The 72,089-nt window shown below is 41.3% G+C and overlaps 1 protein-coding gene across 1 annotated transcript; it reads right to left on the reverse strand.

Annotated features, from left to right (window-relative positions):
- Positions 1–23,886: 23,886 nt before the first annotated feature.
- Positions 23,887–53,303, reverse strand: INO80C (INO80 complex subunit C). Its single transcript, XM_042808854.1, has 5 exons — positions 53,122–53,303; positions 33,439–33,549; positions 30,587–30,698; positions 28,831–28,898; positions 23,887–24,396 (listed from the first exon to the last, which is right to left on the reverse strand). Exons 1-5 carry the CDS (start codon positions 53,254–53,256, stop codon positions 24,265–24,267), a joined length of 558 nt encoding a protein of 185 aa, XP_042664788.1. The 5' UTR covers positions 53,257–53,303; the 3' UTR covers positions 23,887–24,264.
- Between the last annotated feature and the right edge of the window lie 18,786 nt (positions 53,304–72,089).

A 72,089-nucleotide genomic window follows, 5' to 3' on the forward strand; every position in this document is an offset into this window, starting at 1 on the left:
TAGTTTTCCTATCCAATATACACTGGATATTAGGAACAGTTATTTCTCAGAAAGAATGGTAATGCGTTGGAACACACAGTCAGGGAGGTGGTGGAGTCACCATGCCTGGAAGTGTTGAATAACCGTGTGGATGTGGCACTGAGGGACATGGTTAGTGGGCATGGGGGGGATGGTTTGGTAATTGGACTAGGTGATCCTCGTGGTCTTTTCCAATCTTAAAATATATATATGCATATAAAAAACATATAATACATATATGTTATATATATATAATACATATAACAACATATAATAGCCTTGCCATCTGAAATAGAGCATTGGCTTTACATCCTGTATTGACTTTCTGTTGCAAGCCCCATGTTTGCTTGCTCAAGAGTTTTTTGTCAGCAATGATCCTGTCTCCTCAGCTCCTCAGGGCTGACCACCTGTTTTCTTTGGTGGATGGCTCTTCTATGGCATTGCTTTTTAGACTTCTTGCGTTGCAGAGTAGGAACCTGTGTCATGAAAGCTGAGGCAGATCCCTGACAAAGTAATGTTGGCTATGAGACTTGTCTGTAGCTGTGTAAGATTTGGAAGAGAAACTCTGTTTTCATTAACTCAGTGGTAAAACTGCTGCCAGCTTACAGTCTTCCTGTGGTACAGATCCCTGTGAGACTTTCCCTGGGGGAAGGCCTTACTTCATCTCCTTATGGATGGCAGCTGTTGTCCTTGAGGCAAGCAGAATATTCCCTCTGATTTTATATCATGTACATATTCTGCCCAATTTCTCTTCCCTACTGCACACTCTCCTGCCCACACAGCCCTATTCCCAAAGCATGTCCTGCCGAGCACCAGTGCAACTGAGCCTCTTCATCTGCCTGTTTTTTTCCTCAGAGGTAAAACCCCTGCTTCTGCTTCTCTCTGAGATGGAAATACCTGAGCGTTTTCTGTAAGCTGTGCTCACAAAATAAGAAGGCACATGTAATCTTTATGTTCTCAGCCTTGATTCTTTCACAGTGTGCTGTTTTGTGCCATTGTCTGTATCTCTGCAGGGAGTGCAGTGTTGTATCTGCACTTGCTTTGCAAAGATACCAATGACTGTGGGAGCAGAACAAACCATGTCTTCCCTTGGGATGGAACACCATTTTGTTCTGAGGGGCAAGTATAGCAGATGAACTAGGTATGCATTTGCCTTCTTGGGCACGCTTTTCATTTCTACCTTCCTGTTTTGATACAGAAGGAAAGGTAGGAGTCACTGATACCAATTGGTTGTTGTCAATAGAACAAATATTTTCTGTTTTGAGGTTTCATAAAAGAAGAAATGGGAATCACATTCACATCCTCCAGCTCACATCTCAGTCTCTTGAGAAGCTGTGGCTTTCTTCCAGGTGATGGTCAAATTTAACATTAACAATAGTGATTTCTTATTCGATAACTTACAAGGCGAGTGATTCAGCATAATGAAAAGGGCTTGGGGCTTATTGGGATTCTTGTTTCATTGTCTTTGCTGGGTTATAAAGCAGTTGGGCAAACACTGTTTCATGGTTCTGATTCTATATTAGATTCTATGGTTCTGTATTTCACAGCTATGATAAAAGCAGATACAGCAGTGATGGGACCTGTATGAGTACCTAGATAGATGATAAAATTATTGCTTCAGAGTCCTCTTGGGTGTGCTTTGTGAGAGAAGGCACTTAATCTGAAGAATAAAGGATTGTTAACTTTTACTATATAGCATATGCAATACTGGAGTTTATTAGCCTATTGTTCAATGCAGTAACTGATGTGCTGTTGAAGTATTTTTTTTAAATCCACGAGATGAATAAAGTTCCCAAACTTCCTACCTCAGTTATCTTATTTGCAGTGTATGAATATCGGTGATACCAAGTGAAAGTGCACTAAATTAGACACCAGTATCCAAATGCAACACACAGGTGGAACATCATTCACATCTGCACTTGAAAAACATTTGTGTTTTGTTGTTGGTGGTGGTTTTTCCCCATAACAATAGAAACTAGATTTCTAGTTTAGGTACAGTGATGCAGCTGCATCTTTGCACACTGCTTGCAACGCTGTGCAATTGCTGCCGTGGAGATCTGTAGCAAATGGTTAATAAACTGCTGTTGAGCTGATGTCCAGAGTTGTCACCAAGAAAAGACACTGCATGAAGGACTACTACAAGCCCTTGCTGTGTTCCCCCAGGCTCTGGGGCAGGCTGTGTATTGCCAGGTGTGGTCACAGCTGTGGAGAGCAGTGCAAAGAGCAAGCAGGAAGAGAGGAAATGAAAGCAGAGAAGGTGCTGCCACTACGGCCATGCAGCAGGGTAGTCTCATGGAGCACTGCTTTCATTACTAGTTACAGTTAGTGGTAATTAGTGGAAACCATTACCAAGATTTCCTTTTCTCTTTTTTTTTTTTTTTTTTGTCATCCAATAGGTTTTGTACTTTTGTAGTTATGTTCGGCTTCTTCTTAAGCTGAGCATGAAATGACAGGTGTAGCCCATAGGTGCTTTCAGCACTCTGACGGGGAGAGTGCCCTTCTTTACCTTTCCATGGTTTGAGGGGAAAGCAGTCATCCTTTATACAATACCTGCCTCAGTGGCCGCTTCTAAAGACTTCCTTGCTTGATGTCTGAATCTAGTTTTAAAAAGTGTTGACGTGAGAGCTTTTTCTGCATAAAAGCTGCTTATCCCTCCATTGCAGGAGCTTCAAACCATTTGCTGACAGCATCCAGACAGCTCCAGCTGAAATAGCTGGAGATGGTTATAGCTTCTCCTGGCTAGTGGGGGAGTAAAATCCCACTGTGATGAAGCTGGTTACATTGAATTCCCTTTTTGCAGTTGATCTCTATACATCTTTAGTCACAGTCGCCTCTTACCACGTTTCTCCCGCTTTGCAGTAAACATCCATTGCCAACGTGCAGAACCATCTGCAGGAGCTGTCTGTCCCTCTGTGCTCTCTTGATGTTGCCAACAGGCAGTCGGTGCTCTACAGCAGTGCTTACATGGGGCTGGTGGTTGTCGCCAGTGCTTCATGCAAGTCTGCAAAGCTGACGTGGCTACTTTCCCTGTTTCAGTGCCTGACAGAAATCTTTCCCTGTTCCATGACTCCAGAGTACTGGAAGGGTGCAGTGCAATTATATTTTGTTCAGGCAACACGTGACAAGGAGTGAGATGCATTTTAATGATTTTCACCTGGGTTTGTGCAGCTCAGAGAGGCGGTGTATCAATTTTCCTGTTCATTTTTCCATCTTGGAATGAATGAATGTTTACTGCCCAGCAGCTGTAGGCTCATAACCTCAGGGTTGCAGGTATTTGTCTTTTCTCTCTCTCGCAGGTATTCTCTTCTCTTTCTCCTGAAGGTATTTGGCTCTTCTCTCAGTTTTATCTTATCTTATGCATACCTAAATGATCTACCTTTACGTGGGATTCAGAGGCATGAAGTTAAGATGTGTTGGCACCACCTCCCCCATTTGTTGTGATCTGAAAGGAGAAAGCCACTAATGGATGACAGCCCTTGTGACTGCAAGGGGAAATTAAATACCTTTGGGAATATGAACCCTGGTGAATAACAGTGTCCATGTAAATGCTCTGGTAAATGCAGAACCAGGCTCTGTGGCATCTCTGCTTATTAATGCCCAACTTCTGCTGAAATAATCAGAGACTACCAAGATCAGAGGAGCTTTTGGAGATAGCTTTTGGATACAAAGTTCCACATGCTGGAAAATAATAGGGCTTAAAGTGATATAACAAGACTTCAAGTGTCTGCTGTTCGTAAATTTGTCATCGTTCTCTGTCTTCCCATCTCTTGTAGTGGCTCAACCCCATGTGCACAAACAGGCAGTGGCTATTGAACAAGCACTGCAGATTCGTGGCAAGCTTTTTAACAAAGCCACATCTTAATACTGTACATCTAAGGAAATGGAAACTCCTTTCTCGTAACTGGGTCACTCTCCAAATATTGTCCGTACAGGTCCATGTTTCAGGAACTCCCAGGGCTCTTTTCATTACCCCTTGCCTAGATGGGCAGCATCACAAAATTTATGGTGTTAGCCCAGGTGTTAGCCCATACAACAACTATACTTTCAGGCTGTCAAGCTCCACCAGCCTTGCTGTGTCTATTTCTTTAAAGCCAGAGGAAATGAGCACCTGCAGCCTCTCAGGGCACCTTTATAAGGGCCCTGTGGGTGGGGAGTTGTTTTCTTCTTACTCACTTGTTTACTCACACACTTCTTTCTCTCCCAGTCCTTCTCTGTGTAGAAGTGTGCTGGGAGATCTTTGGAAGCCCTTTAGCCCTGTTAAAAGGTAAAGATGGAAGTTCCAAATCTTGCCATGATTTGATTTATCTTCCTCCACCCTACACACACTGTGGTGTCATTGGTGTGAAAGTGGGACCATGAGGAAGGGCTCTTTCCTTTTCTCTCTTTCTTGCTGGCAGCCCTGTGTGCAGGCAATATTGTGTGCAGCTGTGCCAATGCTGCCACAGGGGAAATATCTGTGCTCGCAGAAGATGGTGCAGTAGTGGTTTTCCCTGCCAAGTCCCAGAGCTTGCCAGTCATTGTTGGAAGCTAGGTCTTGATTTGCTTTTTCCCTCTTTCTGCCAACTCAACATACTGGTATACTTTGTGATATTTTGGTAGTTCACAAACATTATGTGCATGTTGTGAGAAACATCCTACAGTGAAATGATACAGATGATTGCGTAATGTGTCTTCATTTATAGCACCTTTTAAATATTTGCTTGTTTTTAAGAACAGCAGAAAAGGAGGATAGAAGAGGAAGAAGTATAAACTAAGAAGTAACAGCAGCAGCTCTTCAAGTTGGTGGCTGTTAGAGCAGAAGACGCAAAGGTAGGAAAATGTCTTTGTGTTTATGAATTGTTCATTCACTCAGACTGGCTGTAGAATTGCTGTTGGCTGAGGTTGTGCTACTGTCCAAATACTGTCATGTATCCCCTTCCATATGTCCTTGGGAATGATGGTCAACAGAAAGCTCTGGATCACAGAGATGAGAGTTACAGGAAGGCAGAATTCAGAAGAGTTGTCCTTCACATGGCTTGGCTCCAAGCAATTCAGGGAGGTTGTACAAAGTGCCACTGCTTCCTTGAGACCAGCACACTTTCACCACCACCTCACATACAAATATATGAAAGAGAGTGAACCCTGAGTTTCTGTGCTGAAACAGCTACCTGCTTAGTGCTTGAAACTGTGGTTTCATTTCCATCGTGTTTTATGGCAGTATCGTAACCTTTAACAGTCCATGAATCGAAGTTGTCAGCTTTTCCACTTTTGTCATGAGCCTTGTGATTCTTGCTGTGTGTTTTAGCTTCTTGTGGTTAGCTGAAGCTTACTTGCAAATTTTTCCAGTTTAGAAATGGCCATCGTTTCCTTTTTAACAACAGAGGAATACATGTCAAGGCAGGCAGCCTTGCCATGCAGCTCCTCACTTGTACAAACCAACAGTAGCGTTGGTAACTGTGATTGCTGGCTCTCTGTGTTTTGAAGTGGGCTGCAGTGAGACTCTCTGCTTAATGTCTCTTTCCTGGTGGCTCTGGGGAGGTGGGGGATTGAGAGGACAGAGATGTAAAGTGGCGTAGAAAGGACAAAAACAAAACCAAGTGAACTCAAACAACCAAACAGAACCCACAACCTTTTCTCTAGCTGTTTGAATAAAAAGCCTTATACACTTATGTGGGAATGTTCCTATTATTGTTATTATTTCAGCTTTTAGCTGACCATGGGAATATTTTCAAGGAAACCAATACTCTGGGAAGCCTTTTGTTTTCCAGAAAGGCTGTTACTGAAAAGCAATTAACATAAAAACATTAAAATTGACCAACTTTATGGACAGAAGAATGGAGGAAGGAATGTGGGTGTGTGTGTGAAGTGAGAATATGGTAGGCCAGGGTAATGTGAGAGGCAGAAAGGAGATGTGATGAGGGCTTGTGTCAGCGTGCAGATGGGTGCAGAGAGATTGCAGAGAATGGCTGGGGCAGGGAGTGGATCTGTTCAGGGGGTATAGGAGCAGGGAGGATGGCTGGGGCCTACTCTGACCTGTAGGAGAGAGACCTGAGGAGAACAGTGGGGAAGTAAGGAGTCCCACTAGTGGAGGGTGGAGATACCCAAGCATCTCTGTTCTTCAGGTCAGGTATGAGTTTTGTTTTGTATATTTGGCCAATTCTGAATTCCTGTTGCCATCAGCTGTGGAAGCATGCAGCTTTTACTGTGGTTTTAAGATCAAGCTTGTGTTCTGTCATCTCCTGAGTCATCTTGCTTCTCACCACAAGTGCTGGGTGAAGGCACTGGCAGGTGTGGTATTGGTGCTTTCATGTTACAAAAGACATGACACAATGTTTTCTCCATCATTTCTTCAGTGGGTTTTGTACCAGCTTATTTCAGCCTCAATTGAGGATTCACAGGTGCGGAACATCTCTTTAGCTCTTCAACCTTTCTATAGTTCTTTCCTCCTGCAATTTTATTTATTACCCTGTTCATGTCCACACAAATCACTTATGGCCAATCAAGAATGTGGAATAGAGCTCAGATGCACTCAGGGAAGGTCTGGGTGTCTTAGGAGGGAGCCAGAGGTATATTGCAGGCAGGAGACCTGAAAAGAAGAAACAGTAAATCCTGTGCTGTGACACCAGCCTTCCTGCAGGAGAGATGAAATCAAGTTATTGGGGAGGAAGGGATGTAGAATTTGGTCAGAAAAATCACCAACCAGCCAGAATTTGAGTTCAGCATTGCTCAGTGCATCTACATCCCAGAAACATGTTTGAAATAGAAATACACAAAGACGGTTCAATAGAAGTGAAATGGGAAATCTTCTTTCAAGCTTGGTCCAAGAAGGTCTTTCACTCCTTTAAAAAAAAAAAAAAGGCCAGATAAATGGGGAAAGAAACATTACATGAAAAGACAAAAGAAGTGGGAGTAAGAGGACAAGTAGATTTGGAACTGGTTGAAAATGAACAAAAACTCAAGAGCACCGCATAACAGGTTGACAGGGACTGTTCACTTTTCCTGTGCCAGCTCTCCTACTCCTGCTGCAGAGGGAGACTTTCCAGATTTTCAGACTAATGTTTGCGTTGGAGCTCTTCTGCAAGCCTTCCCATCTATTCAAAGTGCAGCCTATGCTTCAATGGATCCATGGTACCCTGTACCATGGGGTGCCCCCAGTTTTATCCTTCCGTCTTGTTTCAAGATCAAATTTTGATTGAAACAAGATGTGGCAGACAGGATGAGTTTCTATGAATAGGTTATAAAATATCATCTTAACAGGAATGCATATGACCCAGTTCAAGTACCGATATGAAGAATAAGTGTTAAACACATTCCCTCATTAGATACAGTGATGTCTCCATGTAACTTGTTTTATTCTTTGGCTGATATTTATTTTGGCATACTTCAGCAAATCAAAACATATTTTCTGTTTTGGTGCCAAGTAAACGTATTTTACTGATAGTTTCTGCTGATGCTACACTCTGAATTATCACTGAATTTGTTGCACATGTAATATACAATCATAGAATTGCTCAGGTTGGAAAAGACCTTAAAGATCATCAAGTCCAACTGCAACCTAACCATACTACCCTAACCCTCCACTAAATCATGTCCCTGAGCACCTTATATATGGAATTTTTCTATTTGATTTTTTTTTTTAACAATTTTTAAAAACTGTTTCATTTATATCATCTATTGCCTGGTATGCAGAGTAGTGTTTGCTTGTTTAACTGAATGCTCATTTGAAATGTCATTTTTCAAGATAGAGTATTTCATGGTGATATATGATTTATCTGAGAAACCGTGTTGACTATTGTAGAGGTTGTGATAGGGGATTTGAGAGCCATCTAGGATGTTCAGCTTCTGCTTACATTTGTGTAACATAGTATTTAAGCTGTCTCAGCCTCCCCAGATTACCTGTATCAGTACCAGAGGAGTCAGTATCCAGTTTTTGTTACTCAGTCTCTTTTATACATACACAATGCTCTCAAACGGCTGGTTACGTAAGTATAGGTTTGGCGAGGCTCTAATTTTCATTACTTGACCCTCAGCACTTCTTATTTCCTCATGGTTTGTTATTGTTTGGTTTTTTTATGGCCATGCTTTCTTAGAGGTTGTGTGTATCATTCTTACTGATCTGCAGCAGCATACATATTTTCAGAAAGTGTAAATACACTTTCACGATTGAAAATCTAAAATTAGTGTTGGCTGAGAGAGACCAATATACATTTTCTAAGCATGCTCATGTGAGTTTAAATAAGTGAAATGTAGACTTTTAAACCTTATCCAAATTCCATGAACTTGACACATTCTTGCCATAGAAAGTAAGCAGTCAGAGCCAACTATCATTGAAAGACCAGCAGCAACAGTACTGCATTTCTATATTATGTTAGAATAAACTACTCCTTATCAACAAGGTCAAGTGCAAGGTTCTGCACCTGGGTTGGGGCAATCCCAAGCACAGATACAGGTTGGGTGGAGAATGGCTGGAGAGCAGTCCCGAGAAAGATTTGGGGGTGTCTGTTGATGGAGAAACTCAGCATGAGCTGGCAATGTGTGCTTGCAGCCCAGAAGGCCAACTGTATCCTTGGATGCATCTAGAGAAGTATGACCTTCAGATTGAGGATTCTGCCCCTCTACTGTGCTCTTGTGAGACCCCACCTGGAGTACTGTGTCCAGTTCTTGAGCCCCCAACACAAGAAGGACATGGAGTGGGTCCAGAGGAGGGCCACAGAGATGGTCAAAGAATTGGAGCACCTCTTGTTTGAGGACAGGTTGAGAGAGTTGGAGCTCTTCAGCCTGCAGAAGGGAAGGCTCCAGGAGGACCTCATAGTGGCCTTACACTATTTGAAGGGGGACTGCGGGAAAACTGGAGAGGGGCTATTCATAAGGGCATTTAGTGACAGGACAAAGGGAAGTGGCTTTAAACTGGAAGAGGATGGATTTAGACTAAATATAAGGAAAAAATTATTTATTGTCAGGGTAGTGAGACACTGGAACAGGTTGCCCAGGGAGACTGTGGATGCCCCCTCCCTGGAAGCATTCAAGGCCAGGCTGAATGGGGCTTTGAGCAACCTGGTCTGGAGGGAGATGTCCCTGCCTATAGAAGGGGGGCTGGAACTGGATGATCTTAAAGGTCCTTTCCAACTCAAACCATTCCATGGTTCTTATCTGTTTTGTGAAGTTACTGAGATATTTACAGTGTACTGCAGTGCTATGTTTATGTCCAGGCTACAGAACTTCTCAAATATTTTGGAACCTGTATTGTATCTGTATGAAAGCTAAAGTATTTGTTACGTCAAGACTAAGAAACAATACATTCACCACTTATAAATGCAGAAAGCAGACCTTAACTTGAAAAGTTTATTGGTGGACTTGGACATAACCTAATGGAAGCTGAGTTAAAATATCCTCCACTGACTCTAGCATGACAAGTCGCAGAGCTTGGATTATCAAATAAAATACAGAGGTGTCTCAAACCAGAGATAAAAGAGTTTTGCAAAGGTTTTTTGGGATGGTCACATCTGGCAATGTTGACACTTCTTTGTGTGTGACTACTTACTGTGGTGTTGCTATTGCAGTTATCCCTGCTAATCACATGTGTGCATCTTAAAATGCTTTTTAAAACATGTCAGCCTTAGTATTAGGTTATAGGAAAACAAGGTAAGTGGTTGTGGTTCTGAAGATGCAAAGGAGCAATCCTTTGGCCAAAGCACACATTGCTTTCTTCTCATCATGGTTCTTCCCAATGACTGTGTGGGTGACAAAGGTGGACTGTTAGCTCAGTGAGGTGTGACATTGCAGGAGCCAAGGAGACCCACAGCCTTCAGGACAGTCCTGTACCCTCTGCACACCTGGGGTGCTCCGTTCAGCTGGCTGCAGCATGATGTAAAGCAGAGATGGCCTATTCATAAAACTAGTAAATATGTGAAATAATGATATATGCCATACAAAAGTAAGCATCTCTGGGAACCTTCAAGTTGGCATGTAGATTTGAAAGCAGTAAATTAAGCCAGAGACCAGTCAACACCTTCTGCAATAAAAACTCAAAGCATGTGTGTACAAGGCAAGACTCTGTAGATGTGCTGAGTGAAGCACCATTTAGACAGGTTTATCTGCAAGTGGAGAAAGAAAATGGTGTATTAAAGGCCAAAATGCACGTGTACAGCCTTATATAAAGTACTTTCTTTTGCAAGAGTTTGATAGCTGAATTTTCTAGATTTGTTTACCTCATCATATCCATTTTCAATGCCTTTTTGACATCTTTTTCCAGATAGTCTTGGCCTTTGTAGGAATCTGGTTAGGGAATAGAAACCATTATTTAATATTATTGGGCAACCAATTACAAAGAGCATTTGAATCCTGAAGAAAAAATACTTTGAGGTGTTGGTATAGTGTTCAGAAACCCATAGGCAAAAATTGTTTTTATTGCACTTCTTCACTGCATGGTTAAAGAAAAGCCTGTAACAAACGTCCCCACTTGTGGTCAGGAGAAGCATGAAGTACAATAAATTAGTTTTACCAAATGCTTCAGTTACTGTAGCTGGCAGTAAGCTTGTTTAAACTCCAGAATAGAGTTGTGAATAAAATCTTTAGCAGAGATTCAAAGCAGTTGTGCAATACTGGGCTTTTAATTCCTCATGCTGTGGTCTTGCTGACAATCACAGACTTGCTATGCCTACCAAGAATTGTACTCTATTGAGGCAGCAGAAAATTTCAGCAGTTCCTAAATGCATAAGCCAGAATAGCTGAGCTATTTGGAATGAGAGCACCATGACACAACTGCAGTTCCAGCAGGGTTTGGCTCGCAGATCGTGTGGGAAGCATTTCCCCTGCCTGACCAGTGATGAAAAGGAAAGAGGGGCTGAGGGTGGCAGGAGTTACAAGTCCTGACTCACTGCTCATGGTGGCCAAAGGAGTCCTCAAGTCCATAGATAGCAGCAGCAAGAGGGAATAGCTGCTGAAGCAGAGTTGTGTGAGCTTGCCTTCCTCTTTCTCATTAAGAAGAGTTGTACTTTTCTTCTGAGATGCACCTTCTCATGCAGCATTCACTGTCATCATCTTGAGAATCTCCATCTGTGTCCTAACCAAATGGCCCTCTCATGGTGCAGTCTGTTAGGAGCAGCTTCAACACGCTGGTCAAGGCAGCCTGTGGGTTGTTAGGCCTGGTGGAGATAGTCTTCCATCTGATTTTGTTTCAAGTTAAATCATCAATTGCAGTGAAACACGTGCAGACCCGCAGGAAAACGAAGGAGATTCTGATGTCAAGAGTTTGAATCTTTGTTTTTCCTTGTAACTTATACAAATTCATTTGATACGCTGACATTTTCTCCCAGAGGAGCAAAGTACCATAAGGCAAAAGATGGCAGTGAACACATTAAAAAGATGGGGGTAAGAAACAAAAACAGACAGACAAACAAACAAACAAAAAACCCAAACCAAACAGCTGAAGAGTTTAAAATCAAAACTGTATGAACCCCGAGGTGACTGTTGTTTCAGTAAGTTAATCTTTTGGCTTTGGAGGCAGTTTGCATGGCAGAGGAGAGCACCCTCCTGCAGTGGGGTCAGCTGGCTGTGGGACCTTGGCTGAGAGCGTGGAGGAAATAGTGTGTCAGCCACCACATGCCTTCCCAGTTGGGGTCATAATTTTCCCCGAGTGTGCTGCAGAAGTGAGATCTCACCTCTTCCTGTTGTCAGAGCCTGTGCTGGTTTATCAAGAAAATCCAGTGAGCTGCACAGGTACGTAGGCCATGAACTCAAATAAGCTTATTCCCGAGTTGCATGAGGGAGCTGCAGTTCTCACCTGCTGCTTGGTGCCCGGGGCCACCGCTGGGGAGGATGGGAGGACTGCTGGCAGCGGGCCCAACACTGTGCCAAATGGATAGAGCCACCTGTGTCCGTGTCACCGTGCCCGTGTCCAAGCCAAACAGCCACTTCCTGGAGTCCCCGCTTACACAGGAATGTCACTATGCGTCATTGCTTGGAGTGGAAATGGGATAATGGTGCCGAGAGAGAGCGTAGGCCGCGGCCAGCCCAGCTGTAGGCATTTCTGCTGTGAACTCATGACAGCGCACGGCTCTTTCCTGCAGTTGACAGCAGGAGGGAAGAGTGAACCTTTCCCAGGAAATCAGCCTGTCTGAGCCAAGCACTGCGTGTCCTGGGAAGCCTGGACAGACGCATTGCACTGCTGGTGTGGCCCCAGAGCTCCCCAGCTGCACAATTCAGAAAGTTTTCTTAGCTTTCCCCCTGCCGTCAAACAACTCCTGATTTCCCAAACTTCTCATTCCTTTCCCAAGCACCAGCCAAAATTTGCTCCGCTGAAGCTTGGCCACTAAGAAAATAGAGATGAAGATACGATAGTCAATATAAAATGGCCAATTTTTACAGAAGTGTGCTGCAGATTGGGCAGCGGTCGTATTTGTTCCTCCTTTTACATTTCTCCCTTTGGCTGCACATGCATTTCCTGTGTTGTGCAGTTCACATTCCTGCAGTTTTGGGCAGCCTAAATCACTCCGCACGGGGCTGAGGCTGCACTCAGTGGTGAGGATGCTCTCCTGGCTTCTGCCTAACCCAGCATGTAGGTAGGGAGAAGTAATGGTGAGGCTCATTGGAGAAGCTGATGAGTCTTTTCATTGAAGATCACCTCTGCTGCAAGTGTTAATGAGCTATGCTGGCTCTGGGGGGAGGGAAAAGATTTTGAGATTGTTCTGCTGTCGCCCTGTTCACTTGCGTGTATGAATGGAGATGCCTCTGCCTTCCCTCTTTTTCTAAACCTCAGTAACTGGCTGATTTCTTTTTTAACTTGAGTGTTCAGAAAAACATTGTTAAACTGTGATGTCTCCAGAGGTTTGTGGTAAGAAAACAATGTTAATTTGCCCAGTCTAGAAGCAGAAAGTTTAAAAAAATAAAATACACTGTGTTCTTTGTTCTAAATACCTGGAATTGAGGGCCCTTGTTGGAAACAAGTGCCATAAATGGCTTTAATGGTTTTTATTTCCCCTCTTATTTATGGAGTAGTGCAGGATTGCTGCCATAGCACTCAACATTTCATTGCAGAGCACAGTTACCTATTTTCATTTTTTAATGAGCAGTGGCTCTAATTACTGTTGATATCTCGTTGGGTGTGCACCCATGCTTTATTGCATTTTTCAAAGGTTGTTGTGTCATATCAGCTTCTAGAAAAGCTTGAGATAGCTGCCCGTGTTATGGAAAAATAATGCTTGATTAACTGAGGATGTGAGAAGCCAAAGAAAACACTAGAAATGCGTAAGGCAGTTAAGGTGGTGCAGATCAGTACATACAAAGGGGTGTGTAAATCTGAAACATTTGACATGATTCATTTTTTTATCAGGAAGAAAGTCATTGTTACTGCATTCCTACTTGGAGATCCTTGCTAATGGAGGTGGTTACTTCAATGTCTCACTGAACAAAAAAATCTCAGTGTTGTGAAGATTGAGGTCTGCCTTTGCCTCTTTACAGACTTGGAAATATGGAAGTAACAGCAATGAAAAAGTAGAACTTTTAAAAAGTGTATCCAGCTGATACATCCACATGGCCAGGGGGTGCTTGAGGCTGTTGGGTATGGCATCCTAAGTTTCCTCCTCCTGGGTTTGTTCTCAATAACTGCTCAATGGTTCAGTGCTGCTTGTACTGCAGTGGTTACTGTTGGGCCGATGTGAGCAGCTGCCGTAGGTGCATTGTGAAGAAGCAGGTGGAAAGCTGTAGTTATTTAAATTAACTATTGAGGTGCATCTAGTAACACGGTTATGCAGAAAGCATGAATTATCATGTTCTTACCCTGTCATTTGAAGACAAATGTCTAGCAGCACAAACCCTATCATTACGAGTAATGTACAAGAGAAATATTTCTTTACAACAATCTTAAGACTTTTAGACTTGTGAGGAGGTGGGTCCAACTTGTGGTTAAGTCCTGCAGACGATAGTCTTGCTGATCTCAGGATTTTCCAAAGATTAAAAAGCAGATGTTTGGATTTCTCAAAACCCCTTGAAACTTCAAAAACACCAGACCTATTTCCCTCTTCCCCAGATACCGGAGATGGTCATAAACCATTTTAGCATCTTGGCAAGATTTCCTTTAATAGACAATCTATTGAATAGCTCCTAGAGGCTCATCAGCAACTTTATATTTTAGCAAATGAAATCAAAGTTTATCCCTTAGCTTTTGCTTAACTGCCATAAACTACTTATAATGCTCATCCCCTTGTGTATGCACATGCAATCCTTTTTCCTCTTGTGCTATTTTTATAACAGACAGTATATGTGTGTGGGGGGATGTCTTGTATGGATATATATCTATAAAGTCTGAGCCAAGAGGAAGGAAAGGATGTCCAAGTACTTGTCCTCTATGTAGTCCTCTATGTTGTCTCATCTAAATGAGAATTTGTGTAATCCAAATTATATGCAAGCCACTTAATAGATGGACAGAGAAAAGACCATGGTACTCATGAACATTAAGCTCCTGACAAAATGTTTGCAATGCACATGTTTACATTAAGGGTTTGTACATAGAGTTACAGTGCAGGGTAAACATCCCTATCTTGACAAGCTGGATGAAAGAAGGGGTAGTAGGAACAGAGGAAGTGCCAGAATGCTGGACAGAGTGAAATCTGGAACTTTTGCCTGTGTGTGTATGTGTCGTTTCCTCATTTGCTTAAGCTCTTTGAAGGTTTTCAGGTGGTGACTGCGTTGCCTTTGATAGCCATATGGTTTGAGAAACAAAGTATACTTGCTGATGGAAAACACTTTATATGTTAGCCAAGCTATTTCTCATTTTCTGGTGAACTCATTGCCTTTTAGGCTTTGCTTCAGTGGTCCTTTTGACAGAGGGATTGTTGTAGGGATGCTTCTGGTTTGGCCTGCCCTGGGGTTTCAATTACCATTTGAAGGCTGTTTTCTTGGTAATGTATGCCCTCAGCTTTCCCACTGTGGTTTCAGTTTTTCCTTCTCGCTTGGAATTTTCTTCTTGCTTGAAATCCCTTTGGATTTTAATTCTTGTAGTGCTTCTTCTCTGTTTTCAGTAAGTACTTTCTGTAGATCTCCAAGTGAAAGCTTCTTTTGAATAACTTGATGTTGATTTATTTTTCATTTTTAAGCTAGCTACCACAGGGCTGTGATGGTCTGAGGTTTTAGTTGTTGTTCACTGGTAGTTTTTTTTTTTTTTTTTTTTTTTTTGTGTGTGTTTGAGTGGGAGGCCCAGGGAATTACATCCCCTTCCAGGGAAGGTGGTATTACTGGTTATGCCAAGTCTTACCACTAAGAGATTATCTTTTAGTGGCTGGTATTCTTGGTTAAACTTCTGTGTGTTACTTAAGACAAAAATCAAGCTGCTTGTTCTGTATCACCCCCAAAATGAGCTGTTATTTCAAATATTCACTTTTAGGGGGCTAGGATACAACACCTGTTATTCTTATGCATCCTACAGTGCCAGCTTCACCCTACACAGGACAACCCTGCAGTTCTCTCCTTCCCCAAAACCTTGCCACCCACTGCCGTTACAGGGTGCAAAGGAGGAATTTATGAGTACTTATACTGGATTTGGAGGTGGTTTTTTTGGGTGTTTTTTTTTTTTTTTTTTTTTTTGAGAAATGCTTAGAAATGTATGGCATAGGACAGGATTTTTAGTCTAGTCCAATTATAGAATCATCATAGTATCACAGAGCTGCCACACACTAGATCAGAGTATCCAGGATAATATCCAGTGTGGTCCTGAACTCCTCCAGGGATGGAGCATCTACAACATCTGCCAGTGCCTCACCACCTTCTGAGTAAAAAATTTCTTCCTAATATCTAGCGTGAATTTCCCTTCTTTGAGTTTAGAGCCATTCCCCCTTGTCTGTCACTATCAGGCCTTGTTAAAAAGCTGTCTTCCACCTGCTTGTAAGGTCTCTTCAAGTACTGGAAGGCTGCAGTGAGGTGTCCCTGATGCCTTCTCATGGCTGAACAAGCCCAACTCCCTCAATCATTCTCTGTAGGAGAGGTGTTCCAGCCCTCTGATAATCTTCACGGCCCTCTTCTGGACACTTTCCAACAGCTCCATGTCTTTCTTGTGCTGGGAGTCCCACACTTGACACAAAATTCCACATGACACCTCATGAGAGTGGAGTAGAGGCCCTTTCCCTGCCGGCCACCCCTGTTTTGATACAGCCCAGGATACTGTTGTCCTGCTGCAGAACTGCTCTCAGTGAGTTCTTCCTCAAGTCTATACTTGTATCTGGAATTGCCTCCACCCAAGTGCAGTGCCTTGCTCTTGGCCTTGTTAAACCTCTTTAGATTTTCATGCACCTACTTTTTGAGCATGTCCAGGTCTCTGTATAGTGTCCCTCCCTTTTATTGTGTCAACTGCACCACCCAGCTTGGTGTCATCAGCTAACTTGTTGAGGGTACACTCAATCCCAGCGTATATGTGATTGATAAAGACATTGAAAAGCACTGGTTCAGAAACAGATGCCTGGGGAACATCATTCCTGATCAGCCTCCACATGGCATAAAGCCAGTGACAAGAACATTCAGGCTACAAACATCCAGTATAATAGTCCACCTTCAAATACATATCTCTCCAATTGTAGTGCAGGACCATGTCAAAGACCTTGCATAAGTCCAGGTAGAAGACATCATTTGCACTTCCTTTGTCCACAGATGCCATCACTCCATCATAGAAATCCACCAGATTGGTCAGGCACGTTCTTTTTTGCTCATCCCTTCTGCCCAATATATCTAAAGGATCCCTTCTTGTTCTTCACATCCCTTGCCAAGTTCAATTCCATCTACGCCTTGGCTTTCTTACCTCCATTCCTGTCTCCTCAAATGTATTGGCTTGAGTTCGTGATGTAAATTTGGAAAAGCAGGAAGTAGAGTGTATTGTTAAATAGATCTTGGAGATAGATTAATGGCCTGATGGCAGAAAGGATCTAGCATAAGGATCAGGGCCCTGTCTGTCCTTGATTTGTTCTTTTCCCCTCCTCTGCTACTCATGCTTTCATCCCTTCTGATCCAGTACCTGGAGCAATACTGGGAACCTTTCACTGACAAGAAGCATGTGCTGCTCGAGTTGGCCAGGGCGTTGAGTCAAAATCCACCAAATTGGTAAAGCGTGTTCCTAAGGCTTCAAGGAGAAGCAGCTCCCCAAAAGGGATGCGGGCTGAACTTACTCAGTTGTGCCCGAACCTGCAGTGCTCTGTAGCCTCACACGAGTGATGGATGAATCCTGGATGATTGCCCTGCCTTTGAGACATGCCAGCCTTGACAGAGCCAAGCAGCTCAGTGTCAATCTCTTGCCCACAGACTCTTCTCCAGCAGCAGATGCAGCACTTACGTGTATTTGCACTGTTGTTCCAGATCATTCAGCAAAAAGGCAATTGTGGGTTATTGCCTTCATTTGCAATACGGTCAGGACAGGGATGCTGCTGCAGTTTCTGCTCTCCTTACCCAATAGCCTAGAGAGGAGGATGCTTCCCCCAACTCTTTGATATGGGCTTAGTCTCTTCTGCCTAACAGATTAAAGGACCTTTCCATTCTCTGGTGAGCATCCAAATCACCAGAATAGTGTGCAGTCCCCACTTGTTCTGTTGTCATAATTCATAGAAGGGTTAGGGAATTGGGAAACTGCTAAGGTGCAGTGAACAAAGTGTGCACGTTAAGAGTGAAAGAGCAGGGTTCCATTGCTTTTTCCAGAAATCATCCTTGTGGCTTTTTTTTTTTTTTTTTTTCTAGAAGCTATAAACAGTCCTTGTGAAGGTCACTGCCCCAGAGCAGTCTGCATGTCCCACTGGCATTGTGTCCAGGAAATATACAGGGAAGATAGCTTTTGCATTCTCTGTCCCAGTATGGTACTTCAGAAGGACACATCAAGGCCTGTGGAGAATTTGGCTTCCAATTCATCCTAAGATAAATTAGAAGAATGTGGAGACAGCTGCTGAAATAAACTGTTTGCAGATGAGATTTCCCTGAAACAGGCAGGGGTTTGACATGCCATTTCCCAAGGGTTATGAAAGCACAGGGCCAAACCAGCATAATTCCATGGAATATTTCCTGTGTCATTGGAAGGGTAGCAATAACTAACTCTCAATTTACAAAGCTCATGGGAAGGGGAGGAAATTGCTCGTATTTGTTTCTTAGCACTGGTGTTTTGCACAGCCTGGTACAAGAAACGGAGGATAACAAATATCTGGCTGCTTGTGCTTTGCCATTGGCTTCAGTAACGAAAGGCTGTTTGAGAGGAGAACGAGGCTCATGCCTATAAGCTGCTCTCTGCTTCATTTGTACACGAGAATGATGGCAGCCATTGGCTCTACATCTGTGTCTGACATACCTTCCAGAAGGGAGCAGTGTGAAGTAGTGAGTTATGATCTACTTACGTTCTCTGTTCCAAATATGAAGCCACCCTAACGTCCTATTTGTGCTTCACAGAATTAAGAATCACCCACAGAGTATTTTATAAATTTACTTTATAGTATGTTATAAAGTTTATATATTTTATAATTTTTTCTCTTTGGCATAGCCTTATATTGACAAGGCAGTTTGTTCTGCAATCCCAATGCATATCCATTTACCCTATTCTAAGTCCAGCACTTGGTGAAAGTCCTGACATTTCCTTTTTATTACTGATAGTATCAGACCCCACACTGCCTCTGTTGTCACCCTGGAAAGAAGTGCTGCTCAGAGATGCTCCTAGAGGCTGCCAGCTTTTTTTTTTTCAGTTGGGAGCATTTTTGTCCAAAGCCGGAAGGCAGACTCCCATTCACGAGTCTGCCTGCTTATATTCAGCCCCACTGGGTTAGGAAAAGGCTCTTCACTGGAGGGTGGTTAGACACTGGAACAGGCTCCTCAAAGCATCAAGGCAGTGGTCACAGCACTGAGCTGCCGGAGTTTGAGAAACATCTGGACAATGCTCTCAAATGTAGGGTTTGTTTGTTTGATTTTGGGTGGTCCTATGTGGAGCCAGGAGTTGGACTTGATCCTTGTGGGCCTCTTTCAACTTGGGGTATTCTGTGTTCTTTGTTGGCTTAGCCACCTGGTGAGGGATGGAGCTGTAGTCACAGAGCAGGGGAAGTGCATGCTGTACAGTTTCTTGACACTCTGTAAGCAGCAGTGGCCTAAAGGCATCGCTCTATTAACCACTCTAATTGTTTGAGCGGGTTTCAGAGCAGAGACAAACTCTTCTGTGTGGATGGGGTCCCTCCTTCCCTCTCTTTTGTGAACATGCAGGGACTACCAGCACCCAGCTTCCAAGAGGATTTGGTCAACAGAGCAGCATGTTAACAGATCCTTAATTCTGTCCCCTCTGTCCTCTCAGTGCACATAGTGAGCTGAAACACAGTATGCAGGTGATGTGTGCGTGTGATGACCTCTATGTCCTGGGAGAAGTGAATCAAGAGTGTAGGAAAACTGCTGTCCTTTAGAACATGGATGTGACCACAGCCTGAATTCAGACATTCCCTGTTACTCATTGCTCCCATTAAAAGGTAGGAAGCAGTCTTGAGGAATTCCAAATTTTTACATTGAGAACTTTCTGGTGTGTGATCTACGTTGAAACATTAAGTTCGTACATTTAGGGTACTTCTCTGTTTGATGCAAACTCTGCTTTGGAGCCAAGGCTTAGAGAGAAAAGAGATACTGTTTGCATGTGCAACACGTGGTGTAAACAATTTCTTCACTTGAGATAAGAGTAAATTTGCATGTGAGATTTGGGATGCTGGAGAAGACTTTGGATAGCCCATGAACTAGTGCAGCTGGCTGCAGCGCTGTGCTGGATATACTGCAGCCAAGTGACAGGCACAGCGCTCACAAGCAGCTGGCAGGAGATAATGCCCAGAGAATGTGTTTGCAAACAGTAAACACGCTGAGTGCCCGAACCGACTTATTATCTAGTCTGCTGCCACTTCAGGTTTTATATACCAATTATTGATTTTAGGTTACAGTGTCAGAGAAAATGCTGTTCTGTTTTTAACATGTGTGACCTCAGAGGTCTTAAACAGCATACAGCTATACAAGCCATACTTAGCAGTAGTTTAAACAGTTAGTTATTATTATTATTATTAGATTTCCCAAGAGATTATTGCTATTGCTGTCTGTAGGCTGTGATTTACAATAGGGTAATCAACTGAAAAGACTGCATTCAGTACGGCTTCTCAGACAGTAGAAAACCGAGCCAAGCAACACTTACAGATATCAAATGGACTTCAGTGATTTACTGCATGATGTATTACTCTGTTGAAGCCCACCCACCCAGCAGAGAAAAAGTGGTTTGTAATTGCGACACACACACTAAAATGAGGGAAGTAATGGATTTCTTCAAATTCTAGTAATAGCTGTATCACCATCCTGGGGCGACTGAACTGTTTAGAAGTAATGCAGAATACTGCTTGACTGTTCTTGGTTAACAGAGCACAAAGTCAGTTGTCAGTTGTTTTTATTTTTCCTGGAACCTAACATCGTCTGTAAGGCTTCTTCCCCGAAGTGTTTCAGAATGAAAAAGCTATGTGCTATTTTGTCTGGGTACATAAACCACGTACAGTAGAGGCAATTTTAAGTTTTCTAGAAATAAATTACTGTTGGATTAATTTACTACCTTACATCTTCAGGAAAAAAAAAATTATGCAGTGAGTGTGAGCTTTATTCTTAATAGAAGGGATTTACTAAAGCTTTTTAATCTTATGCTAGTTCATTTATACTTTGATATTTTTCATTATTAAGAAGTCATGGAGTCATTAAAGTTGGGAAAGACCACTAAGATCATCTAGTCTAACCACCAACCCACGCCCACTGACCATGTCCTGCAGTGCCACATCCACACAGTTCTTGAATACCTCCATGGACGGTGACTTCACCATCTCCTTGGGCAGCCTGTTCCACTGTCTCATCTCATCACTCTTTCAAAGAAGTTTTTCCAAATATCCAAACAGAACCTCCCCTGGCACAACTGAAGGCCATTACTTTTCATCCTGTCACCATTACCTGGGAGAAGAGGGTCAGTAGTCCCTCACCAAACCTCCTTTCAGGTAGCTGCAGAGAACAATAAGGTCTCTCCGGAGCCTCCTCTTGTCCAGACTAAGCAATTCCAGTTCCCTCAGCCCTTCCTTATAAGACTTGTCCTCCAGGCCACCCATAGCTTTGTTGCCCTGCTCTGGACACACTCCAATGCCTCAACGCCTTTCTTGTAGTGAGGGACCCAAAACTGAACGCAGAACTCAAGGTGCAGCCTCGCCAGTGCAGAGCCCTCTGCTTTGCACTTACTTTAGTCACCTTGTGCTGTAAGAGCTTTGAGACTTGCTGGTCTCCGTCAAAAAAGATGAAGGCATGTCTCCCTGCACACACCTGCTACTCTTATCTGTGAAAGACTATATGGAGCAATGCTATGGGGTTCTGCAATGCTTCCAGAAGAGAAAATGGGAATATGGGACAGTGAAACAGCAGGGCTCCAAAATGAGCCCTAAACCTCTAAATTGCACTTTGGTGATCTTCAGGATATGGGGCTAAGGCAGGGGAAAAGGCAGAGGCAGGGAGCTTTCAAGCGCAGAACTGCTGTACAGACTAGCAGGGAAGCAGCAAGGAAGGAGCCGAGGCAATCCTCCTCTCCCATCTGGAAAGGGATGGGAAGGGTGGAGGCAGCAGCCACGGCTGCTGGGGAAGCTGCTGCTCTCAGCTGTCTGCAGCACACGCCTTCCCTCTGGAAATGCTACTGCCAGCATCGCTGCCCCACAAACTGCAGGCTGAAGCCATCCACGTCTGTAGTATGTAGCATACCCAGGTGATACTTTCTAGGCAGTAATATCTGTACATCAGCAGATTGGTCACTGCTGTGACTGCTGGCTTTTTCACTTTACACGTGTGTCAGCAGGATTTGTCGAAACATATTTTCCCAATGTCTGAAATGGTATTTGTCATTGCTTGTCATTTTGAATGTCTTTCTTTAGTCTTCTCTGCAATTTAAATTCAGTTTCTTTCATTTATGTCCTGGAATTACTTTTAAATATAAATGCACGTCTCAATTTTCACTTCTTCTGAGGCTGACAATAATACATACTTCAAAAATAGTCTGTAGCAGAGTAGCTCTTCACTTATCCATATTTTCTGCCTTGTACAGCAATGCTGCTGTTGCGCAGTTCTCTCCCAGAAGCCACTGATGAGAGCAGCAGCCCAACAACTATTCCCAAAAAGAACTTAGTTGGACTGATCAACACATTGGCTACTGGATCTTTTCTGTTCTCACTTTCCTGCTCAAACAAATACCTTTTAACTGCTGCACATAGTAAACTGCTGTTGATCAGTGTAAAATTGCATGGTTTCAGTGGCTGACTTTAAACGAATACTGCACAGTAAGTGGAGTGCTGCATACCAAGAAAAGAGGGTCTGCAGCAAACAAAGTTAAAAACAAGGAGTGAGATGGGAATCCAGTAGCCATGGCATGGCTAGAAAGCACTGAGGAGTCGATAACGTTTTTGCCAAACCTAAGAGCCACGTTTACTTATGTGATGCCAATTCATCAAGGCACTTAGGTTTTGAAAATGGATTGCATGAAGACCGTTCAGTAGAAATTAGCTGAGAAAAGTAACACTTTTGCATTCAGTGCAGGAGTGCCTGAAACACTTCTGACAGGGAGGGAGCCTGTGCTCCTAAACAGTCATTCTCAAAGAATGCTGAAAATATTTGTGGGAGAGAATAAGCTGGTGAAATCTCATTTTCTAAGCTGGTGTCTGTTTACTTAAAGCAGAAGTGATCTTAGAGCAGTTCTGCGTTTGCTTTTCATATTAATGTTAAGCTTATCTTATAAACTTATCTTCTATTAAAATAGCCATTATAAAACTCAAATGCAAAGAGAATGTGGCTTGGATGCCTACTGGCATGAAGGAAAATATCCTGTCCTATTATTTTTTGTTCTGTGATACAGTTGCAGCATTATCTGGTATCCAGATCTTTGACAGATCTATTGTAAGCATGTCAAAGACTTTTCAAATTATTTTGTTGTTGTAAATATTAGATCACCAAAAACAAGGAATGAGTCCCACATACATTCACTGAACAATGTACCCCATTGTTAAGCTATTTTTCCTGTTTTAGAGTTGAGATTAAACTACTGTTATTTATTCTTTCAATGAGAAAACGTCTGTTCCAATAATTATCATTGCTATAGAAATGTGCATTGAAGATGCAGTTTAGACACTAACTAGTCCCCATGTGTGCTCCTTGTGCCCTCCAAGAAGGGACCTGCATAATGTCACGATGTCCATGATGGAACTTGGATGAAGTAAGGACTGCCCGCGTCCCCCCCAGCTTAGTTTCAGGAAATCATGATTGTTTCTGATGTCAGCAAGTACTTGTCAGCCCCCAGCAAGAGGCTGAGCTCTCCTTCCTTCTCCTTTCTCTGACCTTCAGTTGCTCTCACGTACTCTCCTGTTACTTCAGAGTGCAAAGGTCAGTGCCCTCATCTAGGAGGTCCTGCCTTGCTGAAGACTATCTGAGTGCCAGAATGCTGCTGGCAGAGGAATTCCTGCTATTATTGCATCCTTTCCTAAAAAGTTTGGGAAATAAGTACTTTTTCTGTACTGATTAGTAATAATAATGGACCAACTAGCAGAGGCAAAACAGTTGAGTTGGGAAGGAAGCACTCAAAAAATACCGAGTGTCACAACTAAGAGTTTCCTGGTGATGTGGCTTGAGTCTATTATACATACTCATAAAGATATTTTAAATGACTTTGAGTCCACCTTTATGTATGCTGACTGTTCTTCAATGAAGCTTCAATGTGAAGCTGTTCACAGTGCTGTGTACCATAAGCATTCATCCCAATAGCAGCACTTAGCTGGTATGTTAACTTGGATTTTTACAGGTGGGATGAGCTTCTTCATAGCCAAATGGAAAGCACATCTGCAAGGCAGGTCTTGGAAGCTGGAATGTCTTGGAACTTTTTCCTTTATTTAACTGGCTGTTTATTCTTCTGAGCCAGATCAGTACTTTATAAATAGAGTGGGAATGAAACCCTGTCTCTAAAGAAATTACATATAACTTGGACATTATGGTGCCGATCCATGTCCTTAAGGTCTTAAGTTACCCTGGCCACCAAACCAGATTGCTTACAAAATGGAAAAGTAACAAATGTAAGTATTTGTCAGAATTAAATCCACATGTTCATTCAAATCCGTGTCATCAACAACTTCCAGATGTAAATATCAATGGAGAGTTTGAAGGAACCTCAATCCTGCAGGCAGTCTCTGTCATAATTCTCAAACCTAGCACCGTTTCAGAGGTGACACACAGTAATACTTGGTCTTTTCAGGAAACAATGCTCGTTGCTTTCCTTAGAGCCAGGTATCCTGTAACCACATCTGAAGGCAGCATCCGAATATAGGCAAATTCTTCAATAGTACTAAATCTCAGCTTGCTCTGGGGATCTGTGTAATTTGCCTGGAAAAGAAACAGTGGAGAAGATAGTGTTCAGATAAAATCTCTAATCAAAATACTCTAATAAAACACATAATTATGAGACCAGAAATTACTGACTTCCTTTTTTTTAGTAACAGTGCTGCTATTCTAGCATGTGACCAAAAGTTTGTATGTTTTCTTCCTCATGTCAAAATTTATGAGGAGTTAACTAACCCTATAAAGTCACATTAGAAAAGCTTTAAACATCATAGAGGGCTGGAACAGTCTCATCCAAAACACTGCAAAAGAAATTCCCCAACTCTCTAAACTCACCCTAGCAACTCTGTGCCTTGTGCAGTCTCTCCCAAGGCAGCTCTCCAAACAATCAGGCTGCTGCCAGCAAATTGCCCAACAAAGAGGCTGAATTATGGGTGCTTGGATAGCTTTGGACTGATTTTTCTCTTCCTCCATACAACTTAGCTTTTAATTTACTTTAAAGTGGTTGCTAAAGCAAGAGAGTCTCAGCTTATGGTGCTGTGACTGAACTGATAAGAAATTTGAACTCCACTCTTTGCTTTGCTGCAGTCATCTGTTTTCAGGATAGAGCCTGGCCAGCTAGCCTTGGGCTCACATCCTCTGCTGTATTTGGGTCTCGAGTGCCTGGGAGCGGTGCCAATCTCATTCCATCCTCTCCCCTTCCCTGTCGCTACAGAAACCCTGAGCTCCTATGGACTCAGAGCAGCACAGGAGGCCGGGCTGGAGGATGGTAGGCTTGAAGGTACTCTCTCTCCACCTTCAGACTCCAAGACAGCAGCGACATGTTACCATTATATTCCAAAGTGCCAGTGCCCCGCAAGTGTCCTGTGCTCCTTTCCTCAGTGGGAGTTGGTGGTGAGGCACAGGCAGCTGAAGTCTCTTGAGACGCTGCTACTGAAGCCGAAAAGGCCAGGAAGGCACAAAGTGTTACAGTGTTACAGCACACAGCCTTCCACCAGTTTTACGATGGAAAGGATATGTTGAGCGTGGAACAATTCACGTAATCGTCTGGCCTGATAAGGCTTAGCAGAAAATGAGGTGTTATTTGTAGCATGTCTTGTTACAAAGAAATGCTATAAGGTTAATTAAACGTAGGCAGCTAGCAGGCAAGCCATCAATTCATCTCCAGACAAATGGCAAAGTTAGGACATTAGAAGTAAATTTATTCCTGGTGGTAACTTTATGGCTATAGCAGGTGTTAATTTACTTTTATTTCACATTTTAAATTTGGCCTTAGGTATCTAAAGAAAAGCTAAGCAAGCAGGCTGCTTCTCCAAAGTGCAAGACTCTGTAATAGACTGGCCAAACTATATCTGTAGTTTGTGTTGCACATCAACCAATGTTAAAATTATGGCATTCCTTCACCATTCTTATACTTCACACTGGGCTGCACTGCTTGCACGCGTTAACATGACGTATGCGTAGTTTGGCACCTAACATACAGTAAGTGTCACTAACTTAACCCAGTGCTTCAGCAAAAGCTACAAGGCAATAGCAAAGTGAAGAGGATTTTACAGAGACAGAACTCTGCTGTACTTTAAAGTTAAGTCAAAGACCACAAATATGTGCTCTTCAAATACAATAAATTATCTTGATCTGTTTCTATAGTAAAAAGGAAGAGATGTTCAAATATTTGAAGTTTTTAAAATCTGCTCTACATTGAATTACTGTGTTTTGCACGTTAATATATCTAAATACTCATCTTGCAACTTTGGAAATAGTAGTTTTATTTTGCAATGTCAATATAGTAGGTAATAGCTTTTGAGTTCTAGGCTGCTTTACAAAGATAAATTGGCTGCTCTGCTTAGACCAATGGTAAATTTAATTCCATTTGTGTTACACAGAGAAAGAGAAGAGAATCAATAGAATTTAATTGTGGCAGTTAATATAACTGCAGATGTACTGATGAGAGTATTTTAATGCACTTCTCTTTTTTTTTGTACCTGCTAGACCATTTAATTCTTTCCTAAATGAGTAATGCTAAGGAATTTATTTTACTTTTTTTTTTTCTTTCTCCACGGGGAATCCAGCATTCCCATACAAAATACAATCTTATACAAAGGCTTTCAGAGTTTAAATAGAAAATATCAGGACATTCTTCTTATACTAGATTTCTAAGATATTCTATTACTCCACATATCTTCCTAGTAGAAATCTTTAAAATAAATCTAGTGCTTCTTAGGCAACATTTCTGGCTCAGCAATTTAGAGGACACACTGTCTCAGTTATCTTTCTCAATACAAAAGCCTTTTTTTAAACATGGTATTTTTTATCAGAGTCTGGGGTAACCTCACAAGCTGCATAAAATAGGAAATGAGCCACACTGCGATTCGAGGGTGGAATTTATTTTTTTTTAAGTGGAAAGGCCAGAGGAAAAAAAAAAAAACAAACACAAAACCAGCACTGAACGGAATCTTACAGAATGGAGATTATTTACACTAAGTTCAATAGTTAATATAGAACAATGTGTAGATCACTGACGGAAAGCAAAAGCTAGTAAAGGAAAGCTGGGGAGTAGAAGTCTGCTTCCAGTGGCCAGCCTGCCCCTTAGCTGTCAGGGACACTCTTCACTTACACCTGCACCGTCATCTTGCTGTAGCTGTGATGACTGACTGGCTTTGCAACCCATCAAAGGCTGGTGCTGGGAAGCACTGGTTGGTTCCTTGGACGTGGGGCAGACAAGGATTCAATCCTTTATGCCTTCTGCCCCATTTAAGCCCAGCAGAGGTGCTGTTGCAGTTTTAACAGCACCTGTTGTGAATGCCACTTGCAAAGCAATGCTAAGAGGAGAGTAGAGGAAAAAGAGGGAGATCTTGTTTTCCCATTTCCTTTTGAACAGTGGGTTACAGCCTCAATCCAAGCAACTCATTTCCCTTCCAAATCATGTTTGGAGGCAGAGCTGAGAACATGCCACCTCCTAGGAGGCTTTTCTAAATGTGTTACTTGAAAAAGTCAAAGATGATAGATGTTGTCAAATCAAAAACTCAAATGTTAGGATGTGAAGGATTACTGTTGGCTCTACAGCTGTTCTTTGGTCCCCTGTGCTGTGAATCCACTCTCAGGCAGCCCTCAATTAAGTGCTCACCCATTGTTTTCCCAACAGGGACTTTTATCTAATTCGGTACACAGAATGCAAGGTGCCCACTCAGTAAGAATGTGTTTAATCCTTTGTTTTATCTGCACCATACAGTGAATATTGCCAGCTGACGCACATCGCTCAAATCTCACTCTGAAGGTGGAACTGTTAACTTTATAAGGAGCTTTATAGTGTTAACATACATCAACATACCATTTACAGGCATCCCTATGAGGTAACATCATCTCTGTGAGGTGGGATAGTGCCCTAGTAGGGATTCAACTGAGGGAAGGGACCCAGAGAGTCTGTATAAGGCTATTTGAAGTTAGAAAGTTCTTGTCGTTGTAGTTATTTAGTGTAACCATTACTTAGTACTTTCTATAGTCTAAACTGCAACCTTCCTATTCTTTTCTGTTGTAGTAAATGCATAGGCTTCTGCGTAATCAATCACTGAAAAGATGTAAACCTGAGTATTGGCAAAGTGAAAAGTTACTGTTATTAACACCTGTTTTAAGTAAAACAGGAACAGTATCAGCAGCAGATACAAAACATTTGTTGGGCAGAATTCAGGGACTTGACTCATGTTTTGTACCAACAGACTCTTTTAACAATTCAGGTGCCAAACTGCAACTGCCTTGACTTTTTGGAGCACGTGCAAACCATAATTAAACCATAATTACGGTCAAGTTAAGGTTTTTGTTTTGTTTTTAAACAACAAAAGCGTGTGAAGGAGCCTATCTGTGACACACAAGCAACCTATCTGCAAAACTCCAAGTTGCAGCACTGCAGCGTGGGGCTATTCAAAATGCTTGAAAATCCATGCCCATGTGTTTGAAAGGAAGTTAGTGAGTAATGTTAACATTTTTTTTTCAACCTGTGAAGACCGATAACATTTTGCATAATCTTGTTCTTGGGAGGTTGCTTAACCATCTTTCTGATACTTTCCCAAAAAGCTACAGTGAAAAAACCAAGACTCAGGGAAACACTGAGCATGGAAAGCTTCAGTGTGTGCTTAAAGCTTGGCAAAATTGAAGTCATGGAGAATATGGGGTGCCAGCTTTCATTGTAACAAAGCAGAGTTGAGAGGGATGGGGACCAGTGCAGACTCCACAGCTGGGAAGTGGTGTGAAAGGAGCCAGCTGGCAGCGCAAGGTATTTAAGCTGCCCTGGCATCTGTTAAGATCCTGAGGACTTGGAGATGCTGGGATAGTATTTGGGGTTTGGCCCTAAATCACAGGACAATTATTAAGCGCAAGACTGAACAGCAGCCTCAGCATGTATGTTTCTTGCAGAGGCATGTACCAGTTTATTTAATTGTCCAAAGTTAAATGCCAATTTTGAAGAGAAAAAAATACAATACTTACTGGAAGTCCTGAAATGTCTGAATATTTCTTTGCAGGCTTAAAGGATGGAGGAGCGTCAATATTAAAGTCTAGGGGGAAACAAAAGGATAAGTTCAGTATACTACATACATTTTAAAAAGAAAACCCAGAATGTGAAGAGAGAACAAATATTTAAAACAGTGGGTTTGATTTGAGGTATCTGTTAAAGCAGCACAGAACCGTGAAGCAGAATCACCTCTGAAAACATTCAGCCTGGTAGTGCTGTAAGGAACAGCCTGATTCTGCTCACTTCAGTAATGCAAGAGTTCAGTAAACAGAACTCCATTCTGTTCCATTTTTCTTTTTTTCTGCAGAAGGAAATGCAATACAGCTATTTAAAGTGTGCTGATTTCCTCCAAGTCTGAACGAATTCCCTTGCAGTCAGTTGCAGAGAATAGCAGATAGCCATTACTGCACACATGCTGTATGTTAAGACCATGAAACACTGCTCAAGATTCTAGCTCTGAAATGCTGTAATCCAGAAAAGCAACGTAATCTTTTAAATCAGCTAAATCTTTAAGCATGTACCACTTTAAGCCCAGTCAATGACCTAGAAAATTGTCTGAATGTTTAAATTAACTGATGGAAATTGCTGTTCTCTGATGCCTTTTAGATACCTAGTCTCATTCGTGAGATATGAGTGTTTAAGATATGACTGGCATGGCTAAGTAGTTAAATTGCTGATTTTCAATGTTTACAAAACTATCTGGTACCCGGCTCATTTCTCTACTCCTTACTGAACTTCTTTGCAACTCATTTGGCTGCTATGATAAATTGAAACTCTCCATCCATGTCAAATCATAGTCCCATAATCCAAAAGACATTAATTGTACGGACAGCTGTTCTTAAATATGCAAGTGAATTTCTTTTGCCACCCTCTTAAAAAAGCCCTTAAATTTACTGTTGCAAATAACAGCTAATAGAAATCAGCAGTCTGTGGGCTACAATAGGCAGGCACACACAGTAGCCTACACTCTTCTGTAACAGCTGCATCTAAAACACTTTAAAAAATGTCAAGTTATGACAACATGTATATGCACCTGCCCAATTCAGAGATGCCTCTAGTTGCTTGAATGAAATCTGAGGAACGAATTCTACCTCCAGTTAAATTCAATAATATCATACTTTACAACTTGCCTTGAAGTACATTGAGATTAAAAGTAGTGCTTTAGTTCTGCTCCTGTGGTTTTACGCAAGCTGGCTGTAATCTGGAGTGCTAATAGTGTTGTCTGAACTGTGCTGAACTAAGTAGGGGATGTAGGACTTAAGTCTTCCAAGAATCTGGGTAAGGAGCTGGATAGAAAGCTTGGGCTGAGGACTCTGCTACCATGTGTATGTGGCTAGCAGAATCTCACTTGATAATAGTTTCAACAGAGCTAATGAAGCAGCAGCTACTGGTGTGCAGATATACCTTCATGAGACATGCAGGCAGCTCCTCAGCAGAGAAGAGGTGACAAAAACGCAATGGGAACAAGAAGTTTCTAACCTGGCTCTGATAAATGCACTTCTCACATAGAACTCATTCCCGAGATGTATCCAAACTTCTTCACAACACTCCGAATCATTTTTGTCACCTTACTTTTCCCTTGGCCCTTGTGTGATCAGGCTAGTCTGAAATGGACCCCATTCAAGCAGGATACTGCATTCACTGATGAAACAGCTCAGGTTCACTTTTTAAAAAGTTATTTGTCTGGATTTTATTATTTATAAATACAAGCAAAGCGTCTAAGCAGCTTACAGCTAGGATCATTTAGTTGCCATGGCAATGCCCTTTCAGAAGCAAGAATTTGTTTTAGGTTCTTCCAAGTTCTGTTCTTCTTGCCAGCTGCTGCTCCACCAATGCTGGAGTGCTAGAATTAAAAATAAGATGTTCAGAGAAAAAATAAAGAATACCATTTCAGAGCATGATACTTCTACTTCATAGTCTTTTAGATACATCTCACCTTGTAACGAACCATTTGTTATCCTCACTTATTTCATCAGCAGACTAATATACTGTACCCTTTAATCTTAGTTGCAAGAAAAACAAAGACTTTTTGGACCATGTCAAAGAGCTACTATATGTTTAGGATTAACTGAGGGAAATGAAAATCTGCTTTTTACAGGGAAAGAGAAAATGAATGTGGTTAGGTTTAGCCTGAGATTACAGGATTCTGTATGCAATTCCCATCACACTAGAACGCATACTATGAACTTGTGTCTGAAATTGTGATTACACGGCTAAATTGTCTCTCCCTTTCTTATGGCACAGTACAGGTGCAGCTCCAGCTCGTTTGAGTAATCCGCGACTGTAGAAAACATAACTGAGCTTGCAAAATGTAATGAATGATATGAGAAGCTTTTTGGAAATTTTATTTTTCTTTCAAATGATAGAGGGATAGAAAAGGAGTAATAAATGGAATACTGGCTGCTGAGGCAATTTTGCATTTTGAAAGCTATGCTCGCAGAAGGCTTGCTGCTGGTGCTATAGTGCTGGTTTCGCTTACTAAATGGAATGCGAAGTAATTTATTTATGCTCCTCCAGAGACAGAAGATGCACAATATACTGTACTTTTTCTAAATGATCAAAGGACACAGATTTACAGCTTTATTTCAGAACAGAAACTGTTCTCAGAAGTGGGGAGTTGTAGTTATCGCAGTTAATAATTACTACCTGCCACCTCAGTCTCATCAAAACTCAGCAAAGTTCTTTCTGCTAATGCACTTCTGCTGTGATTAGTTTATAAATTAGGCTGCTGAACTGCTGAGAATGATAGCAGAAAGGATTCAATGAGAAAGCTGTTTTCCATAGATGTAAGATATATTCAGAAAAAATGTTCATGAGCTGTTGATGTATCTGTTTTGGCAATGCACATCTACTACAGAAAGTACGTGCAAACGTTGCTCTGAGAGTAACACCTTAGTAGCAGCCACTGAAAACAGGCTGTTGCAATATGAGATGGAAACAGATATACTAGCACGTTCCTAGTTCAAATTCATTACATGAATTTTCCCCCCAAATCATTGCACAGCCATTATTTTTCACCCAACCTCAGCAGGCCACAAAGTTTTGCTACTGGTTTGAGTCTCTCATCCATAATGAAAAGAAAAAGGAGGCATTGTCCTCTGAACAGTTAACCAGAAGTTCAATGCTTACAGAGTAATCTCTATCATGTTTCTGTGTAACACCTGTTTAAAGGTATGGGTGAGGCCAATAAAAAGCAAGCACGTTAAGAGAAGGATGATGTTTCACTTGTTTTCTGTTGTTTAAGGTAAACTGGGCTGGAAGAAAGTAATCCAAATTGTTGTTAACAGTTCATACAGACAAAAGGCCAGTTAAACCTCAATACATTTCTTCTCAAATTATTGACTGTATTCAGGATGATGACATTTTATTATAACTGCCTATCAGTGTCGAAGCAGTTGTTAAAGGCCCCGTACATTCACTACAATTTCAAGCATGCAAACTTCTGCATTGCCTCCTCGGAAATGGGGATGTCCCTCTAAGAATTGAAGGCTCAGCATGCCTTAAGGCAATTTAAATCCTATAGGGAAGCTACTGGAGTGCCCCTGGGCACAAATGGAGCTTTTCCACTAAACCCAGTTTCCCAGAGATGTTCACTGGAGAATGAGCATGAATCAAGAATGCAGTTGTTTCCTTGACTGCTCTTCTTGTGATGGAAGTCTGTAAAGCAGGCACATAGCAACTTGCAAGTCAGAGATGAATTTTACACCCCCTGCCAAAGCCTTGCTTAGTGAGCAGTGTGAAGCCTGATTACTCAGGTTTTATGCTGAGGATATTGCCTCTTATTCATACAAAATTAAATCTGGGATAAAATCCTACTTTCTAAGTACTGGCTTAAGACCAGCAGTCTGAGAAGTTTGCTTGCCTAGAAAGCATTAGTACATTGTGCCAGTGAGTTGGCCCTGGCAGAGCAAGATATTAAAAACAAACCCAGCAGTGATAGCATGACTAGCTCTAGCCTTTCTTCGACTTCTCCCCCAATTTCAATCTCACATTGTTTTAGCAGGCTGTATTTCATCAGCTGTCAGGGTTCACACGATTTCTGAACGCTGGAAGACAAGGTTTCTGGGGAGCACACAACATTTGCTTCTAAATCTAGCAATTACTGCAGGCGCAGACACCACAGGTCTGTCACAGTTTCAGGGAATAGGAGAGGAGCAAAATGCCAGCCACTAATGACTAGGTGGCTGAGTTTCAGTTCAATTATTTTGCAGCTTCCCCAGGTTAGGATCTAGGAGGTGGGATTTCTACATGTACAGTGGTATAAATAGTGCCTTCTAGTTCTGCTAGTTTGTGAGATACTGCACCATAAGACTTCCTCACCTACCTTAATCTAGTAAGTTCTGTTCCAGAATGTAATACAGTAGTTCTCCCTCTGAAAGATTGCCACTTTCATGTTCTAATATGATGTGTACTTCAGACCATAACGTGCCGTGGACTCGAGGTGAGTTACTAAAGAATTGCCCATCTTTTACTTGGCTGTAAAGCTGACTTTCTTAATATTTACATTAGCAATGTGGTTAAACAGAAATCTAGGCAGGGTTTTATTTGAAGAGTTTAGAATTTCAGACTGTTCGTATACTTACAATGAAGTTTGGATCTTTAAATGGTAACGGCTTGACGGCTGTTTCCACTGATCCTGTGCTGGAGTCTGTGTTCAGAAATTTATTTTCATTCATGACCTCTCCACCTGCACTCTGAAAAAAGAACTCAGGCTTACTGCTTGTTACTGCAAGCAAGTTCAACCAAAGGCTGCACATCTGCTTTATTACCAACCTGTTGCTGTTCAGCCTGTTTCTTTTGAATCTTTTAAAGATGCTGCATGGCAATGACAGCAGTGGGGATGTATGACACAGCATTTGTCGAGTACTTTACAGTGACATATAAAGAGGAGAAAAGGAATAGAGTGGCTGAAGGCTACTGGCTAAAAACAGCATTGGTTTGATTTCAGTATTAATGAAAGCCATCTCTATGAAGTGCAAGACAGAAATGTGAAACCAGAAATAGCCCAAGTGTGTGCTGGATGTATCAGAGTGTTCAGCATTAAAGCACTGATAGTAACAAAGATTATAACGTTTATAAAGAGTTGTTTCTTTTCAAGATTCTAAAGAATAACTGAGGAATCAGTTTATTCTGCATCCTTGACTTCGGTCATGCTTGAGCAAGGATTGAAGGGAAAAAAAAAGATTTTATTATATGTATTATTTTTATAAGCAAACCTCCCAAAAGCTACATGGATACTGGTAGGTGTTCTCTAGGCTATTCTCTATTGCTTATTTATTCAGCAGGAAGAGCAGTGGGAGAATGTGTGTGATTGGAAAGCTAAGAAAGTTGTGTGACAGTCCAACCGATTTCTGATATTTCTACATGGCTGATTCTGTGCTGTTCTTTTATGAGCACCCTACAAGTCTATGCTAACCAGAACGTGCTCACTCTACATACTTAAATGTGCTAGTGAAATCCTGATCTGTATTGAAGCCAATGAGAATTCTGCCACAGAGTCAGTAGTTCAACCAATACGATTTCATACTTTGATTCTTTTTTCTTAACGAACAAAAAGCTTCACTAAAAGCTAAATCAAGATTTACTGAACGGATGTTTAAAATGTTTCTCTGCCTTTAGATAGATAATACTTAAAACAAAAAAAGTTTTTCCATGAAAATCTGCGCTGCAAAACTTTCTGTGTTAATACATGCTCTTAAGTAGGAGAAACAAAAGGATCATTATTATTAGCGAATATGGGAGTATCATTAGAATTTGGGACTACACAGCAAGGTCCTCGAGCCAGCACAGAATCACAGAATGGCTTGGCTTGGAAGGGACCTCAAGGATCATCAAGTTCCAACCTCCCCCATCACAGGCAGGGTTGCCAGCTGCTAGATCAAGTACTAGATCAGACTGCCCAGGACCCCATCCAACTGGCCTTAAACACCTCCAGGGACGGGGCACTATTCTCTCTCAGTAAAAGAACTTCCCCTTGAAATCTCATCTGAATCTCCCCTCGTTTAATTTAAAACCATTCCCCCTTGTCCTATCACTATCCACCCGTGTAAAAAGTTGATTTCCCTCATGTTTATAAACTCCTTTATAAATTAAGCATGTCCTTCTCCATGTGGTTACAGAGGAAGTGTTTGTATTCATAACTACACGCATAAGTAATTACAGGATTAGGAACTATGCGAGCTGAACTCTAGTTTGGGGAAATACATCAGTTACTCAACATACTGTAATACAGCAAAGAGAGCTCTTACATATTCAAAGAAAAGAAGCTGTCAGGTAAAATGGTCACGTATCTAACATCTTATTAAAATAAAATATATGAATAGGAATGACCTGTTTTCAAAACCACAGTTGGTACTTTGTAAGCCCACGCTGCAAGGGATACTGTCATAGTAACAGCAGGGAAGGAACACTGAAGCCTGCAGCTAAGATCTGATTCTTCCCTTGCTGAGGACAATATCAAAAGGCAATGACTGTCACAGAAACAAAAGAAATGCAAACGGATGTTTATAAACTGTGTTACGTGAATGAGCAGAGAAAATACTGTCTTACTCAATCCTGAATAGAGTGACTTTATACAACATGTTGCTAGACTTCCGTGTTCTTGCAAATGCACGCTTCCAGCACTTTGGATTTCAGCAGTGAATGTTACTTTACTGTTAATCTTGAGAAAGACAAGGCTTGCTATACAAGATTATTTTTGATGAATAAATTACCTCTGATACTGTTCATCAGCAGTATAAATTCTGTAACTGGAGGAATGAGTGCTCACAGTTGCTCTTCAAAGCCTTTTTTCCTTTAACTTGGTATCATTTGGTCTGTCTTAAATCCAATCCTGCAGTTTCTAATTAATTACTTCATTACTTTTGCCACTTCGGTGATCTACTCCTAAATATTCCACTGTTTATGAAACAGGTTTCAAGCAGCATTTGAACAATGTCTCATAACAACATCTAGCATTTTGAGACAGAGTAAACATAAATGGATAAACAGTAAGGGGCAGGAAGCATCCTTGTACACTCAGTGCTTAATTTCAGTGTACATATTACACTTGTGTCCTCACTGGGTTGTTCTCTGTGGGTTCAGTGCTAATCTTGCTGGCATGCTGGGCAGGAAAGCAAGGAACTGTTCCTGGCAGAACAACTCACAAATGTAAATTTGACATGTAGTTTCTTTTCCAGACCACCTCCTGAGGGATTTCAGGTATTAGTGCCACTAAGAGTCAGGATAACTGATGCTGAGGTTGTGAATTTTGCTTGTGCACAATGGCAGAGGCAGCAGGTTCTGGAGCAGCAGGTGCTGCTTTCCTGGCCCCATGAGCCCCCACGTCATCACCTGGTCCCACTGGGGCAGAAGCAGAGCAGTAGCTTTGGGATCTCTCCTAAACAACGGGAAAGCAGTGGTTCCCTCTCCAGTTCCTCTCCTAGGTAAAGGGGCAGGCTGGTGTGCAGGACTGCACAGCAGTCTGCAATTGACAGCACAATTTGGGAGCCCTGTACAGACTGGAAAGCAAATAAGATTGAGTATTGTGATCCCAGTTAAAACGCAGGGAACTGAGATAAAAGACATACTGTAGAGGCATGCCAGTTCACTCAGTCAGCACTGCTTGCATGAAGACTCCGATTTATAGCAGTAGCACTATGGAGGGTTGATACTCAGCAAATGTGCTTTTCTTTCTGGAAGAGAATTAAAGAGTTCAACAGGAGCACTGCTTCCAGAACAACGTACTGCTGCACACAGCTCCAATGCAGCCTGCAGCTTCCCAGCTGATACTTTCAGCAGGTTTTCAGCCCTGAACTGGAAGTGTCTGAACAACCTACAAATTGTTGTCCAGCCTGTTATAAAATGTTGGGATGCAAAGCTTAAGAAACATGATTTATTGTTTCAGGTTTTCGGTGCATTTTTTTTAAAGCTTTTACAATGCCAAGTGAATTTTAACCAGTGCAGATCTACCACTGCAGACCTTTATACTGCAAAAACCCATCCTTTGTGAAAGTAAATAACACGCTGACAAATGCAATACATTATTTAGGGCCTGAAAGAAGATTCCTCAGTGAACAATTACTGTGAAGTAAATGTAATCTTTATCTTTTAACATAAGTTGAGCAAAACTCTCTAAGCTGCGCTTGTTTGCGTGGTCATTTTGTTTGTAAGATACCATTCATTCTTCACTGTCATATGTTAGGGAAAAAAAAACAGGAATGAATTCATATTCCCTTTGTATCCTATCAAAGGATCACAGTCTCATCAGCGCAGTGAGGAAGCGCATGTCAGTGGGGAACATGTACTGCTCAATGTGTGCTGTAACCCTCAGTCATGTGCAGGGGAACTTCCCCTTCCTGTGAAATTCACAGCTGTTCTTCAGCACATTTTCACTACCCGGCCAGCTACCCTCTGCCCTACAATAATCCCAAATGCTTTGCAGTGAGGCTGGAAAGAAAGCACAACCGTGGGCTAAAACTCTTCATAGCGGTTTTAAACTTTCTCTTTAACTGAAAAAAAAAGTGAAGGTGTGATTGTAGTACAGCTGTGATTGTAATACAACACTTACATTAGTTTACTCCAAATTAACAATAAAAAATGCCATCAGTCACCGCATTCAGTCATTCATGCCTTCTCATCGACCTTTCCCCTGACTGTCAGTCTCCATGGGTGTCCGTGCTGCCACCTCTTCCCAAGTCCCATTGGATATCAAGAAAAAACTTCTTTACAGAAAGGGTTGTTAAGCTCTGGAATAGGCTCCCCATGGAGCTGGTTGAGTCACTCAGATATGTTTAAAAACCATCTGGATGTGGTACTTGGGGACATGATTTAGTGGAGGGTTGTTAGAGTTACGGTGGTATGGTGAGGTTGTGGCTGGACTTGATCATCTTGAAGGTCTTTTCCAACCTGAGCAATTCCATGATTCTATGTCACCTCCCTCTGTTCTCCTCTGCCTCCGCTTTAGAGTGTCCTCATTACCAGGCACAGAGCAACCTCAACTGGAATTGCGTGCTTTGAAAGGTGGTAGGCAGCAGGTCAAAGACTTCTTATGGGACCACTTGTACAGTTTTATTCCTCCAATAAAATCGTGTTTATGTGCTTTAGCTGAATTTTAACCACAACCACAGCATGACAGGTTGGCAGCATATTTCACTATTAATAGATGTTACCCTTCTGGGATAGAGTGGAGCAATAGTGGGAAGTGTTCCTTCTGTTTTGCGATTCTTTTCCTAAGACTATCTATCAAGTTTTCAGTGCATGCCAGCTGGGTGGGATGCAGTTCTCTCTCCCTTCCATTACAGATGAGGACTGGATGACGGCCACTCGCTGAAGCTCAGGGCTTCGTGTCGCTATGAGACAGCAAAGGGTCTAGAAAAGAAAGACTTGTGGCAAACACTCAAGTCCTACATGTTTGTCTGGAGAACAGACCTGAGCTAAGCTTTCCTACCTTAGCACTGATTTCTTTTGAGTAAAGCCAAACCCCAGGAATGAGTCTAGCTTGGACCCTACTGCGTATGCTGGGAGAAAACTCACACTGGGAGGCTGCCTATTCGTATGCTAGTTTCAATCTTAGGTTTTGGTAGATCTGTTAATTTTTTTTCAATATATTCTGTTCCAAATTCCCTACCGCAGATGTATTGGTTTTCACATGATTTCCAAAGCGTGCTCCATCTGTCTGGTTTTAGTTAGGGAGAGCACAAGCAGAATTTGTAGACCGTGGACGCCGAATTCTTTGTTTTGGCTATTTCCAGGTGGAACCAGCACCATGGGATTTGGGATGGGTGTCTGATGAGTCTGAATATCAGGTAGAATGAGCTTATTATGAAAGTGCTTGTCTGAATTTTCTTTTTCTTTCTTTTTTCTTTCTTTTTTTTTCCCCAAAGATGAAAACTGTATAACAGAATATATGAGAAACATATAAGATATGAAACATGAGAACCAAATTTTGAAGACCTCAACATGTGTATTTCTGGTACCCTACCAGCGCATACCACACATGTCATGCCATAGAAAGAAACAGGATTTGCACATACTGAAGGTACAATATGATCTTCTGTGGCCATTTTTGCTACATGTCACAGTTTCACGCAGCAAAATTTAAAAATAGAATTTTAAAATAGAAAGTAAACTGTACGTGTTGGCAAAACAAAACTTAAGTGCATAAATAAATCCTGTAAGAACCAGAAGGGGAGTCTCTAGTTGAAGGAAGGAAAACCAGTATGGTAAATGTTGATTATCTGTTTTCTGCAAATCATTCTTTAGTTAGTTTTAACAGTACAGTGGGTTGAGCAACTGAAGTTGTCTCTGCAGTTTTCTGCTTTGGTTTTACGCTGAAATCCATTTTCTCTGTATTCACCATTTCTAATTCTCTGGCGCTGTCTTACAGTGATGTCTAGGGGGCTGTAGGTCACTACTGAAAAACAGTGATAAGAGCAGTCTGGTTTTAAATGAAGCACTCAAACTCGTTGATAATAGTGCCCCAAGCACCTAGTTCGGGTTGCTGAGGAACAACATTTCAACATTTGTATGTGAAGCTCAAGAAATTGTTAAAGTGATTTTTGCTTAGTTACTTTTGGCAGCTGATTTTCATAATCATAATACTGCAAAGAGATTCTTTGTTTCATTGACAGAGTTGCATTAACTCTGCCTAAATACTACTATTTGTCTATTTATTATTATTATTATTTGGTAATAGGTTACTTTTAAAGCAGCAATATTCAACTTGTAGAACAACTGACTGAACTTGAAGCTTAGGTTAAGTTCTGCAACATCCTGATGAAACTGTGGCATGCAGCCAGGGAAGAAAATGGTAATTTCTAGAAGAAATAGATAATACCTGTATTTTCCCTAGCAAGCAATTACAGTGAGTGATAATGCCATGCAGAAAAAGTGCAGAGATGTCACCAGATCACAGCAGCAGTGATAGAAGCAGACTTTCCAAAACTGGGAGAAGATTTTGAATGTCAGCTATTTAACAGAATCCCAGCTGACACTGCACCTAATGGAATACTGAAATGAAGCCTGATAGAATTTCCCTTGCCTTTTCTGTGGTACATGGTAGTGTTTTAGGAACATTCTCCCTTCAGAATGATGAAACGATTTAATCTGCTTATTTTGGGGCAGGACAAAAAAGATTTCAGCTCGGAACTCTTTGAATGCCAGAAGGGAAAAAATCTTGTGTATTCACAGCAGATTTTGTTCCCAGTACTGTAGGATACTGAGAAACTCAATTTGCTAAACACAAGAGAACTACAGTGCAGGTCGATGCTCTTGATTTCAGCTGGCTAGTAGAGCGGGCACTGTGTTCAGTCACACACACAGTGTAGTTTGGGAGAAAATCCACTGAAGTCAGTGAGTTTCATTGATGCCAACTCTTCCTAGTGGAAAAGACAAGGCTCCTGGTGCAGGTTTCTACCACTAGAAATCAAAAGGAAAGCCCTAAAGGCCTGACAACAAAACCATTTTTGTTTAAATTAGCATACTTTAAAGGAGATTTCTGAATGGTTGTAATAGTAATAGTTTACAATTCCTAGTGTATATGACCACACGACCCCCAGGTCCCCGTCCAGCAGCTTATCTGTGTGTGCCACAAAACCTGCCCACTGGAAGGCAGCACTTCTTCCCTTCTAACTTGCTGAGTATTCGCACTGAACATCAAGAGTTAATGAACGATGCAAATTAATTCCAAACATACAGCTAAAATGCAGAAATAATCCACCCAGTTTGGTGTATGAAAAGGGGACTGGGGGTGTGGGAGTGGGACATGGAAAAAGATTCAGCTGCACGCTAAATCAATAAAGATGCTAAATAAAGACATACACACCGTCCAGAAAGCAATCTTCACGTTATGCTTCCGCACCGCAGTTTGGAGATGAGTTAAAACATCTTATGTTCCAACTGCCTTAGAAAGGCTGGATAAAATTTTACTCATGTGCTAAAAGATTGGACTGTCACAAGGTGATGGATGGCTTTTCTATGCTCTCTGTAGGGCATTTCAATACCATAGACTCCAAGTGCTCTTGATTAAAAGGCGACATTCCCATTTAGGGTCCCGTCACTGCCTGAGCTTCAAACCATTATCATTCACCTGCACCGGTGCTCCCAGTGACAAAATACTTACCAAAATGTATAAAATACTAATTACTTTAGTCACTTTGATAGAGGTATAAAACACCCTGAAGCAAAGCTCTATTACACTGTGTGAGGGATTGAATGCAGAATTAAAAATGCAGCCAAAGGGAGGGTAAGATTTTAATTACATTCCTACCTCTCAAACATTGCTTGGAAAACTAGAAGAAAAAGGCCTAGCAATTTTGTGACACAAGAGCTGCCTTTTACTGGTACTGCTCTCTTAAGAAAAAAAATATCCAGGAAAACTCTTCAACTTTACTGAACTTTCAATCATTGACTAACAGTCTTCAATAAAAGCTTTGATTTCTCCTCAAGAGATTTCAGATGCCAAACATATTTTTCCATTTTAAAACTTCCAAACTTGGACAAAGTTTTGTAACTCACAGATATTTTAAGGTAAAAAGAATATTACTATTTTCTATGGGGAAAAGCCTCAAATAAAATGTAATTGGGACACAACTGTGAATAGCTGCACACTATCCCAGAAAAGTGTGGTTTAATTTGCATTTGCCACAAAGCTCCCTTAGGCTTAAGTAATTGCAAAGGAACTCTCACTTTCAGATTTCACTTTGTGGACTCCAACTATTCCTTGTTTATAATGTTTGACAGTTTTCTTTATTTCTTTATTCTTTATACTTGAAAGGAGTGTATAAACAGGAGACGCAACGGCTGTTTACGAGGGTGGATAGTGACAGGACAAGGGGGAATGGTTTTAAACTGAGACAGGGCAGGCTTAGGTTAGAGATTAGGAGGAAGTTTTTCACCCAGAAGGTGGTGACACACTGGAACAGGTTGCCCAAGGAGGCTGTGGATGCCCCATCCCTGGAGGCATTCAAGGCCAGGCTGGATGTGGCTCCGGGCAGCCTGCTCTGCTGGTTGGCAGCTCTGCACATAGGAAGGAGGTTGAAACTAGATGACCATTGCAGTCCTTTTCAAGCCAGGGCATTCTATGATTCTATGATATGATTCTATGATTGTTAAGAAAAATGTAACTTAGACAAAATTATGAGCTGAATGGCATGCTGAAGCAGCTTTAGAGCTAAAATTTTAGCGTAGATAGAATGAAAAAGCACGTTAATTCATGCTTTCTCCAAGAGTAAATAAAACTAAGCCCAGCTAACAGAATATTTTGGTTCCTCACAAGAAAGAAATGTTCCAAACTGATGGGCCTCATGACTGAAAATGTATGGAAATAGAGTAGCAAGAAAGACTGGAGTAAATCACAATTGATTTTTTTATAAAAACTGCCAGTACCTTCCTTTCTCTATTAGAAAAAAAATAAGTTCAGTCAAGGACTTTGGCTCAACTGCACGCTAAAGTTTTCAGTACTTCATTTGCTACAGAACAGCTGAGGTCAAAGAATTCCAGGGAAATAAAACGGAGGATTACACTATGCTGATGTGCTTTTCTCACTGTAATGCTGATCAGGTGATCAGGGAGCATATCAAAATCCCTCTGTCCAATAACTTTGGTCAAGTTGGAGTAGAATCCAAGTCCATGCACCTATCTGCACCTGAATCGGAGACATGAAAAGCAAAGAGATACCAGCTCCTGTGGCTGACAAGAAAGCAGTGGCATTCTGCAAAATATACTCACTTTCCTGATTTTAGTTCATTCTGTAAATCATTATCAGTTTTGATAGGAAACAAAGTTTGAGTATTTTCTTCAGGGAAGGGCATGAATTAGTTTCAAGCAATTAGAATACTCTAGTTTTATATCCATAATTGTGGACTAACTGGTAAACAGGTACAGATAACAAAACTTTACTTTTTTTTCCTGTTTTTTGCAACTTTTAGGCCCTCTTTCTGTCTTAATTGTCACTTGAAACATATAAAAATTCTCATTTTATTTCCATTACATCTCTGCTAATTATACTTCCTGCTGCCACAATGCATGAGGAAATCTCACCAGTCTTACTGCAAAGACTTCAGTCTAAAGTTACTTGCTTGAGATTTTTTTCATTTATGTTTAGGTATTTGAGACTCGTACCGACACATGATGTCAGAAAGGCAAATGTTAGCTACAATCATACAATCAGTAAGGTCAGAGAAGACCATTAAGATCATCTAATCTGACCATAAAGGTACAGTGGCATATGAGATAATTCACTTCTTAAAGCAATTGAGAGTAAAAATGTTTTGTTTTTAACTTCAAAAAGTTACCAGAGGTACATGATATCAGAGAGCAGTAGCTGTGTCGCATGCTCCAAAGGTCTAACAGCCTCAACACCAAGCAGTCCTGCTTTGAATAGCAGTTTCCAAAACTTAAGCAAAACTGTAGATGCATTATCCTATGAATACATACGTTTAACTGGATAAAACTGGATGACAAAAATACTGATGACTGTACCAAAACAGACAACATATGGCTGATTTTACTCCGATGAAAATAAGGTGATACACTGCACGCTATTCTGAGACTACTGAGGGAAAAGGGAGCAGAGAGCAGTGCTAATTTGAGAGCAAATTTCTAAATGTTTCTGCAGAAATATTTGTACAAGCCAGTGGTTGTTTGCTCAGTCGTGTAATTTTGTGGCAGTACAATTCACCTTGTTGTTACATAGTGAAGATGAAGAAGATGAGGACCCACGGTACATCCTGGAAAGAGCCAGACAGTTTAGTGTTTTGCATATAAACTTGTATCCTGACTGCCTATTTTGCTGGATTTAAAGCAAAACAGAACTGTTACAAGACTTGACTTTCCCACTACATTATAATCAGTGAAGTATCACATCCATTATCACGGGTGAGAGAGAAACACAGTGTTTAATATTTTCTGATGGGCTTAATAGGGTTTCTTGATAAGTTTTCCAAAATCTGTGATGTAGCAAATAAAAAAAATACCTTTTGGACACAGAGAAAGGAGGATAAAAGAACATTTCTGTGGCTGCAACAAAAAATAATTCTGGCTGCTACAAATTGGACATAGCAAAAAGTAAAGGAAAACTTCTGACCAATAGAGAACATTGAAGGATGCTCATTTGAGACTCAAACGAGCACTGCTAGTTCTACACTAAGTAAACAAAAGTGATTACCTTTAAGGAATAAGGACTCTCCCAGCTGACAACCTCAGACCAGGGCTGAGGGGCCTGAATGTGCTGCAAGCGTGTCAAGATGCAATGGTGTTTTCCTGTTTTGGTTTTTTGACTTTTAGAGCTAACATATCTGTAAGAACATTGTGATGTTCCTCAGAGGGAAAAGAAATTCTAGCAAAATGTTAAGTATTGTTACAGAGAAGGGAGAATAGTAATAATAAAACACAGTCATTGAGTCTGGGGCTTCATTAAGACACCGTGGGGAAGGTTGCAGTACAATTGCAGTACCCAGAGCGAGCTGCTAAAGGACTGTAGGGCTGCACATCCAGGGAGAGGATGGACCCATCTTTATCAAATAGACCAGGTGTCTGAAAGGAGATGCTCACTGCATCACAGCACGATGAGGCTGGAGGGGACCTTCGGAGGTGGCCAAACCACTTCCTCCTCTAGCCAGGATCAGAAATGAACTTGGGCCAGGTGGCATGAGCACCTCCAAGTACAGTGATAGCACAGCTCTCTGGGCTGCCTTCCATGTCTCTAGTAAAAAATCAATATGCTATGACATAGAAAATACTGTTTTTATTAACAAAAAGCTCTTTTGGTCATGAGCAGTCATATAACTCACGTTAATTACTGCCCTAATTTCTGCATGTTCTATTTCAGCAGTATTTCACTGTAGTCTTGATGGTTTCAGGGCATAAAGTTTCCAGGCAGAGGGGCTATCTTTTATTAAATACATCTGTTTATCTGGAAAATTAAGGCAAGCTTCTGAATGGACTCTATAACAACTCCAAAGAAAGATTTTTTAGGGCACATAACTTATATACAGTTTTCTGCAGAGCTTTAACTCCCTTCTTTCTCACGGATGGCAAGTATTTTCTTAACGCTCTCTCCCTTCGCTGATTAACACCCTGTGTTCCTGGGATGCCACTGACCTTTACTCCAAAGATGGTCTAACTGACTACCTAACTACACTCTAAGCAATTGTTTTCAGTCTGTAATTAGATTTGGAAGTTGCTGAATCGTTGTATGCTTGGAAGCTTGCTTGTTTTTACAACCTATTCCACTTAGTTGACAATATCCATAATTGTAAACCTTTCTCAAAATTACACAGAAACTATTACAGGTGTCTCAGCTTTTCCTACCCTTTTTCTCACTCTTCTACTACCTTGGAAATGCATAAATCTGTGGAAGCAGCAAATAAGGCTGTAGTGATACAGCACACAGCACCCTTACAAACACAGGGGCTCCATGCAAGCCTATGCTACAGTTTAATTACATATCACTCATAAAGCGATTTCCTTCTTATCCATTTCAAATTTGTTTCTTGGAATAACAGTCATATATTTTTATTACAACATAAATACTTGTTATTAAATGGCACATCTACCTAGCTTTTTTTAAGTCAAGCAGAAAAAAAAGGACATAAAAGAGGCCATTCTAACAACTGTCCTCAATACCAGACTATGCAGTCATTCTCTTTGGAACAAACAGAATATCCATCCTCAGCTGCAGAGGAGGAAACATTTCCATGCCTCTCCCACTGCACCACACTGGCTCCAAGCCTGGCGGTTAGGGTGTGTGTGTGGAAAAAGGGGCTCTGAGTCCCCTGGGACAGAGGCAGGAACAGAACTAACTTCACGTGGGGGATCCAGCAAGCAGCTGGAAGAACCCCTCACAGAAAAAAGCAAGTATCAGTGCCCTAAGTGTGACTTCTGTTCTGCTTTTGAAAGAAAGGACTTACTATTGGCCCTCGAAAAGGCAGATGTTCATGGTTCTGAATCTAAATAGAAAGAGTTGTCTGAATCTTCAGGGAGAAGCAGCATCAGGACCCAGCCCTAGCATTTCCCTCTAGCATATTTTGGTGACACAGAATCACCTCTAAGGGGCTGACAAGCAAGCAGTAAGGCAGCCTTCCCTACCCCTCCATTGGCAAGGGCATGGGATCTGCTAATGAGTCAGAGCTTGAATTGCTGCAGTTTCCTCTCGGTTTGTTAAGGTAAACTACTGAAACCTGCAGTTAAGAATCTCCAAGTTTAGGCAACAGCTCACTTGTAATGGAAAAGTGTTATTGTTGGGTTTTTTTTCCTGCATGGTCCAACTTCTTCCCTATGTTAGTTCCTGCCTAACAGATCCCCTGTGAACCAGCCCAGCTCACCAAGGCAGCAGATACACAGAGCATCTTCTAGGAGAGGGGAAGGTCTGCTAAGTACTGCTGGGGGCTGGGCAGGCCTGGTGTGAAGCTGACAAGGCTGTAAGGGCAGGGAGATGTGAAGGAGACAGTAGGAGACTGAGCCTCTCTCCTTTATATCAAGATAAATTACTAGAGTGGTTAACTGTGCCTCCCAAAATTGTAGGTGTGCTTTCCAGGGAGACAAGACATGCTGTTGATGGATATGAATGTTGCTGTGAGGGAAAGCTATATTTTGCAATGCAGTGTCACAATTTTTATGGCCTTCTACAGCTCTAAGCCAAAATAAACAACCGATGTCTCAATTCTGTGTTCTTGGAATGCTTAAAAATATGTTCAAAACACTGCCATGGTACCAAATTAATATCTCTATTAGCCTTTCTAATAAAAAAAATAACACATTTATATAGCTGCATTGCTGTTTATATAGCTGCATTGCCAATGCACTGCTAAAGAAAGAACTGAAATATTATCTAACATAATCATTTCACTTCACAAAAATGTGAAAAAAGGGCTGACAGCTATTTTAATCTGCACTACTTGGTTAAGTATTTCAAGTTTTCTTTGGTTAACCTGAACCTTTCAATGTGCTAGCGGGCCCCTCACACTGCCTTTCAGGAGCATTGCCTCTCACACAAAATGTCACGCCAAAGTACATGTGTGAAATGTTTTATAGATTGTTCTTTCTCTTTCAAAAAAAAAAAAATCCATTCTGTTTTATCTCCTTGCAATAGAAGCAATGAACCATATTTATTCTTTCTTTTAACCTTCCTGTATGTTTATTATGAATCCTGACACTGAATGCAATCACAGTAAGACTCTCCATTATCTTCTGGCTAAAGGAAAAACTAAGATCTCTTGCCAGGATAAAGTGAGATGGGTAAATAACATGACATATTGATGCCCATAGTACAAGTCAACACACATATGCTTTCACCCTTCTACAAAAACACACATCTGTGTTTACTCTAAATCTCAAATCTAATCCCATTTGGTAGGGGGACCGGTAGTTCTCAGACTGGCATAGACTGGTTTGGAAATTCACATGCTGCTACGATTACAGATCTTCTAAACCCTTCAATATGTGACAAATGTCAAGCAAAGTCAGTGCTCAGCTCTCAGCTTTGACAGTCTTCCTTTTAATCCAGATTGCTACATAAATTTCTTAAAATGAAGCTAAGCTTAAAAGACACAACACTTTAGGAACATTTCCCTATAAAATACGCTAATTGTTTTTAATTACTGTTTCTCCTTCTGTGGGATTGCAGGGATTCTGCTTTTTTAATAGACTTGACTTCAGATGTGCAACTGACAGAAACCAGTACCTCAGGAGAATCCTGGCTCTCATTAGTGGACAGCCTGAAAACGAGCTGTTTCTTATAAGAGTACAAAAAAACCTCCTAGAAGAGACGCTTCATATTTCAGCTCTTCACGGTCTGCTTTATCACACAGACTATCATCTTTGTGGTCACACGTGTTTAAAAGGCATTAATCTAAGTGATGACCCTATCTGCTTCATTCGGAGATCTGCCATTTCCAGGGATTTTCCATGCTTTGCGGCCTGATGATGTGCAGTGTAATGTTGGATTACAATTCCTGCCCATGGTACAGCTATCATAACCTGCCCACTGCTGCTCAAACTCTTGTTAAGACAAGGCAGTACGGTTTCAGCTGGATGAGTTCATTTGTAAGAGCCAAAACTCTTGGGTAGGAACGTGAACGAGAGCGCAACCTGAACAGCTCACCTCAGGAATTCTTATCAGTACCTAGCAATTGGTAGTAGTGTATCACCATAGCTACTCTTTATCCAGTTTAAAGCATTCCTTATCCATTTAAATCAATTTAATTAGGTTTGAGTTGACATGCCCTGGGAGCAGATTATGTCTTTGTTGGAAACAAGCAGTAGCTTCGGATTGGGTCCAGTTCATTGGTTAAATTCTTTTTTTTTTTCAGTTACTGTCGTAACCTTCAGGGCTGAGAGATGTTTAAGCAGGAAAAAACAAAACAAAACAAAAAACTTCACAGCATAATGAAAAGACGGCTTTTTCATAAACTGGCATGTGCACATGTACTTACACCTCCCTACTACTGTGTTGTATCAGGGTCTTGCTGTCTCTGGGCAAAGAGGTTGGAGAAAACCACAATTTGTTTTTTAAATTTCCAGCTACAAAAGAAAATTATGGTTTTCTCTTACAGAAAGTCTTGTTGGGGACAGTATTATGAAAGTAAGATTAGTGTTACACTGGTTAGGGCTGTAAACAAGGTTGTCTGTATTCGTAAGCAATTCATTTTTCCTGTCAAATCAGAAAATCATTATTGCGCTGTGCCATACTGCAGAAGGTTCTTGTCCCGAAACACAGTGAAAGCAGCAGTTCGGTGCAGTGGTTGTAGTCACACTCTGTGATTCTGTGGTTAAACTCATCCTACCCTAACCTCATTTTTCAGGAAATTAGAGCCAGATCAAATGGACTCTTTAAAACAGAGTTATTTTTAAATTGATTTGATGGCTTCCTACTTACAGCGATAGGCTTGGTAAAACAGCAGAACAGGAGAACTGATTAAATTTACTGATGGTTTGGAGTCCAATTCCAGGCTATTTATATCCCCGGGTAAGCTCTCTGTTGTTAGCTTCTGAATACACAACAACAGCCATTATAATAAGTACATAGCTAAGTGCTGTTGAGAGAGCAGCTCCTCATCAGGTGATCTTCAGGTGACAACGTAAAATACCATCATTCAGTTACATTTTCCATAAAAAATGGAGTTCTAAGCTTATCTTAGAATTGCTCCTTTTATTTTAAGTTTGTGCATTAGAGGAACTTATTTAAGACAACCTTACACCATTTTGACTTTTGTATTTTCTAACACTGTTGTAGAGCTCTTGTTTTGGAGCACAGAATGAGAAAAAGGGAAGACTGTGAAATATACATATGAGAAACAGTTACGTAAAATGGTTTCCAGTAGCAGTGCTGCAATATTCGCAGAGATAAAATCAATGTATTTAATCATGTAAGTAATTCAGAAATTCCACTCAAGTCTTGCAGAGGAGGAAGTTCAATCGTTGTTTTCTAAATTGCACCAAAACTTGTTACAGAGTTGGAGAGAGAGGAAGCAGGAGCATTCTTGGTGTATTTCTGTAGTTTACGAAGCAGCTTACATCCGTTCAAAATGTGAGACAAACTTTGATATCATTCTCCAAGTGAGGCATTTACTGTACTTCATCACTCATGTGTGAAGTTGGTTCACAAGCATGTAAGCAAATATGCATTTGCCATATTTAGCACATTTTCTCTCTTTATTCTCTGACAAAATTATTTCCAAGCCCCTCTCTTATCTTAATGCAAATTCTGTCTTTGAAGCTTGTTAGCTGTCAGGTGCAAGCATTTTGCTCACTGGTCACATCTTAACATAGAATAAACTCTTTTAGACGCTTCCTGTTCCTCCAAACATCTGTGAAAATACTGCTGTGAACATTAAGGTAGAGGAATTAGTGGCATTTTTTAGATTAGTATCGAAGATACTCATTCTCTCCCAGTTTAATTAGTAGTAATTAAAAAGACAAGAGACCTGGAGACAGGTCTGTCCAAGAGCTTCTGTTACTTCTGTCAGCAGTGGAGCTGAACCCACACAGAAGCCATTGGAAATCACTGGGCAAAGACATCAAATTGAATGGTGCTATGTAAGTCAAAAAACAGCACTGGTTTTCACACCTGAGGTTAACGTTTTAATATACATAATAATCTTCAACATTAAAAATCATTTGCTGCAGTAAAGACTGAGGTATTTTTCAGTGGCACAACCACATGGGAGGAATCATTGTGCAAGGCTAATAGAAATGATGTAATCAATCTGCAATTGTGGTTTCCTGTAAACTCATTTTTAATTTTACATTTGGTAAATACAGGCATTGTATCCAAAAAGCATGTGTCTCCTTCTGTAGACATGACCGACAAGCCCTATGGGCAATGTTCTTCCAAAGCAAACATGACTCAATACCTTTGGGCCAGTAAGTCACACCAACTCCAGAGAATGTTATTTGCTAATGCCTTAAAAGTGTATCTCAAACAAAGTAGAAACTCGTATTCTAGACAGTGTGTCAGAGAAACATCATCAAAACTGGGTTTAAAACATCTGTATGCTGTGTGATCCTTGTGCATTCTTATACAGTACACACACAGTTACTCAAACTAGCTAATTACTCAAGCAAGATTGTTCTATTAAAAATATAGCACATTTTGGGTGATTATTTGAAATCTACAGTTTTATCATATCAGCACATCTTTCAGCATAAGCACTATGCTGATAGCTACTTATGACATAAAGCTTACGAAAGAAAAGCAAGCTGATGCAACTTGCAGAAGTCACACTGAAAGAAAACATTTTTGTTTTATTTCACAGTGACGGAATCACAGATGTGAGGAAACTCAAAATTGGCAGCATTAAGTGTATTTTGAGGTAGGCCATGCAGAAGTTACCAGTTAATGTAACACTCAAAAGCATACAATGTACTTTAGAGTACTTTAGCAGAGTCCTCAGATCCTAAGCTGACACTGCAGGTAGTTAGAGACCTCTTGGTAGGGATCCTCTTACCTGCAGTGTGCTAATTAACTAGGGATGTAATTCACTATTTTCCCATTTGTTTCACAATGTCAGTTTGTTTAAAATAGAAACCATACCACGCTGAGCTAAAGAATGATATATTTGGCACCTGAAAGGCTGAAATGAGGCTGTATGAAGCTGTTAAAAATATCAAAGAGGTTACTTAGGAAACTGAACAGACAGAAGAGTACTAACTACAACATCCAAACTTGTGATGCACATGGTGTGTGTTAAGAGCGCGTACTTACCAGACAGCTGAATGAAGGATGTTATTCATGTGGCATTAGAGATAAACTAACTAGTTAATTAATTAAAGGCCCACAATGACTGGATACTCGGTAGTTAATACATTTAGAAAGCGTATTTAAAATTCATTGATGACTTAGTCTCTGACTGGCTGATCCACTTAAAAATTGGATAATTTATCCATTTATCCATTCATAATTTAAAATAGAGCGTTAAGTGCTTGTTGACAGGCTGTATTCTGAAGAGCTCAGCAGGCTAGAATTACTGTTTCCTTGTGTCACAGGTTTCCTTATCCAGAAAAAGTACATTACTCAGCAATTAACTATGGACTATGTAAAGCTTCTGGATGCACAGATTAAATGAGGTACCGAAGAAGAATGTGATCAGGTGATCAATGTTTCTAAGTCAAAAAATGCAACATCCCCATTTTCCATTTCGTTTCTATTCAAACTGGCTCACACCAGAGCTAGTCAGCAACATTGAATGTGATAGCAAGAAGATCAACGAGCTGCTTCTTGTCCCATTTCTTAGGTTAGGCACTTTCAGAGCCTCATTTTTTCTCTTTTCCTTGTGGGATTGATCTGAGCTGCTGAAGTCAGTGGATGCATATGCTGACTTGAATGAGAAATTACTCCTCTCTCCACTGAAATCTCTTGTGAGAAGATCTGCAAAAACTGTTTATCAAAACTCAGTTTGGGTAAGAGATCGTGGGTTGTCTCATAATACTGGAAGCTACCTATGGGCTTCAGTTTGATGTGAACTTCAGAGAACAGTTTTAAAGGTTGAAGTTCTGGAGAAGGTTGTTAAGTGTAAAGGATTTTATACATGCATACAGACACAGAGCAGTCTTTTCCATGCTGGAAATCCCGATTCTTATTCCTAATAGACCTTGAAAAAAGTTGTCAAATACAATCATGCCAGGCAGTAATTCTTCACGGTTGCAGTGCAGTTTCTTAGCTACATTAATCACTGTAGTTCGTACAGCCTCTCCTGGGGATAAGAGTGCCAGAAAAGGAAAATAAACTATGTAAATGCCACAGGGAGAAAACAAGAGTTACAAGAGCATCGTTCAGAACATGGAAAGGTTTCTGTCTGTGCCTTGGCATGTGCACAATGGCTTTCAATTGTCTGGAGAGAAGATCTGCAGGAAAATGCAAACACGTTTCCCTGATCTAATGGCTCGTGTGAAAATAAGCAACCTAACAGGCCGTGCATACTTTGCAGCTACGCTACTATTATGGTCTGTGAAATATGACTGAGAAGAATCATGTATGGGATGAAATAGAGAATATTTTCTCCAGCCCTTTTTTTTTGATGTTGGCTGGCAGAATCTTTCTAGGAGAAATAATCCAGACATACTGCTTGAGAAATGGGACAGATGTCAGGGGGAAATGCTTTACACAGAGGGCAGTGAGGCGCTGGCACAGCTGCCCACAGAGGCTGTAGTGCCCCATCGCTGGAGTGCTAAAGGCCAGGCTGGATGGGGCCCTGGGCTGAGCTGCTGGGGGCAATCAGACGACAGCAAGGGTTGAGCTGGATGGGCTTTGCGCTGACAGTGAAGTGATTTTAAAAACTGCTTTTCCTAAGCCGAGGCAAAGCTTCACCTCTTAGTTACACAGCCAGCAACTCAGCTGGGTTTTGTCCTCTGACAAAATTATTTCCAAGTCCCTCACGTAATTCAAATTCTGTCTTTGAAGCCTGTTAGCTGTCAGGTGCAAGCATTTTGCTCACTGGTCACATCTTAACATAGAATAAACTCTTTTAGATGCTTCCTGTTTCTCTAAACATCTATGAAAATACTTCTGTGAACACTGAGATAGAGGAATTAGTGGCATTTTTTAGATCAGTATCGAAGATACTCATTCTCCCCAGGTTCAGTAGTAGCAATTAAAAGGACAAGAGACCTGGAGACGACCTCTCGTTCGCTACGAACGAACAGTCCCAGCACGAAGGCACACAGCGCAGCGCGCACACACCCCGCGGGCAGCAGGGCACTCCCCCACGGCTCTGCGCATGCGCGGTGTGCGGGGGAGCGCGGAAAGCGCCGTGGCACATGCGCGCCTCCCGCCCGCCCGCGAGCGTTACCTGTGAGCCGCTCGACGCCGCCACTTTCTTTTTCTTGGCCGGACCGCTGCCGGTGCCCGGGCTTGCCGGGCGCTTCTTGCTACGGGAAGGAGCGCCGGCGGGAGATGAGGTCGCCGCGGGAATCAGGCTCGCCATTTTCCCCCCGGGCCGAGCGCGGGGCAAGAATGGGAGCGCGCGATCCCCTCCCCCTCGGTCGCAGCTCCGCGCAGTCGCAATGGAGCTGCTGGTGCGGGCATGCGCAGTCGCTGCGCACCGTCACCTCAGGCCGGCGCTGTGAGGGGTACGGCTGGCGGGGGAGGGGAGGGAGGTCTTGGCTCCCAGGCAGCTGCCGTGGGTGTGCGTGCCCTGTGCGGCGGCGGGGGAGGCTCGCAGGCTCCTCGCCCGTGCCCTGCTGAGAGGCAGTGCTGTCAGAGCGCCTCCCGCCCCGGCGCTGCCTCGTCACCTGCAGGCGGGACTGTCTGTGAGCCTCCGTATGCCAGGAGGGTTTTGGAAGTGCCCTACGATGAAAGGCCATGCGAGGCCTGCGTGAATGGAGCTGTGGTGCTCAGGGACACGGATTAGTGGAGGGTTGTTAGAGTTAGGGTAGTGTGGTTAGGTTGTGATTGGAGTTGATCTTGAAGGTCTTTTTCGACCTGAGCAGTTCTATGATTCTGTAGTGCAGGGGACTGAGGAACTGCGTGTACCTGATGGGTAGGGTACGCTGCTGTCTGCACAAGCAGTCTGTGTCTTAAGGCTTCCCCAAATGAGGCAAGATTATGTAAAGCACTTTCAGACCAGGAAGAGGGTTACTGAGTCTTGAAAATATGTGGTTTTTTTTCCAGTTGCATCAGTTGCCCTGACTTGTTCCCTTTGATTCTAAAACGATGTGCTTCAAGAAACCTTCTGATAAGTACTCTGTGTTATTGTCCAGTGGATAATCTTTAAATGCAAGTTGCAGGTAACTGTAGTGGTTGTTACCACCACATAAAGTTTTCCACTTTATGACCACAGGTAACAGATAGTGAATGTCTCTCTGAGTAATTCGTGCTGCTAAAAATGCGGTTGCTCCCAAGCAAGCAGATGTGCAGCACAGCAGCCTGTTGTGATGTGGAGAGTGACTCAGTCCTCTCAGCACCTTTTCCTCTTCTTTGGAATCTGGAGTGACTTTGCACTGGAGCAGTGTATCATGACAGATGTGTGAAGCTTAGGAGTGCTCTGGAAGCCCTCTTATTTCCTATGCCATTTTGTATCCTATCTCAGAGAACTGGTTGGTGGCAGTGGGTTGCAAACAGCTCTCTAACAGCTTGACTGCTGATAAAGTGATTTTTAGCTTCTTTATTCGTGCACCTGCATTCAAGGTAGTGTTCAGCTTACAACCTTTATTTACTTACTTAGCTATCTATGCAACACCTGACCTTTAAGTTTGTAGTGGCAGCTGTGTGAGATCCTGACCCATTGCATGCCCCCTGGAGAGGCAGAGGTCCAAGATGTTGACACTCAAGCATAAAAATTAGGTCACATTTATAGACGGTGCTGTAATGAGCATTGAGCTTGGTCACAGTAGGAGTGCCAGGCCACGCTGTGTAAAACAAAAGCTACGGAGGTGGCCTGAGAGAGTTGAGGACAAAAGCTTGAGCATTCAGGCTGCTCTCCAGGCACCTGTGTATACAACAGAAAAGCAGGACAAGATTTACTTTCCAGGAGCATAATCAAGGCTGTGTACAACCTCCAAGACCCATCTTTTTCCCAGATGTAGTTTCTATCTTTCTGTCTGAGGCTGTCAGCAGCATTGCAGAGCAGACTGATATACATCATTACATTTGTCTTTACTGTTAATGATTATTCTAGACTGATGTGTGCTACATGGCTTACATTTCTTCTTTCTTAAATGACAGACCTTATCATGTGATGGTGACCTGTGTTTGAAATTAGCAGGGACACTGGGAGTTGTAGAGGATTTGTATCCTCTGACAAATCCAGATCTGCTCAGCCGTGTGCTCAGTGTTGGTCTTGTCTTAGTCAGCTTTTTTTTTTTTTTTGATTCCCAGGGCTAGGTCCCTTCTTTTTCCCATGCGTGTGCTGTGTACTCAGCCCCCAGGCATGTTCTTTTTAAAATAAAACATCCTAGGAATGCTTTTACTGAGAGGAGCATCTTTAATGCTGCTGTAGAGTAGTTGTTGCATGTGAATCATGCAGAGAATTAATGTGCTGCATCAGTGGAAGTTTTTAAGTAGTATGCAGTCAAGCGCTTTTATCTGTGGCCATTTTTATCAATCAATTTACTAACAACAAAATTAGAAGGCCCATGGGAATTGCAGCAGTACTGAGTGCAGTGCAATTTTACAAGGTACCAAAGGCTGTAAAATCCCAGCAGGCCCAGCACTCATTGGAAAAGAGCAATAATGGCAGTGTCATTGTTGAGAATGCCCGCAGGGGATGAGTGGTGGAACCAGGATGCCAGCAGGGCTGTGACATGGTGAGGCTCCCTTCTGCTCAGACCCTGAGTTCACAGCCCTGTGGAAAATGAAGAGTTGCTGTTCTGTGAAGACATGCAATGTGTAGCTGGTGTTCCTGCCTCACACTTCAGTGGGTAGTTGCTTTGTCCTGCAGGTGAGGGCTTGCCTGCTGAAGTGCAAATTGCGGTTGCTGGTTTAGCTGAGTGTGACGTGGCTCTTCCTGCTGCTTGATTTGAGCCTGGCTCAAGGTGAGCACCATCTCTTGCACTCATACTGCAAGGTCTGTTTTGTTGTTGTTGTTCACTGCCTTGCTAATAAGAAAATCAAATCCAGCTCAGAAATAACCCTGCGTGTGAGCAGTTTCCACCTGCCTGTTAGTAATAACTTCAGTGGAGTGGAAAGTTTTCTTGTACTTTTCTCAACTTTGGAGCCTTAGGAAATAGGCAAGAAACCCTCAGGCTTTGGGAATCAGGTTTTTTTCTTTGGAAGGTTTTATCCTGTATATTCCCCCTCACACTTCTCTGCCCTTTGACTTGATGAAGATTGACCGCATACAGCTTTTCATCGGGGCCAGGGGATAATGTCCGGTAGTGTTGTGACACATGAATGGGGGTGGTACCTCAGGATTGGAGAAACTAAAAATTTCTTCTTAATGGGAAGAAGAAAGCATTGAGAGCAAAACCTTTAAGAAAGCTGCAGAATGATCTTTAATGTGAGTTGGGGCAGCCCAGAAGCAGAGAGCATGGATGTCGTGGTATAACTGTACTGGAATGGGCTCCCCAGGGAAGTGGTTGAGTCATCATCCCTGCATGTGTTTAAAAACCATTTGGATGTGGTGCTCAGGGACATGATTTAGAGGAGGGTTGTTAGAGTTAGGGTAGTATGGTTAGGTTGTGGTCCGACTCAATGATCTTTAAGGTCTTTTCCGACCTGAGCATTGCTATGATTCTGTGTAACGTCCTCAGATGTCCATGCTCAGGTTGCCCAGGGGCAAATGTCTTTGATGCCTTTGAATTAAACACGTCGGTTCTCTTCTGCTAAACGAAAAGAAGACGGCCACTTTCTACAACTGCTAATTTATTGTATTCCAAGCTTTAAAATTAGATGTCTTTCAGAAATTAGTTTATATCCCACTTGATTGTTTGGCTTGTGACATTCCTACTAGTCTTACTTCTATATGCTAGAAGAACGAAAGGTTTAAAAGGAAACAATCTGCAGCTTTACTGGTTGAGCCTTCTACATTGCATTCTATTTTACATAGAGCCTTCTATTATTACATTCTATATTATTTGTTAACTTGCATTTCAATTTGTAAAATTAGTAGGTATCCAAAATGGTGATAGAGTGTACATAATGCCTTTGTACACTACTGAATTAAAATGAAGGTTTTAAAAATTCTTATATAACCTCCATCTGCATGTAATTTTGTATCAACAGAATAGGGATAACTTTTCGCTAGATGAGAGGTATTATTTAAAGTTGAATTCTCCCTACAAGTTGTGGCAGCTGAGGAGTATCAGGTGATTATAGTTTTTTTCCTTACCATCAATGTCTCCTGGCAGCAGCATCGCAAAACTTTTCTGTTAATTTATCCATCTGTAGTGGCATGGCATAGATGCAGTTTGTGATGTAACTTGTAAGTTTCATGTAAATTTTTAGAAGATGTCTATTTTTTTTCTTTTCATGGTATGTATGTGTACTGGGTGCTTATTTGCACTTTCACAGAGGCTCTGGAAAAAGAAAGGATCAAAGTTCTTAGCTTCACTGCTCTATCAGGTAAAAAGCAATGGATTCCTGCAGGGTAGCTTGTGAGGTCTTGTGGCATTTTATATGTTATTCTTTAAAAGCACTTGGAGGCTTTGATGACTTTTCAGAGCTTGCAGTGTGAACTCTTGCGATTTGCATTTGTTCCCTGCAATTTGCAGCTGCAGGGACTGCACTAGCTTTGTTTAAATATAATGCCAAATGCCTTTAAAATAGGCATTTGAACCTTGGATTAAGGACTCTACTTTTGTAATATTAAAGGCCTTTTTCAGCACACATCAAATATCTAACATTCAGTGTAATCTTCCTGTTAGAAGCTTTCAGAAAGCCATTTCTATATTTGTAGTAGCACAAAAAGAGAAACAGGTTCTTTAGAAATGCCTTTTGTGCCGTTTTTTCAGGTACCCCATCATTTCCAAGATTACTTTTAAATCAGATGGATTTGACGCATCAGAAATGAGCAGTAAGACAAGATATTCAAAATGCCTTTCTATATAGATTTTACTGTTTTACTTTGCATTATTTGAATTATTATTATTATTATATTTTTTTTTTGCTACTAACTTAGTAAAGTTATTCTGGCAGCACCTTTGCCATTTACCAGTGGAGTTGCACGAAGTGTGGAATTCTTACCAAGAACTTTACATATGCCAGCTCTGGCAAGCTTAACTGAAATAATGTGTAGGCAGGATACTTCTAAACCAAGAGAGTGCATTAAATGGAGATTTCACAACGGTAAAGTAGAAGTCAACAATAGGAAAAAAAAATGATGTAGTGGTTGGTTTGAAATACAGTTCTATTTGTCTAGACTGTGCAGTAAGGAAACCTGCCATTGTGTAGTTACTGGAACCCTGTATCCTGTATGTGCCAGGTAATTATTTATTATGTGATATTTAGCAAATCTTCAATCTGCCTCAAAAAAATTATGAATTGATTAATCAGGTTGGATTAAATCTCATCTTTCTGAAAGTAAAAATTGGTTAGGAATTTCCTTATTTAGTTTGCATTTAGAAAACGTAGTGAGCGTTGTCTGTAGGTAATGCACGTGAACAAGTTCCTGATTTCTGAAATGCTCAGCTGAGAAAGATAAAAACGGCATGGTGCTCATTTGCATTATCTTTAATGCAGGGACTTAAAAATGCTGCAGGTTTATAGACTAAAAAAATGTGGATTAATTAAGTAATCTGGTTTGTGGACGTAAGATCTTGATGGGGTGGCAAATAGTTTGCAAGCAAATTGGAGACTGAGTAGGGTCACAGAATAATTTATTAATATTCCTAAATAAAGGATAAATTTACAGCAATGTAAGTGTCCTCTGGTATTTGTTAACAGGAGTTGAAGTCGCTACATAAACTACTTGCAGGAATTAGCTCACACACCTCTGCTTGTTAAGCAAGCCTTCTCGTGTTCCCCCACCTCTACTTACTGAGTGGTGCTGCACTTGCCTCTATACCGACTTGCTCGCTAGCATTTATATTTAAGTAAATTAATATTTCTGACACTATCTCTAAATGTGAGGAATCTGTGAATGTTTCTTGCTTTGTTCACTTACTATTATTTTTGTAATACAAAAAGAAACAAACAAACAAACCAAAACCCATACAACAAACCAACAACTGAAAGCTGTCAGGCACTTGATAACATCTTATTTTGGAGCTTATTTGCTAGGCTTGCTTTTAGCTTTTTTTTTTTTCTTTCTCCAAATGCAAACTAAGAATTCAGGTGCTAGATAAGCTACTCTCTGGTGTGTGCAGAACTGGTGAAATTGGTCTCAGCCAAGGTCTGAGAGTGTCTGCTGAGCACTGCTGTGCAATCCAGATGATAGGATGGAAAAATAACAACAAAAAAACTCCAAATCTTTCAATTTGCAGTGATTCCAAGCCTAGAGAAGACCATAGCTAGAGCATAGGATTAGAATTTATAGAAAATTTAGTTTGGTTGTTTTGAGAAACATAAATTCATACTTTATTTTTTCAGTGGGTGGCTTAAGAATCTAATCTGTTGATCCTGGGAAATCTGTAGGGTCCATGTGGGAGCTTAGCAAGAGAAGCATGCTTTCACTGCTTGGCATCAGCATGACTTTTGTGATATGCCTTTTGGGGAAAAAAAAATTAAAATGTTCTACTAGACAAAAAAAAAAATGGGAACTATATTAATCATGGGCTGGGGGTTAAAATGAGTAGATAAGAGTTGCAGTAGAAGGCATCAGAGAGCCTGAGTGAACTAAGCCTGAGTTGAATATGAATCACCAGTACTGCAGTGCCTGGAGACATGCACGTGGCACCAACAGGAAGCCTGCAAGGCACATGCTGTAATCTTTTCACTTGTCAAAGCTTTGGTTAGGCTCAATCTGAATGTTGTGTCTAGCTTTGGGCGTTACACAGCTGGACTCTCTCCAAACCTTTCATATCTTTCTTGAAGGAAGAAGAGCTGAGGTCTGGGAAGCTTGATCTGTGAGCAATGATTGAGAATTTTGTATGTGTGCGTGGCATAAGGAGGAGATGGACACTGAAGAAAAACAAGGAGTGAACTGCTCTCTATGCCCACTGTAGGTGATCTGAACTTACTGAGGCTGTTCTTTATAGACTAGCTGCACTCTGTAAATTTTACTGGTAATGACCCCACTAGAAGAATCTATTCTGTTACTTTCTGTGATGCAATCAAGTTGGTAGGGGAATTTTCCTTCAATAAGTGATTGACTGCACTGTGAGAAAGCTCGGATTTTTCTTCTAGGTTTTGGTAGGTAAAATCAAATAGAATAGTTCTGCTAAAGAGGACCTTCAAAGATCATCTAGTTCATTGCCTGACCAGGACTAACCAAAAGCGAAAGTATATTAATGTGGGTGTTGTTCAAATGTCTCTTGAGCATGGGGGCACCAGCCAGCTCTCCAGGAAGCCTGCTCCAGTGTTTGACCGCCCTCATGGTAAATAAACTTTTCCTCATGCCCAGCCTTACCCTGCACTGGCAGCTTTGTGCCATTCCTGTCCTGCCATCAGTGACCAGGTCACAGCCCAGCACCTCATCCTGCTTCCCTTCAGGGAGCTGCAGAGAGTAACGAGGCATCTCAGCCTCCTCTCCGGACTGGGCAGCGTGAGTCACCGCAGCCGCTCCTCATGGGACATGCTTTCCATCCCTCAACGATGTTATTGTCCTCTTCTGTATGCTTTAAAGGACCTGAATACCCTTTTCAAATTGTGGAACTTGGAACTGCATGCAGTAATGCAGGTAGGCTATGCAATTCTAAATACAGTGGGAAAATCACCTGTTCGATCAGCTGGCTGTGCTGTGTTTAATGCATCCCAAAATGTGGTTTGTTCTCCTCCTTGCCAGGGCACGCTGCTAGCTCATGTTCAGCCTGCTGTCACCAGTACCCATCCCTTTCTTTTTGAGCTGTTTTCCTTTGTTGAACTTCATGCCAGTGCTAATTGCCTAGTGCTCTAATCTATCCAGATCACTCTGCAAGGCCTCTCATCTCTGCAGAGAGTCATCAGCACCTCTCAGTTTAATATCAAAAGCAAACCTGTCGAGGATGCATTCCAAACCTGCACCAACACACTGATAAAAATGTATAGCAGAACTGGACCTAAAAATGAACCCTGGGGAACACAGCTGGTGACTTGGCCAGCAGCCAGCTGCAGCACCATTCGCTTACAGCCCTTTGAGCTCTGCTGTTGAGCCATTTCATCACCCAGAATAGTGGGAACTGTTTGTTGGATAATTAGCCCAGAAGAACTGAAACATACTCCTGGATAAGGTTAGGTCCAGATGTGAAAAGCCACTGCAAGGAGGAGATGATCCAAGGAGAACTCTCTCTCTTCATGTCTGCGTACTGAAGAAATAAGGGGATTGACTTTGCAGCATTCAGGTTGTATTACAAAAAGGGTTTTTTTTTTTTTTTTTTTTTTTTTTTTTTTTGTTTTTTTTTTTTTTTTTTTTTTTTTTTTTTAAGAGAAGGCCAATTTTGCAGTAGAATAGCTTGCTTTTGATCATTTTGAAAAAAGGATGAGACATCTGCCATAGAAGATCAAGCACAAGCGATTCTGCCAAGAGACAGGAGAGCTGATTAGATAACCTCAAGAATTTTTCTGGTTCTGGTTTCCGTGATTCTGTCAATTCCATCATTACTCATAAAAGCATGTGCTTTCTCAGAAAGAAGAAAGAATGTAAGGCTGGCTGTATGGGGTCAGGCTGTTTAACCCAATGCTCCATCCTCAGTGGGAGCTGAAAGCAGATGCAAGGGAAGGCAGTGAATAGGGCAACTGCTCGGGATGGTGCTTCTTGGTATTCTCCCAATCCATATCGCCATGAGTCCAGCACTTGGTGATACAAGGATGATTTCTTGTGCATTCAGTAGCTATTGGATATGCTTGGTGCATTTGTCTCTGGTAACCCTTGAACAAGCCACAGCATCCTCCAATCAGAACTTCTTCGAGCTGAATCATGCATGTGAAGACACACTTCATTAGCCTTGTTTGCAGCCTGATTCCCGTCTAGCTCTTATCTGATGCTTTTTGGTTGTTGTATTTTGGAGATACATTGAAGAGCCACCCTTACCATTCAATCTGAAAAATTTCTTTTTTTAGACTCAAGAACTCTAGCTTGCTTAAATATTTTCTGTATAGATGATACTTGTATAATGTACATGATACATAAAATGCAGGCACTCCATAGGTTGCAAAGTTGCAAATATTTTCTTTTTCCAATAATTGATTTTCTCTGTTTGACTGCTTTTGAGCACTAAGCATATGTTTCCGTAATCTGTCTGTCATGACCTCAAGGTCTCTTTTCCTGAATTATAATGGTCAACCCATTGTACATTTGCAATTTAAATAGCTTTATTCTCCTGTGTATATTTTCGTGTTTATAGTGGATTTCCTCTGCTGGTTTATTGCCTAATTACTAAGTCACATGAGGTCTGTATGTAGTGTTTCATTATGAGCCTTCACCTTCACTACTCTTAAGTAATCAGGTAGCATCAGCAATTTTAATCACCTTTACTTGCATATAGATCCAGTGAGATATTCGTCTTTGTGCGGACCTTCATTATTTTTTGGAGGTGCTTAGTTTCCTTAAGCCTTCTGGAATTCCCGATACACTCTATCAGTTGGATCTTCACTGTCCATATGCTTGTGGACATCTCCTCCAAAAAATAAAAATAAAAAAAAAAGTAGTAGTGAGTGAATGTGATTCTCTTTTACACGAGAAACCATTCTTCTCACCAAATGCACTTTTTTGCATTGAATCACAGTAGTACTTTCCTAGTTCTGAACCATTGCTTTACTCTGCTTTTCAACGTTCAGAATACAGTGATTTCATCATTGGTGTCTTCAGTTTTGGAATACTGAAATGAATGCATTTTATCACTAGAAAGATTAAGGAAGAGCCTTGTTAACAGTGTGCTGTTGAGTGTGCCATGTTACAGAGAAAAAAGATTCGCAAATGCATTTGAAGCTTTTCAGTAGGCTTGATTAATATTTAAACAAAGTAGGTTCTTTTTACCTACTATATTAGGTTATATTATTGCTGAGATTATTGTTTAAAAAAAAAAAAAAGGTTATGTCAGCTTGTTGTAGTGTCTTTTTTTAATCTTCTAATTTGTAGTTGAATGTGGCTCAGCAAACTTGAGTGAGAGGAAGGAGTTTCCAGTCAGAGCTGTGCTCTCCTTGTCACGTCAAAAAAGGTCTGAATTTGCTTGTTTGCCATAGGTAGATACATACAGCCCGTGGCAAATAGGGAATTTTGCAAGTGATTTCACAGCACGAGCAAGCTAAGATCTCCTGTAATGAAGAGGAATCCATCACTAAAAATGTAATGCACATTATTGCATAATTAAAAATGATGCATCTGGGTTTTTCTCAAGCTTTTTCCCCTTCCCCCAGTTGCTTCCTTCCTCCAGCACACACTTCTGACATGGAGGTGTGCTGTTTCCTGTAGCTACTATTAAACACAGATATGCACAGAAGATACTGTCTTTATCACTTTCAATCTTTTAAGATTGTAAACAGATCTTTTCTGTATTATTTTGACCAAGTCCCTACACATAATCCTTGAAATTCTTCATGGGAAAGCTTCTAAGGAATCTGTCTTCTCCACATAAGGAACTGAGAACGCATATAATTATACCTAATAATTTCACCACTGTCAGGTTAGATTGATTTTTAGTCACTTTATTGCAGAATAGATTCAGCTCAGGTGCTCAAAGTGAAAGAAGGCGCATTAATCCGCAGTGACATTCTGTCTTTCTCAATTAGTGGGTTCTGAGAGATGGTAGATACTGCAAGTTTGGTTGCATGAAGCAGCTTTGTTCTCACATGGACGCTAGTAAAGTTGAGGTCTGGGTTTCCAAAAGCAACCATGAGGAACTTAAGTATCAGGCCTTCAAAAAAAGCATGAAGAAATAAAGGAAATAAGGAATATTACAGGCAGATTTGAAGGCTGGGTATACCTGATAGCGTTTCAACTGAGATTTTGAGGGAGACTTCTTTTTAGTTAAATCTCTGTAATGTAAGCCTCTGCTGTACACGTCTTGGTGTAATAAAGAAGGCCTGCCGAAGTTTTGCTTAGGATAAGTGTGTGGGTTTGCATGGAGATGTTCCTCTGGTGCTGCAGAACCTGGTGTGACATGTAAGTGTTCCTGTGTAGCACTGAAGGTCACACACTAATTTCTTCAAACTGCGTGTGGACAGGCTGTAATTTTAATTATTTCCAAAGCAGTAGTGCATTAGCATTACAAAAGTGTTACAGTGAAGGACAAAGTACTGAAAAATGGAGTGAGAAGAAATGACGCTGCAATGTGTCACGTCTTCTGATTTGTTGGAGTGAATGCTGGCAAAGCTTTGCTGTAGCTCAAAGTATATGTTTATTGCTTAATTATCTCAGTTACTGAATATGCTCGTTGCATAATCTGGGGAAGCAGTAATTGAGTCCATTACTGTGGATAAACAATTGCTAATTTATAGTGCTTCAAATAAAATAATCTTCACTGTAAGCAGATGTTACAAAATGTAAAATGTTGATGCTATCTTACTTTCACCATGAAAAAAATCTTAATTTTCTTGATTTTCTCAATGTGCATTCTACCAATGCTTATTGAGAATTGCCTTTTTTTTTTTCCTTCTTATTTCTTTGTCAAACATGTCTGCTCCAACTGTATCAAAATATTTCTGCTTTTCACACTTGCCTTGTTTTTTCTGGTTTGGTTGTTTGTTTAACATAGTAGCTAGTGTCAAGAAGCCAGATCTTTTTAATAACTTAAGAAAACTGGCTTTTGATTAAATGAGAGCAATCTGGGATGTAAATTTAGCTGGTGAAGCAATTATGATGTGTGGTAGGCATGTAGGCAGTTTTCAGTCTCCTACTTTAAAAGATAAAATAGCTTCATTTTGTTTGAGAAACGTTTGGATAAATCTCAGTTTAGTGTTAAAACAAACAGAATAAAACCCTCAGCCTGGTAGGAGCTCCATGTTAGTATCATGAAGTAGTTTGAACAGCATGGTGAGATGCTGGGGACTTTCCTGCAGGTCGTATGATTGTAATGTTTAGATTTGAATACCTAGCCAGACTATTAACCCACCTTCTCCTGAAGCAGTGGTCAGCATCAATTCCCACTTTCATAAAGTACTGTTTAAAACTGTGTCACAGTTTGAAAGAGGGAATTTTGCTGTGTCTGAAGCAATCTGTGTAAGAAGCAGATTTTCCCCTTGCTGATGGTTACGAATGATCCAGTCCTTTAAACTGTGTCACTACAAGACCCAACTTAGCAGGATTGCCGTGGTCCTGTCTAGGTGTCTCTGTTCCAATGGGGCAAGGCCTGCTCGGATTCCTCTGGGAAACAGGAAAACTCTTCAGTGACCATTGCGGGAGTGAGGATTCATAAGACAGGAGTTACTCCACTTGCTCAAGTGGGTTATGTGATGCTAATACTGAAGTTAGAAGACTTCTGTTGTGAATACGTGGTGAGAATGAAGTGGCAAGCTGTGCAAAAGTATTTCTCTCCTCTAACTGCACACTTGCTTTGCTGGCTTACCTATGCCTGTATGACAGTATGCTATGCAACAGAGATAGATTGGATTTTCATACATATATAGAGAGAGATTTTAACATGTATTTATTTTACTGGAAATCACATACAAGTATATATACTGGAAGAAAAGATGAAGCTTTATATACATTTGTGTAGATGTGAGTGAGTGTATGTAAAAAGCAGTCTAAAGGGCTCTCCTGCTATTGTTAAAGTTTTGCTGTTGACTATGATAAGGGTGGGTACATGCCTCCTGTTAGGCAGAATTATTCTCCCAGTCTCAGGAGGCATCTTTGTGTGTTACATCTGCAAAATGAAACTGATCTCACAAATACTTAGCCCAGAAGTGTTAATTTGATTTTGGAAGTAGTCCCACTGAATTTTATGATCCCATAGATGGTAAATTTCTTGGGACTTCTATTTTCCTTTTTGCCATATTCAGTGGTAAGCATAATCTCCATTAGCTTTTACATTATCATCTACTGTTACTTATAGCAAAATGCTTTTAGGTTTTGGCTTGCAAATGATAATTCAAACACATAAGCACAAAAGCCATGTGTCAGAAGACAACAATTAAATTAGAATTATTGCAATATTACATCTGAATAATCTGAGTAGGCTTTGTGAAATTTCAAAAGCTACTTTTTTAATACCACAGCAGAGCTCATCTGATTTAGCCTGAACAGGAAAAAATCACATAGCCACGAGGATATTAGAGAAAGGAAGGACTGTAAACCACAGACAGTAAATTCCCCAACGTGCTGATGACCAATGATGGTCAAGGTAAATCTGGCTGCTATGAATGGACAGTAAAGGTAGAGAAATGCAGCTTTTGTGAGCTCCAGAACTGACGGCCAGAGGTATGTGGCATTTTTCCAACTGACTTCACCACCTTTGGATGAGCCTTCTTTTGTACAAGCTTCCTAAAATAAGTTTCTTGCAGGCTGGATTTAATCAGTAGAATAGGTGAAGTCTAACTGTGTGCTTATTAATAAGCAATACTTGATATGCGATCTCATTTTTAGATAACGGAGGCATCATTTTTTTCTTCCCAGATGGTTTTGTTTTTTAGTTTTAGGGCAGAGGACAACTCAACCTTGCCAGAAGAGCGTTTACAAACTTTGTAAGTACAGAGATTTAGTCAGAACAGTATTTCTATTCTGGTGGTGCAGAACCATGACGCACTCTGACCAGAGCTCAGTGTGAGGCCTACAATGCATGACCATATCGCTTTAGCAGCAGGCTTGGGAAGAATTCTGAGAAGCTGTGCATGCTCTTTAAGATATTTTTGTCTTGAGGGTTACTCTGCAAGCATTTCATCCTCTGATAATTTTCTCAGAAAAAAAGAGAGGGCGTAGGAAATAGGAGGAAGAGACAGCAGTAATGAATACAAATGTAGCCAGTAAAACCAAACCAGTCTATTAATGCAGTGAGAAAATCAGGTGAGATGAGTTCATTTGTGTATTGGTTTTCACTTCAAAACAGTATTTGAAAGGCCCGTTATCTACTGCTTTGGTTTTCATGTTAAAAATATTGTATTCTGGCTCAGCACTGCTGTCAAGAAGTACAATATGTCCCACCTCATTAAGTATCATCTCTTTCTTCTCCATCTGTCCTGAACAGCAGGAAAACTAGTTTTCAAACAGAAAAATAATCAGTTTTGTACATTTCCTTTCTTCTTCTCTGAATCTATATTCATCTAAAAATATAATCAAATTTCCAGAGAAGTGCCCCTGAAGCCCCACCGCTAATAAAGGCACTGTTTAGAACATCAGGAGCTGTTGTTTGGGATGTAGCTAGGTGAGCAAATGTGAGAAGTGAGAGCCCCAGCAAAAATACAGTGGACGTGTTAGAGAAGGAAAAACTGCTAATTTAGTACAAATGCAAACTGTGGTTGACCAACAGCATAGCTGGAAGAAGTTAAGAAAGGGAGGCATTTCCTCTTCTGTTTGAATATGTAAATAGGAGTTCATTGCCCTTTGCATGTTAGAAGTGCTGTGCTTTATGCCTTCAAAAACATGCTTTATATAGAAGTAAATAACTGTGCATTAAAAAAGTGAAATGCCCTGGAGGTTACCTGGTTCATTACAGGCAGTACTATTCAGATTAAGGGCCTGACCCGCTATAGCCAAAGTGTGTTTGCTTGGCTGAGTAGCCAGTAGCGAACTACAGGTGTTGGCTTTGCTGTTGGAAGTAAGGGGAGAGCTGCTCCAAAACCTAGCAGAAAAAAAGGTAACAGCAAAACCATCAAAACATTGCTTGTATTCTCAGGCAATATCTTGCATGACATTCAGCTTCAAGGACTTCTACCGTTCTTCAGGTTAAAGTGAGTTTCCTTGTGGGACTTGTAGCAATGCCATCTCCTTATTCTTCGCAGCAGCCACTCAGAGGTCCTGCAAGAAATCAGTTTTAAGCCTGCATTGTCTTTCTGACAAACGTTCCCAAAGACTGAACGAGGGGCTCTGATTAAACCTTCTGCTTTCAGAGGCACCTCAGATCATGCTGATAGCGTTCAGCTGGTTGGAGCAGCAATACTGAATGAATAAAACCACACAGCTTTAAAAGGTCACTCCTTTGCAGAGACAGAGAGGGTTGCTGTCAGCAGAAGTTGGCTGCACACAAGACTGGAGTCCCACATCAAAGGTGTTGAGTGGAAAATTGTATTTTGCAGCTGAGGTGATACCAGAGGATGTGTAGCAGTGTGTAAATGAATATTGTTTGCTATGTAAAAGAAGCAGCTTTCTAAAAAGTAAACAAATGCAGCTTTAGAAAAAAGCAAATAGACTTGCAGGATTTACTGCCTGTATCCTAAAATATACCTTTAGCTCTGTTGCAGACACAAAGGGTAAGAGAATTCAGTGTGTAGCAAAAGAAATAAGCATGCAAATCAATTTGGCCTCATAAATCAGTTACTGATCTGCCATTAGGTGATGTTTAACAATCTGAGGGTAATGAAAGCAATTTTCAGGGAGAATAATTCTGGGCTGTGCATGTGCTAGGGATGATGTCATACAATGAAACAGTAACTGTGCAGACCATAGATGGTCTTTCAGCTAGAGAGATTTAACGCTTACTTTGCAAGGCAGGAGCGTGTCCTAGAAGAAATCAGTTGTCACTAAGTCTTCTCTTTACTTGCAAAAGGATATTTCAAATTATATATATGGTTTAGTGGATGGGAATGAGAAGTAAGAGCTTCTGGCCCTTTGCCACTGCCACACTTTGCAGCCATAGGCTCCCCATTTTGTCTCCCCATAAGCAAGAGTTACTTTGCTTGCATTGCAGAGTGATGTGAAGTTAGGCAGGATTCAACATGGCATCTACTGGCTGTGGAGTAAGTGTAGCCATTTGTCTAGCAAGAATGGGACTGAACTGTGTTAGCAAAATCTGAGTCCTTTGTGTAAGAAAGGTGGTGTGTGTGCAGCTTGTTTACCCAGCTAAGTGCAAGTACTCCTGGTGTGTCATAATGCTCAGATCTTGTGTTCGTTGAGGCAATTAGAGGAGGAGGAGGAGCAAGATTTTGTTGAGATGTAAAGGTGCAACCTCCAAACAGTATTTGGGAAAGGCTAATACTGTGCTTAGTCCCTGACTCTACTGGCAGTGTGAGCCAAGATGCTGTGGCATGGGGCAGCTGGAAGGCAGATCATAAACCTAGCAGATACTTCTGTCTTCCATGTCCACCACTGGGCTTTGTGTCATGCTGTCAAACTGCTCAGACCAGCAGGCTCCACATGGGTTGTCAGCCCTTCAGGAGGGCTCAGAAGTGAAATTCCATTTCAGAAGGGAAATGCTGCCGTTGGCTTTCTTCCATTGGCTCTTTGCCCCAGTGGGCATCAGGGCCCCACAGGGAATGGTGGTGTGTGGGCATTGCATTTAAGCCCTTTATCTGAGCTCTTTGGAAGTGCCTACTTACGGAGCTCTCTGCACACACATCTGCTGCTCGTGCACTGGAAAGCTCATAGGCTTTTGCATGACGGGAAACTGTCTCAGAAATGGCACTCTGGAGGGTTAAGCCTTATTTTAGAACTGGCTGAGGAAAATAAAGTTATGAAAATAGATTCATATCAAATTAAATACATACATTTACTGTAAGTGCTGCTGTCCTGGTTGTAGAGTGTATGCTCTAGCTTTTTCTCATCTGCTCCTAAGGGTATAGCTCACTGTTTGCATAGTCTCTCTGCTTGTTATATCTGATGGAATAATCTTTCTGTACTGTCCACCTGTGCTAGAATCTCTGAGCATATATCCAAAAAATGATGTGGTTTATTTTAATTTAGCAGCAAAAGGATGTGGGGAAAAGGATGTGTTGTGTAACATAGATGAAAACAGGTTTACTCTTGGATCCACAACATTACCACCCAGGCAGAATTATTTGCACTGCATAAAGGAAGGGTTAAAACGTGCAAGCAAGTCAGTCACAAGGTGGCAAGGGAGAAACAGACCGGCAGTTCAAGCAGCAATTTCTAATTTTGCCCATTCCTAGCAGCACTTTGTTGGCTGTGGCAGCTGCTGTAGCTGGAGGGCTGAAACAGCTGCTGCCGAGCACTGCCTTGAGGTGCTGCATTTTTTTTCTCTAATCCCTCCATGCTGGCCTCTTGCTCAGCTATGGTGTGCTCAGTACTGGTGCAGGATTTAGGAATCGGACAGTGAGCATTAAAACAGTTCCAGATGGAGTGATTTTTTTATCCACTTTGTCTAAGATGAGCGCGTTCCTAGAAGGAAAGCGGTGAATGTACAAGTAGCAAAGATCCTCACTGCACAGCAAGACAAAAAATCTGTTAGAATCACATTACTCAAAGGTATGTTGGGTAAAAGATTTTATGCTTTGACATTGTGGAGTGGAAGGACTTAAGAACAAGAACTGTAAGAATGTTAGACAATTTCATAATACTTGAAAACTGTTAACAAAGAAGTCTGACCAGTGGATTATGCCTTGGTTTTACAGAAAAGCCTCTCTATACTTCAGATAAATTCTTTTACTCCACATACGTCATCCAATGGTTCCAGAAATCAAAACCCTAGGGAAAGTCTATGACTTCCTGTAATCTGGGTGGGATCACAAGGGAATTAAGACATAGAGATTATACGTGTCTTTTGCTTTTGCCAGCAGCCTGTGTCCTTACAAAGCACATATGCACACTCATATGCAGCAATTAAGTATGGGCAGTACATCCCTGTTAAACGCATATGCATATGGAGACCTAGCTGAGAATGATCTGCGGGATTATTGTCTCTGCAGACCTCTGCAGATCTCATAGAAGAGAAAAGTGAGCTGCAAATCACCTTTTTATTGAAAAGAGAAACTAAGCCAAGGTTCATCTGGAAGCAGGCGAGGTGCCACCATGCATTTGTCCTAGCCCCGGGCTTCTAAGGATGTCAAGGTGAGATATTGAGCTAGAAGAACCTATGGCCTGACCCAAACCAGCCATTCATGCAGGTGTAATTCATTTGTAACATCATTTGGGTAAGCAGTAAACATAATTGAATATCTGAATTGCAGTGGGTGTTGACTATTTTGAGGCTTTAATTGGACAATAAAACTGGAATCTAGATTATGGGTGCAGTCTTTAGGCTGAAAATAATATGTGGAATTGCTAAGCAATGCACACTTCACTGTATGGACACCAGACTAATGGGAAAACCTACCAGGTACTTACTGAGGGCTTGTTTCACCTGGAAAGTGAGTAAGTAGTGTGCATTAAACACATCAATCCATTTTCTTCCTTTATCTGCCAATAATTTCTTTGGAAGCTTGTAACTGAAAAGAAATGTTCCTGCTTTCTTCTGCTGTTTGTGCTTCACAACCATATATATAATAAATAGTGGTTTTCTAACACAACTGTTTATTAAGTTCCAATCTTTGCCTCCACCAGGAACTTGCTGAAGGCAAATGGACTATTCAGATGTCAGTGAAAGCATAACACAGTGATGCAAGGCATCTCTACACTGATGTATTCAGCATTTTATTCTGGTTAATCTATGGTGTTGAGAAGACAGCACCTCTGTTTTGCAGACCCGCCTTTGGGAAGCTCCCTTCCTCTCCTTTGCCCTTCTGCATCTGAGCCTAATTATTGTCTGCACCAAGGAGGTGCAAAAAAAAGTTAAAGCCCGTAGCTGCCACTTCTGCAGACGTTTTTCAGAAGATCAGCATCTCTCTTAAGGAATAGTTTTCTAAGCGGCCTCCAGCGTCCCCCAAATTGCCTTGTTTCATGTTTGGCAAAAACTGGTGTTGCTGACCCACTGTGTTAACAGTGCTGGCACATTTTGAAGGAGCCATTTGGGTGAGAAATCTGTTACAGGCTCCTATGTGAAAACATTCAGTATCTGCGTTTGCTTTAATCACGTACTGTTTTTTAAGCCAATGACCAAAACATCCTGCTGCAATAGGAACACCGGAATCTCATCTACAGGAGAATGAACATTGTTAGACAGGCCTTGATATCATGTAGACTCAACAGTATATCAAGCAAACGTATTATTTGCTGGTTTTACTGTTGTTTTTAAGGCTGCTTGAGAAAAGTCACATTAACCAGGCTTATAAACTTTCTAATAGCTACATAAAATTATACCTCATCTTTGTTTATCCATAGCATAAAGCTACTCTGATAAAAATAAAATAGAGACTTCATCTTTTAGAGGTTTACTATACCTTTATGTTGCCCTCAGGCCACTTCTATTTTTCTTGGAAGAAAGCTCATTCATATTTCTTCCAGCATAGGACCAATCCCTTTCGCTTTGTAAAGGCTAGAGC

This window comes from Centrocercus urophasianus, unplaced genomic scaffold, assembly GCF_019232065.1.
Source record: "Centrocercus urophasianus isolate 14NV4802_14NV808 unplaced genomic scaffold, USGS_Curo_1.0 seq_11, whole genome shotgun sequence".
Classification (NCBI taxonomy): domain Eukaryota; kingdom Metazoa; phylum Chordata; class Aves; order Galliformes; family Phasianidae; genus Centrocercus; species Centrocercus urophasianus.

Excerpts from the sequence above, each read along its gene's own strand:
- INO80C (XM_042808854.1), bottom strand. The coding sequence starts at position 53,256 with ATGGCGAGCCTGATTCCCGCGGCGACCTCATCTCCCGCCGGCGCTCCT. Across the intron at positions 33,550-53,121 it reads CGGCGTCGAGCGGCTCACAG|AGTGCAGGTGGAGAGGTCAT; the intron begins GTAACGCTCGCG and ends TTCTTTTTTCAG. Across the intron at positions 24,397-28,830 it reads CAGACATTTCAGGACTTCCA|GCAAATTACACAGATCCCCA; the intron begins GTAAGTATTGTA and ends TTTCTTTTCCAG.